This window comes from Triturus cristatus, chromosome 2_1, assembly GCF_964204655.1.
Source record: "Triturus cristatus chromosome 2_1, aTriCri1.1, whole genome shotgun sequence".
Classification (NCBI taxonomy): domain Eukaryota; kingdom Metazoa; phylum Chordata; class Amphibia; order Caudata; family Salamandridae; genus Triturus; species Triturus cristatus.
In genome coordinates, this window is record NC_140581.1 from 537,118,657 (window position 1) to 537,190,745 (window position 72,089).

Consider the following 72,089-nt stretch of genomic DNA (forward strand, 5'->3'; position numbering starts at 1 on the left):
TGCACATGCGCATTATTACTGGTTAACAGGGACAAAGTGCAGAGTTCTAAATCCAGCAAAGCAGATAGGGTGAAAGATCTGGAGGGGGGTAATAACATGAAAGACGGCAATTTCCTACAACCTGATTCCTTTGAATCTACATATGTTATGTCCAAATACCTGTTTATGCCCTTCCAGCCTGCAACTAGGTCTGCGTAGAACCTTAGTTCAGCTTACAGAATTGGAGAAATTTGGCTATTCCATGTTACTCTTGTAACGTGGATTTCCTGCCAAATTGTGTGGCTGAACTTTTTCTTGTCCACGCAATACCATGACAACAGGAACAATATGAGGTTTCAGGCGTGAGCCAGATTTTGCATCCCATAGTGTGATTTCTGTTGCTAAGGGGACTTCCTGCATGATTTTCTAATGTGGGCAGTTGGGAGCAGTTGGTGTCATAGGGTTGCTTCTTGAGCAGACTTTCTACTTGAGCAGCACCTAAATCAACTAAAATAGTTTTTCAAGTAGATATTCTAAATGAACAGATAGTTCAGATGGTTTTTTAGTGCACAACACATTTTGTTTATTCTAGTTAATGTATTTTAAAAGGAATGGTCACAGAGACTCCAACTTTCTTTTACTGTCCCTAAGGCCCTTCCCACTGCTTTGTCCATCCATGACCATGGGTCACTTTTTATTTGTAGTCAGATGGAAAAGATTACTATTTGTCTGCAATCCCTGCTGAATAAATCATTGAATTTCAATATTTGTTTGTGAGAAATCAAGTAAGGTAAAGACATTTGGATAAGTGTGTTGTTTGATGGAGCGTATGCACCAGTATTTTTCCCCCTTTTTCATTTTTTCATACATTGTTTAAGTTGATTGTGGGTGGCCTGGAGTTGCAGTAGGGGTCTATTTTGCATTCACTTTTTAAGGTTTTCCTAATTTTGCTCATTTTACTGTCTAGGGCCTAGTCTGCCCATGGGCCAGAGCCTGCCAACACTAGTCACTGGGTGTATTTTAAAAACGTTTTCTGTTCTATATGTTTTTATAACATCTACAGGTTTTTGTATGGTTTTGGATTAAATGCAAAATGTGGTCTTTTTTTCTATTCTATGTTTTTCTGCAAAATGTTAAAGTGTATTTGGTGGGGTAATTTAGAATATCTTAGAATAATTGTAATTGGAGAATTTTTTAATTTGACTTAATTTTCTTTTTTTGCCATTGCTTAGGGTGACCAGAATTTCAGAACAAATAACTAGGGGCCCAATTCACAGAACTAACTTAAGACAAAGTCCTAAACATACTACTTATGGTATTCACAGAATGCACTTACGACTGTCCTAAATTTACGTCGGCACTCGGGCCGGAATTTCTTCACACGGAGTATTAGCTCCGCACCCAGAGTGTAAGATCCAGACCTAGAGCGGAATTTTCACCACCGGGCTGGAATCTCCACTTACGGGCCGGAATACCCACAATCTGGTGTTAATTGACTATATCTGATGCATTGTGGGTATTCCGGCCTGGAAGCGGAGATTCCAGCCCGATGGTGGAAATTCCACTCCAGGTGTGGAGCTTGCACTCCGGGCGCGGAGCTTACTCTACGGGTGTGGAAATTCCGCCCTGAGGGCAGACGTAAACTTAGGACAGTCGTAAGTGCATTTTGTGAATACCATGAGTAGGAAGTTTAGGATTTTGTACTAAGTTGGTTCTGTGAATTGGGCCCTAGGATAGCTATTGACATAGAAAAAAGCCTAAATGTTGGCACTGGTATATATATCAAAACACACAAGATGATGGACAGAATGTTGCACATTGGCAAAACATTCACCCCCAGTCACAGATCTGGGTTTAATCCATCGTTATTTTGCTCACCACGCCACCCCAGTTCAGACATGGCCATATGCAAATCAGTCTTGACCCTGTGCCTCATGGGAACAGTCCAGCCCGAACTGCCAAGCCATGTCTTCACTGGACCGGAATCAAGCATCCTAGGACAGGTTTCGGGGTTTCACCCCTCTTCAGCCAGGATAGCTTGACTCCAGTGGTGTAGTGAGCACGGGACCCACGTCTGGGCATACCCTTCCCAGATAGGGCGAACAGCAAAACACACAAGATGATGGACAGAATGTTGCACATTGGCAAAACATTTAGCCCCAGTCACAGATCTGGGTTTAATCCATCGTTATTTTGCTCACCACGCCACCCCAGTTCAGACATGGCCATATGCAAATCAGTCTTGACCCTGTGCCTCATGGGAACAGTCCAGCCCGAACTGCCAAGCCATGTCTTCCCTGGACCAGAATCAAGCATCCTAGGACCGGTTTCGGGGTTTCAACCCTCTTCAGCCAGGATAGGTTGACTCCAGTGACGTAGTGAGCACGTGACCCACGTCTGGGCATACCCTTCCCAGATAGGGCGAACAACAAAACACACAAGATGATGGACAGAATGTTGCACATTGGCAAAACATTTACCCCCAGTCACCGATCTGGGTTTAATCCATCGTTATTTTGCTCACCACGCCACCCCAGTTCAGATATAGCCATATGCAAATCAGTCTTGACCCTATGCCTCATGGGAACAGTCCAGCCCGAACTGCCAAGGCATGTCTTCCCTGGACCAGAATCAAGCATCCTAGGACCGGCTTCGGGGTTTCACCCCTCTTCAGCCAGGATAGCTTGACTCCAGTGGTGTAGTGAGCACGGGACCCACGTCTGGGCATACTCTTCCCAGATAGGGCAAACAGCAAAACACACAAGATGAGGGACAGAATGTTGCACATTGGCAAAACATTTACCCCCACTCACAGATCTGGGTTTGATCCATCGTTATTTTGCTCACCACGCCACCCCAGTTCAGACATGGCCATATGCAAATCAGTCTTGACCCTGTGCCTCATGGGAACTGTCCAGCCTGAACTGCCAAGCTATGTCTTCCCTGGACCGGATCAAGCATCCTAGGACCGGATTCGGGGTTTCACCCCTCTTCAGCCAGGATAGCTTCACTCCAGTGGCGTAGTGAGCACGGGACCCACGTCTGGGCATACCATTCCCAGATAGGGCGAACAGCAAAACACACAAGATGATGGACGGAATGTTGCACATTGGCAAAACATTCACCCCCAGTCACAGATCTGGGTTTAATCCATCGTTATATTGCTCACCACGCCACCCCAGTTCAGACATGCCCATATGCAATCAGTCTTGACCCTGTGCCTCATGGGAACAGTCCAGTCCGAACTCCCAAGCCATGTCTTTCCTGGACCGGAATCAAGCATCCTAGGACCGGTTTCGGGGTTCCACCCCTCTTCAGCCAGGATAGCTTGACTCCAGTGGCGTAGTGAGCACGGGACGCATGTCTGGGCATACCCTTCCCAGATAGAGCGAACAGCAAAACACACAAGATGATGGACGGAATGTTGCACATTGGCAAAACATTCACCCCCAGTCACAGATCTGGGTTTAATCCATCGTTATTTTGCTCACCACGCCACCCCAGTTCAGACATGGCCATATGCAAATCAGTCTTGACCCTGTGCCTCATGGGAATAGTCCAGCCCGAACTGCCAAACCATGTCTTCCCTGGACCGGAATCAAGCATCCTAGGACCGGTTTCGGGGTTTCACCCCTCTTCAGCCAGGATAGCTTGACTCCAGTGGCGTAGTGAGCACGGGACCCACGTCTGGGCATACCCTTCCCAGATAGGGCGAATAGCAAAACACACAAGATGATGGACGGAATGTTGCACAGTGGCAAAACATTCACCCCCAGTCACAGATCTGGGATTAATCCATTGTCATTTTGCTCACCACGCCACCCCAGTTCAGACATGGCCATATGCAAATCAGTCTTGACCCTGTGCCTCATGGGAACAGTCCAGGCCGAACTGCCAAACTATGTCTTCCATGGACCGGAATCAAGCATCCTAGGACCGGTTTCGGGGTTTCACCCCTCTTAAGCCAGGATAGCTTGACTCCAGTGGCGTAGTGAGCACGGGACCCACGTCTGGGCATACCCTTCCCAGATAGGGCGATCAGCAAAACACACAAGATGATGGACGGAATGTTGCACATTGGCAAAACATTCACCCCCAGTCACAGATCTGGGTTTGATCCATCGTTATTTTGCTCACCACGCCACCCCAGTTCAGACATGGCCATATGCAAATCAGTCTTGACCCTGTGCCTCATGGGAACAGTCCAGCCTGAACTGCCAAGCTATGTCTTCCCTGGACCGGAATCAAGCATCCTAGGACCGGTTTCGGGGTTTCACCCCTCTTCAGCCAGGATAGCTTCACTCCAGTGGCGTAGTGAGCACGGGACCCACGTCTGGGCATACCATTCCCAGATAGGGCGAACAGCAAAACACACAAGATGATGGACGGAATGTTGCACATTGGCAAAACATTCACCCCCAGTCACAGATCTGGGTTTAATCCATCGTTATATTGCTCACCACGCCACCCCAGTTCAGACATGGCCATATGAAATCAGTCTTGACCCTGTGCCTCATGGGAACAGTCCAGTCCGAACTGCCAAGCCATGTCTTTCCTGGACCGGAATCAAGCATCCTAGGACCGGTTTCGGGGTTCCACCCCTCTTCAGCCAGGATAGCTTGACTCCAGTGGCGTAGTGAGCACGGGACGCACGTCTGGGCATACCCTTCCCAGATAGAGCGAACAGCAAAACACACAAGATGATGGACGGAATGTTGCACATTGGCAAAACATTCACCCCCAGTCACAGATCTGGGTTTAATCCATCGTTATTTTGCTCACCACGCCACCCCAGTTCAGACATGGCCATATGCAAATCAGTCTTGACCCTGTGCCTCATGGGAATAGTCCAGCCCGAACTGCCAAACCATGTCTTCCCTGGACCGGAATCAAGATTCCTAGGACCGGTTTCGGGGTTTCACCCCTCTTCAGCCAGGATAGCTTGACTCCAGTGGCGTAGTGAGCACGGGACCCACGTCTGGGCATACCCTTCCCAGATAGGGCAAATAGCAAAACACACAAGATGATGGACGGAATGTTGCACAGTGGCAAAACATTCACCCCCAGTCACAGATCTGGGTTTAATCCATCGTCATTTTGCTCACCACGCCACCTCAGTTCAGACATGGCCATATGCAAATCAGTCTTGACCCTGTGCCTCATGGGAACAGTCCAGGCCGAACTGCCAAACTATGTCTTCCATGGACCGGAATCAAGCATCCTAGGACCGGTTTCGGGGTTTCACCCCTCTTAAGCCAGGATAGCTTGACTCCAGTGGCGTAGTGAGCACGGGACCCACGTCTGGGCATACCCTTCCCAGATAGGGCGAACAGCAAAACACACAAGATGATGGACGGAATGTTGCACATTGGCAAAACATTCACCCCCAGTCACAGATGTGGGTTTAATCCATCGTTATTTTTCTCACCACGCCACCCCAGTTCAGACATGGCCATATGCAAATCAGTCTTGACCCTGTGCCTCATGGGAACAGTCCAGCCCGAACTGCCAAGCCATGTCTTCCCTGGACCGGAATCAAGCATCCTAGGACCGGTTTCGGGGTTTCACCCCTCTTCAGCCAGGATAGCTTGACTCCAGTGGCGTAGTGAGCACGGGACCCACGTCTGGGCATACCCTTCCCAGATAGGGCGAATAGCAAAACACACAAGATGATGGACGGAATGTTGCACAGTGGCAAAACATTCACCCCCAGTCACAGATCTAGGTTTAATCCATCATCATTTTGCTCACCACGCCACCCCAGTTCAGACATGGCCATATGCAAATCAGTCTTGACCCTGTGCCTCATGGGAACAGTCCAGCCCGAACTGCCAAGCCATGTCTTCCCTGGACCGGAATCAAGCATCCTAGGACTGGTTTCGGGGTTTCACCCCTCTTCAGCCAGGATAGCTTGACAGCAGTGGCGTAGTGAGCACGGGACCCACATCTGGGCATACCCTTCACAGATAGGGCGAACAGTAAAGCACACAAGATGATGGACGGAATGTTGCACATTGCCAAACATTCACCCCCAGTCACAGATCTGGGTTTAATCCATCATTATTTTGCTCACCACGCCACCCCTGTTCAAACATGGCCATATGCAAATCAGTCTTGACCCTGTGCCTCATGGGAACAGTCCAGGCCGAACTGCCAAGCCATGTCTTCCCTGGACCGGAATCAAGCATCCTAGGACCAGTTTCGGGGTTTCATCCTCTTCAGCCAGGATAGCTTGACTCCAGTGGCGTAGTGAGCACGGGACCCACGTCTGGGCATACACTTCCCAGATAGGTCGAACAGCAAAACACACAAGATGATGGACGGAATGTTGCACATTGGCAAAACATTCACCCCCAGTCACAGATGTAGGTTTAATCCATCGTTATTTTGGTCACCACGCCACCCCAGTTAAGACATGGCCATATGCAAATCAGTCTTGACCCTGTGCCTCATGGGAACAGTCCAGCCCGAACTGCCAAGCCATGTCTTCCCTGGACCAGAATCAAGCATCCTAGGACCGGTTTCGGGGTTTCACCCCTCTTCAGCCAGGATAGCTTGACTCCACTGGTGTAGTGAGCACGGGACCCACGTCTGGGCATACCCTTCCCAGATAGGGCGAATAGCAAAGCACACAAGATGATAGACGGAATGTTGCACAGTGGCAAAACATTCACCCCCAGTCACAGATCTGGGTTTAATCCATCGTCACTTTGCTCACCACGCCACCCCAGTTCAGACATGGCCATATGCAAATCAGTCTTGACCCTGTGCCTCATGGGAACAGTCCAGCCGGAACTGCCAAGCGATGTCTTCCCTGGACTGGAATCAAGCATCCTAGGACCGGTTTCGGGGTTTCACCCCTCTTCAGCCAGGATAGCTTGACTCCAGTGGTGTAGTGAGCACGGGACCCACGTCTGGGCATACCCTTCCCAGATAGGGCGAATAGCAAAACACACAAGATGATGGACGGAATGTCGCACAGTGGCAAAACATTCACCCCCAGTCACAGATCTGCGTTTTATCCATCATCATTTTCTCACCACGCCACCCCAGTTCAGACATGGCCATATGCAAATCAGTCTTGACCCTGTGCCTCATGGGAACAGTCCAGCCCGAACTGCCAAGCCATGTCTTCCCTGGACCGGAATCAAGCATCCTAGGACTGGTTTCGGGGTTTCACCCCTCTTCAGCCAGGATAGCTTGACAGCAGTGGCGTAGTGAGCACGGGACCCACATCTGGGCATACCCTTCACAGAATGGGCGAACAGTAAAGCACAAAAGATGATGGACGGAATGTTGCACATTGGCAAAACATTCACCCCCAGTCACAGATCTGGGTTTAATCCATCGTTATTTTGCTCACCACGCCACCCCTGTTCAAACATGGCCATATGCAAATCAGTCTTGACCCTGTGCCTCATGGGAACAGTCCAGGTCGAACTGCCAAGCCATGTCTTCCCTGGACCGGAATCAAGCATCCTAGGACCAGTTTCGGGGTTTCATCCTCTTCAGCCAGGATAGCTTGACTCCAGTGGCGTAGTGAGCACGGGACCCACGTCTGGGCATACACTTCCCAGATAGGTCGAACAGCAAAACACACAAGATGATGGACGGAATGTTGCACATTGGCAAAACATTCACCCCCAGTCACAGATGTAGGTTTAATCCATCGTTATTTTGGTCACCACGCCACCCCAGTTCAGACATGGCCATATGCAAATCAGTCTTGACCCTGTGCCTCATGGGAACAGTCCAGCCCGAACTGCCAAGCCATGTCTTCCCTGGACCAGAATCAAGCATCCTAGGACCGGTTTCGGGGTTTCACCCCTCTTCAGCCAGGATAGCTTGACTCCACTGGTGTAGTGAGCACGGGACCCACGTCTGGGCATACCCTTCCCAGATAGGGCGAATAGCAAAGCACACAAGATGATAGACGGAATGTTGCACAGTGGCAAAACATTCACCCCCAGTCACAGATCTGGGTTTAATCCATCGTCATTTTGCTCACCACGCCACCCCAGTTCAGACATGGCCATATGCAAATCAGTCTTGACCCTGTGCCTCATGGGAACAGTCCAGCCGGAACTGCCAAGCGATGTCTTCCCTGGACTGGAATCAAGCATCCTAGGACCGGTTTCGGGGTTTCACCCCTCTTCAGCCAGGATAGCTTGACTCCAGTGGTGTAGTGAGCACGGGACCCACGTCTGGGCATACCCTTCCCAGATAGGGCGAATAGCAAAACACACAAGATGATGGACGGAATGTCGCACAGTGGCAAAACATTCACCCCCAGTCACAGATCTTCGTTTTATCCATCATCATTTTCTCACCATGCCACCCCAGTTCAGACATGGCCATATGCAAATCAGTCTTGACCCTGTGCCTCATGGGCACAGTCCAGCCTGAACTGCCAAGCTATGTCTTCCCTGGACTGGAATCAAGCATCCAAGGACCGGTTTCGGGGTTTCACCCCTCTTCAGCCAGGATAGCTTCACTCCAGTGGCGTAGTGAGCACGGGACCCACGTCTGGGCATACCATTCCCAGATAGGGCGAACAGCAAAACACACAAGATGATGGACGGAATGTTGCACATTGGCAAAACATTCACCCCCAGTCACAGATCTGGGTTTAATCCATCGTTATTTTGCTCACCACGCCACCCCTGTTCAAACATGGCCATATGCAAATCAGTCTTGACCCTGTGCCTCATGGGAACAGTCCAGGCCGAACTGCCAAGCCATGTCTTCCCTGGACCGGAATCAAGCATCCTAGGACCAGTTTCGGGGTTTCATCCTCTTCAGCCAGGATAGCTTGACTCCAGTGGCGTAGTGAGCACGGGACCCACGTCTGGGCATACACTTCCCAGATAGGTCGAACAGCAAAACACACAAGATGATGGACGGAATGTTGCACATTGGCAAAACATTCACCCCCAGTCACAGATGTAGGTTTAATCCATCGTTATTTTGGTCACCACGCCACCCCAGTTCAGACATGGCCATATGCAAATCAGTCTTGACCCTGTGCCTCATGGGAACAGTCCAGCCCGAACTGCCAAGCCATGTCTTCCCTGGACCAGAATCAAGCATCCTAGGACCGGTTTCGGGGTTTCACCCCTCTTCAGCCAGGATAGCTTGACTCCACTGGTGTAGTGAGCACGGGACCCACGTCTGGGCATACCCTTCCCAGATAGGGCGAATAGCAAAGCACACAAGATGATAGACGGAATGTTGCACAGTGGCAAAACATTCACCCCCAGTCACAGATCTGGGTTTAATCCATCGTCACTTTGCTCACCACGCCACCCCAGTTCAGACATGGCCATATGCAAATCAGTCTTGACCCTGTGCCTCATGGGAACAGTCCAGCCGGAACTGCCAAGCGATGTCTTCCCTGGACTGGAATCAAGCATCCTAGGACCGGTTTTGGGGTTTCACCCCTCTTCAGCCAGGATAGCTTGACTCCAGTGGTGTAGTGAGCACGGGACCCACGTCTGGGCATACCCTTCCCAGATAGGGCGAATAGCAAAACACACAAGATGATGGACGGAATGTCGCACAGTGGCAAAACATTCACCCCCAGTCACAGATCTGCGTTTTATCCATCATCATTTTCTCACCACGCCACCCCAGTTCAGACATGGCCATATGCAAATCAGTCTTGACCCTGTGCCTCATGGGAACAGTCCAGCCCGAACTGCCAAACCATGTCTTCCCTGGACCGGAATCAAGCATCCTAGGACTGGTTTCGGGGTTTCACCCCTCTTCAGCCAGGATAGCTTGACAGCAGTGGCGTAGTGAGCACGGGACCCACATCTGGGCATACCCTTCACAGATAGGGCGAACAGTAAAGCACACAAGATGATGGACGGAATGTTGCACATTGGCAAAACATTCACCCCCAGTCACAGATCTGGGTTTAATCCATCGTTATTTTGCTCACCACGCCACCCCTGTTCAAACATGGCCATATGCAAATCAGTCTTGACCCTGTGCCTCATGGGAACAGTCCAGGCCGAACTGCCAAGCCATGTCTTCCCTGGACCGGAATCAAGCATCCTAGGACCAGTTTCGGGGTTTCATCCTCTTCAGCCAGGATAGCTTGACTCCAGTGGCGTAGTGAGCACGGGACCCACGTCTGGGCATACACTTCCCAGATAGGTCGAACAGCAAAACACACAAGATGATGGACGGAATGTTGCACATTGGCAAAACATTCACCCCCAGTCACAGATGTAGGTTTAATCCATCGTTATTTTGGTCACCACGCCACCCCAGTTCAGACATGGCCATATGCAAATCAGTCTTGACCCTGTGCCTCATGGGAACAGTCCAGCCCGAACTGCCAAGCCATGTCTTCCCTGGACCAGAATCAAGCATCCTAGGACCGGTTTCGGGGTTTCACCCCTCTTCAGCCAGGATAGCTTGACTCCACTGGTGTAGTGAGCACGGGACCCACGTCTGGGCATACACTTCCCAGATAGGGCGAATAGCAAAGCACACAAGATGATAGACGGAATGTTGCACAGTGGCAAAACATTCACCCCCAGTCACAGATCTGGATTTAATCCATCGTCATTTTGCTCACCACGCCACCCCAGTTCAGACATGGCCATATGCAAATCAGTCTTGACCCTGTGCCTCATGGGAACAGTCCAGCCGGAACTGCCAAGCGATGTCTTCCCTGGACTGGAATCAAGCATCCTAGGACCGGTTTCGGGGTTTCACCCCTCTTCAGCCAGGATAGCTTGACTCCAGTGGTGTAGTGAGCATGGGACCCACGTCTGGGCATACCCTTCCCAGACCGGGCGAATAGCAAAACACACAAGATGATGGACGGAATGTCGCACAGTGGCAAAACATTCACCCCCAGTCACAGATCTGCGTTTTATCCATCATCATTTTCTCACCATGCCACCCCAGTTCAGACATGGCCATATGCAAATCAGTCTTGACCCTGTGCCTCATGGGCACAGTCCAGCCTGAACTGCCAAGCTATGTCTTCCCTGGACTGGAATCAAGCATCCAAGGACCGGTTTCGGGGTTTCACCCCTCTTCAGCCAGGATAGCTTCACTCCAGTGGCGTAGTGAGCACGGGACCCACGTCTGGGCATACCATTCCCAGATAGGGCGAACAGCAAAACACACAAGATGATGGACGGAATGTTGCACATTGGCAAAACATTCACCCCAGTCACAGATCTGGGTTTAATCCATCGTTATATTGCTCACCACGCCACCCCAGTTCAGACATGGCCATATGAAATCAGTCTTGACCCTGTGCCTCATGGGAACAGTCCAGTCCGAACTGCCAAGCCATGTCTTTCCTGCACCGGAATCAAGCATCCTAGGACCGGTTTCGGGGTTCCACCCCTCTTCAGCCAGGATAGCTTGACTCCAGTGGCGTACTGAGCACGGGACGCACGTCTGGGCATACCCTTCCCAGATAGAGCGAACAGCAAAACACACAAGATGATGGACGGAATGTTGCACATTGGCAAAACATTCACCCCCAGTCACAGATCTGGGTTTAATCCATCGTTATTTTGCTCACCACGCCAGCCCAGTTCAGACATGGCCATATGCAAATCAGTCTTGACCCTGTGCCTCATGGGAATAGTCCAGCCCGAACTGCCAAACCATGTCTTCCCTGGACCGGAATCAAGATTCCTAGGACCGGTTTCGGGGTTTCACCCCTCTTCAGCCAGGATAGCTTGACTCCAGTGGCGTAGTGAGCATGGGACCCACGTCTGGGCATACCCTTCCCAGATAGGGCGATCAGCAAAACACACAATATGATGGACGGAATGTTGCACATTGGCAAAACATTCACCCCCAGTCACAGATCTGAGTTTAATCCATCATTATTTTGCTCACCACGCCACCCCAGTTCAGACATGGCCATATGCAAATCAGTCTTGACCCTGTGCCTCATGGGAACAGTCCAGCCCGAACTGCCAAGCCATGTCTTCCCTGGACCAGAATCAAGCATCCTAGGACCGGTTTCGGGGTTTCAACCCTCTTCAGCCAGGATAGGTTGACTCCAGTGACGTAGTGAGCACGTGACCCACGTCTGGGCATACCCTTCCCAGATAGGGCGAACAACAAAACACACAAGATGATGGACAGAATGTTGCACATTGGCAAAACATTTACCCCAAGTCACCGATCTGGGTTTATTCCATCGTTATTTTGCTCACCACGCCACCCCAGTTCAGATATAGCCATATGCAAATCAGTCTTGACCCTATGCCTCATGGGAACAGTCCAGCCCGAACTGCCAAGGCATGTCTTCCCTGGACCAGAATCAAGCATCCTAGGACCGGCTTCGGGGTTTCACCCCTCTTCAGCCAGGATAGCTTGACTCCAGTGGTGTAGTGAGCACGGGACCCACGTCTGGGCATACTCTTCCCAGATGGGGCAAACAGCAAAACACACAAGATGAGGGACAGAATGTTGCACATTGGCAAAACATTTACCCCCAGTCACAGATCTGGGTTTGATCCATCGTTATTTTGCTCACCACGCCACCCCAGTTCAGACATGGCCATATGCAAATCAGTCTTGACCCTGTGCCTCATGGGAACTGTCCAGCCTGAACTGCCAAGCTATGTCTTCCCTGGACCGGAATCAAGCATCCTAGGACCGGTTTCGGGGTTTCACCCCTCTTCAGCCAGGATAGCTTCACTCCAGTGGCGTAGTGAGCACGGGACCCACGTCTGGGCATACCATTCCCAGATAGGGCGAACAGCAAAACACACAAGATGATGGACGGAATGTTGCACATTGGCAAAACATTCACCCCCAGTCACAGATCTGGGTTTAATCCATCGTTATATTGCTCACCACGCCACCCCAGTTCAGACATGGCCATATGCAATCAGTCTTGACCCTGTGCCTCATGGGAACAGTCCAGTCCGAACTCCCAAGCCATGTCTTTCCTGGACCGGAATCAAGCATCCTAGGACCGGTTTCGGGGTTCCACCCCTCTTCAGCCAGGATAGCTTGACTCCAGTGGCGTAGTGAGCACGGGACGCACGTCTGGGCATACCCTTCCCAGATAGAGTGAACAGCAAAACACACAAGATGATGGACGGAATGTTGCACATTGGCAAAACATTCACCCCCAGTCACAGATCTGGGTTTAATCCATCGTTATTTTGCTCACCACGCCACCCCAGTTCAGACATGGCCATATGCAAATCAGTCTTGACCCTGTGCCTCATGGGAATAGTCCAGCCCGAACTGCCAAACCATGTCTTCCCTGGACCGGAATCAAGCATCCTAGGACCGGTTTCGGGGTTTCACCCCTCTTCAGCCAGGATAGCTTGACTCCAGTGGCGTAGTGAGCACGGGTCCCACGTCTGGGCATACCCTTCCCAGATAGGTCGAACAGCAAAACACACAAGATGATGGACGGAATGTTGCACATTGGCAAAACATTCACCCCCAGTCACAGATGTAGGTTTAATCCATCGGTATTTTGGTCACCACGCCACCCCAGTTCGACATGGCCATATGCAAATCAGTCTTGACCCTGTGCCTCATGGGAACAGTCCAGCCGGAACTGCCAAGCGATGTCTTCCCTGGACTGGAATCAAGCATCCTAGGACCGGTTTCGGGGTTTCACCCCTCTTCAGCCAGGATAGCTTGACTCCAGTGGTGTAGTGAGCACGGGACCCACGTCTGGGCATACCCTTCCCAGATAGGGCGAATAGCAAAACACACAAGATGATGGACGGAATGTCGCACAGTGGCAAAACATTCACCCCCAGTCACAGATCTGCGTTTTATCCATCATCATTTTCTCACCATGCCACCCCAGTTCAGACATGGCCATATGCAAATCAGTCTTGACCCTGTGCCTCATGGGCACAGTCCAGCCTGAACTGCCAAGCTATGTCTTCCCTGGACTGGAATCAAGCATCCTAGGACCGGTTTCGGGGTTTCACCCCTCTTCAGCCAGGATAGCTTCACTCCAGTGGCGTAGTGAGCACGGGACCCACGTCTGGGCATACCATTCCCAGATAGGGCGAACAGCAAAACACACAAGATGATGGACGGAATGTTGCACATTGGCAAAACATTCACCCCCAGTCACAGATCTGGGTTTAATCCATCGTTATATTGCTCACCACGCCACCCCAGTTCAGACATGGCCATATGAAATCAGTCTTGACCCTGTGCCTCATGGGAACAGTCCAGTCCGAACTGCCAAGCCATGTCTTTCCTGGACCGGAATCAAGCATCCTAGGACCGGTTTCGGGGTTCCACCCCTCTTCAGCCAGGATAGCTTGACTCCAGTGGCGTAGTGAGCACGGGACGCACGTCTGGGCATACCCTTCCCAGATAGAGCGAACAGCAAAACACACAAGATGATGGACGGAATGTTGCACATTGGCAAAACATTCACCCCCAGTCACAGATCTGGGTTTAATCCATCGTTATTTTGCTCACCACGCCAGCCCAGTTCAGACATGGCCATATGCAAATCAGTCTTGACCCTGTGCCTCATGGGAATAGTCCAGCCCGAACTGCCAAACCATGTCTTCCCTGGACCGGAATCAAGATTCCTAGGACCGGTTTCGGGGTTTCACCCCTCTTCAGCCAGGATAGCTTGACTCCAGTGGCGTAGTGAGCACGGGACCCACGTCTGGGCATACCCTTCCCAGATAGGGCGAAAAGAAAAACACACAAGATGATGGACGGAATGTTGCACAGTGGCAAAACATTCACCCCCAGTCACAGATCTGGGTTTAATCCATCGTCATTTTGCTCACCACGCCACCCCAGTTCAGACATGGCCATATGCAAATCAGTCTTGACCCTGTGCCTCATGGGAACAGTCCAGGCCGAACTGCCAAACTATGTCTTCCATGGACCGGAATCAAGCATCCTAGGACCGGTTTCGGGGTTTCACCCCTCTTAAGCCAGGATAGCTTGACTCCAGTGGCGTAGTGAGCACGGGACCCACGTCTGGGCATACCCTTCCCAGATAGGGCGATCAGCAAAACACACAAGATGATGGACGGAATGTTGCACATTGGCAAAACATTCACCCCCAGTCACAGATCTGAGTTTAATCCATCGTTATTTTGCTCACCACGCCACCCCAGTTCAGACATGGCCATATGCAAATCAGTCTTGACCCTGTGCCTCATGGGAACAGTCCAGCCCGAACTGCCAAGCCATGTCTTCCCTGGACCAGAATCAAGCATCCTAGGACCGGTTTCGGGGTTTCAACCCTCTTCAGCCAGGATAGGTTGACTCCAGTGACGTAGTGAGCACGTGACCCACGTCTGGGCATACCCTTCCCAGATAGGGCGAACAACAAAACACACAAGATGATGGACAGAATGTTGCACATTGGCAAAACATTTACCCCCAGTCACCGATCTGGGTTTAATCCATCGTTATTTTGCTCACCACGCCACCCCAGTTCAGATATAGCCATATGCAAATCAGTCTTGACCCTATGCCTCATGGGAACAGTCCAGCCCGAACTGCCAAGGCATGTCTTCCCTGGACCAGAATCAAGCATCCTAGGACCGGCTTCGGGGTTTCACCCCTCTTCAGCCAGGATAGCTTGACTCCAGTGGTGTAGTGAGCACGGGACCCACGTCTGGGCATACTCTTCCCAGATAGGGCAAACAGCAAAACACACAAGATGAGGGACAGAATGTTGCACATTGGCAAAACATTTACCCCCAGTCACAGATCTGGGTTTGATCCATCGTTATTTTGCTCACCACGCCACCCCAGTTCAGACATGGCCATATGCAAATCAGTCTTGACCCTGTGACTCATGGGAACTGTCCAGCCTGAACTGCCAAGCTATGTCTTCCCTGGACCGGAATCAAGCATCCTAGGACCGGTTTCGGGGTTTCACCCCTCTTCAGCCAGGATAGCTTCACTCCAGTGGCGTAGTGAGCACGGGACCCACGTCTGGGCATACCCTTCCCAGATAGAGCGAACAGCAAAACACACAAGATGATGGACGGAATGTTGCACATTGGCAAAACATTAACCCCCAGTCACAGATCTGGGTTTAATCCATCGTTATTTTGCTCACCACGCCACCCCAGTTCAGACATGGCCATATGCAAATCAGTCTTGACCCTGTGCCTCATGGGAATAGTCCAGCCCGAACTGCCAAACCATGTCTTCCCTGGACCGGAATCAAGCATCCTAGGACCGGTTTCGGGGTTTCACCCCTCTTCAGCCAGGATAGCTTGACTCCAGTGGCGTAGTGAGCACGGGACCCACGTCTGGGCATACCCTTCCCAGATAGGGCGAATAGGAAAACACACAAGATGATGGACGGAATGTTGCACAGTGGCAAAACATTCACCCCCAGTCACAGATCTGGGTTTAATCCATTGTCATTTTGCTCACCACGCCACCCCAGTTCAGACATGGCCATATGCAAATCAGTCTTGACCCTGTGCCTCATGGGAACAGTCCAGGCCGAACTGCCAAACTATGTCTTCCATGGACCGGAATCAAGCATCCTAGGACCGGTTTCGGGGTTTCACCCCTCTTAAGCCAGGATAGCTTGACTCCAGTGGCGTAGTGAGCACGGGACCCACGTCTGGGCATTCCCTTCCCAGATAGGGCGATCAGCAAAACACACAAGATGATGGACGGAATGTTGCACATTGGCAAAACATTCACCCCCAGTCACAGATCTGGGTTTGATCCATCGTTATTTTGCTCACCACGCCACCCCAGTTCAGACATGGCCATATGCAAATCAGTCTTGACCCTGTGCCTCATGGGAACAGTCCAGCCTGAACTGCCAAGCTATGTCTTCCCTGGACCGGAATCAAGCATCCTAGGACCGGTTTCGGGGTTTCACCCCTCTTCAGCCAGGATAGTTTCACTCCAGTGGCGTAGTGAGCACGGGACCCACGTCTGGGCATACCATTCCCAGATAGGGCGAACAGCAAAACACACAAGATGATGGACGGAATGTTGCACATTGGCAAAACATTCACCCCCAGTCACAGATCTGGGTTTAATCCATCGTTATATTGCTCACCACGCCACCCCAGTTCAGACATGGCCATATGAAATCAGTCTTGACCCTGTGCCTCATGGGAACAGTCCAGTCCGAACTGCCAAGCCATGTCTTTCCTGGACCGGAATCAAGCATCCTTGGACCGGTTTCGGGGTTCCACCCCTCTTCAGCCAGGATAGCTTGACTCCAGTGGCGTAGTGAGCACGGGACGCACGTCTGGGCATACCCTTCCCAGATAGAGCGAACAGCAAAACACACAAGATGATGGACGGAATGTTGCACATTGGCAAAACATTCACCCCCAGTCACAGATGTGGGTTTAATCCATCGTTATTTTGCTCACCACGCCACCCCAGTTCAGACATGGCCATATGCAAATCAGTCTTGACCCTGTGCCTCATGGGAATAGTCCAGCCCGAACTGCCAAACCATGTCTTCCCTGGACCGGAATCGAGATTCCTAGGACCGGTTTCGGGGTTTCACCCCTCTTCAGCCAGGATAGCTTGACTCCAGTGGCGTAGTGAGCACGGGACCCACGTCTGGGCATACCCTTCCCAGATAGGGCGAATAGCAAAACACAAAAGATGATGGACGGAATGTTGCACAGTGGCAAAACATTCACCCCCAGTCACAGATCTGGGTTTAATCCATCGTCATTTTGCTCACCACGCCACCTCAGTTCAGACATGGCCATATGCAAATCAGTCTTGACCCTGTGCCTTATGGGAACAGTCCAGGCCGAACTGCCAAACTATGTCTTCCATGGACTGGAATCAAGCATCCTAGGACCGGTTTCGGGGTTTCACCCCTCTTAAGCCAGGATAGCTTGACTCCAGTGGCGTAGTGAGCACGGGACCCACGTCTGGGCATACCCTTCCCAGATAGGGCGAACAGGAAAACACACAAGATGATGGACGGAATGTTGCACATTGGCAAATCATTCACCCCGAGTCACAGATGTGGGTTTAATCCATCGTTATTTTGCTCACCACGCCACCCCAGTTCAGACATGGCCATATGCAAATCAGTCTTGACCCTGTGCCTCATGGGAACAGTCCAGCCCGAACTGCCAAGCCATGTCTTCCCTGGACCGGAATCAAGCATCCTAGGACCGGTTTCGGGGTTGTACCCCTCTTCAGCCAGGATAGCTTGACTCCAGTGGCGTAGTGAGCACAGGACCCACGTCTGGGCATACCCTTGCCAGATAGGGCGAATAGCAAAACACACAAGATGATGGACGGAATGTTGCACAGTGGCAAAACATTCACCCCCAGTCACAGATCTGGGTTTGATCCATCGTTATTTTGCTCACCACGCCACCCCAGTTCAGAAATGGCCATATGCAAATCAGTCTTGACCCTGTGCCTCATGGGAACAGTCCAGCCTGAACTGCCAAGCTATGTCTTCCCTGGACCGGAATCAAGCATCCTAGGACCGGTTTCGGGGTTTCACCCCTCTTCAGCCAGGATAGTTTCACTCCAGTGGCGTAGTGAGCACGGGACCCACGTCTGGGCATACCATTCCCAGATAGGGCGAACAGCAAAACACACAAGATGATGGACGGAATGTTGCACATTGGCAAAACATTCACCCCCAGTCACAGATCTGGGTTTAATCCATCGTTATATTGCTCACCACGCCACCCCAGTTCAGACATGGCCATATGAAATCAGTCTTGACCCTGTGCCTCATGGGAACAGTCCAGTCCGAACTGCCAAGCCATGTCTTTCCTGGACCGGAATCAAGCATCCTAGGACCGGTTTCGGGGTTCCACCCCTCTTCAGCCAGGATAGCTTGACTCCAGTGGCGTAGTGAGCACGGGACGCACGTCTGGGCATACCCTTCCCAGATAGAGCGAACAGCAAAACACACAAGATGATGGACGGAATGTTGCACATTGGCAAAACATTCACCCCCAGTCACAGATCTGGGTTTAATCCATCGTTATTTTGCTCACCACGCCACCCCAGTTCAGACATGGCCATATGCAAATCAGTCTTGACCCTGTGCCTCATGGGAATAGTCCAGCCCGAACTGCCAAACCATGTCTTCCCTGGACCGGAATCAAGATTCCTAGGACCGGTTTCGGGGTTTCACCCCTCTTCAGCCAGGATAGCTTGACTCCAGTGGCGTAGTGAGCACGGGACCCACGTCTGGGCATACCCTTCCCAGATAGGGCGAATAGCAAAACACACAAGATGATGGACGGAATGTTGCACAGTGGCAAAACATTCACCCCCAGTCACAGATCTGGGTTTAATCCATCGTCATTTTGCTCACCACGCCACCTCAGTTCAGACATGGCCATATGCAAATCAGTCTTGACCCTGTGCCTCATGGGAACAGTCCAGGCCGAACTGCCAAACTATGTCTTCCATGGACCGGAATCAAGCATCCTAGGACCGGTTTCGGGGTTTCACCCCTCTTAAGCCAGGATAGCTTGACTCCAGTGGCGTAGTGAGCACGGGACCCACGTCTGGGCATACCCTTCCCAGATAGGGCGAACAGCAAAACACACAAGATGATGGACGGAATGTTGCACATTGGCAAAACATTCACCCCCAGTCACAGATCTGGGTTTAATCCATCGTTATTTTGCTCACCACGCCACCCCAGTTCAGACATGGCCATATGCAAATCAGTCTTGACCCTGTGCCTCATGGGAACAGTCCAGCCCGAACTGCCAAGCCATGTCTTCCCTGGACCGGAATCAAGCATCCTAGGACCGGTTTCGGGGTTTCACCCCTCTTCAGCCAGGATAGCTTGACTCCAGTGGCGTAGTGAGCACGGGACCCACGTCTGGGCATACCCTTCCCAGATAGGGCGAATAGCAAAACACACAAGATGATGGACGGAATGTTGCACAGTGGCAAAACATTCACCCCCAGTCACAGATCTGGGTTTAATCCATCGTCATTTTGCTCACCACGCCACCCCAGTTCAGACATGGCCATATGCAAATCAGTCTTGACCCTGTGCCTCATGGGAACAGTCCAGCCCGAACTGCCAAGCCATGTCTTCCCTGGACCAGAATCAAGCATCCTAGGACCGGTTTCGGGGTTTCACCCCTCTTCAGCCAGGATAGCTTGACTCCACTGGTGTAGTGAGCACGGGACCCACGTCTGGGCATACCCTTCCCAGATAGGGCGAATAGCAAAGCACACAAGATGATAGACGGAATGTTGCACAGTGGCAAAATATTCACCCCCAGTCACAGATCTGGGTTTAATCCATCGTCATTTTGCTCACCACGCCACCTCAGTTCAGACATGGCCATATGCAAATCAGTCTTGACCCTGTGCCTTATGGGAACAGTCCAGGCCGAACTGCCAAACTATGTCTTCCATGGACTGGAATCAAGCATCCTAGGACCGGTTTCGGGGTTTCACCCCTCTTAAGCCAGGATAGCTTGACTCCAGTGGCGTAGTGAGCACGGGACCCACGTCTGGGCATACCCTTCCCAGATAGGGCGAACAGCAAAACACACAAGATGATGGACGGAATGTTGCACATTGGCAAATCATTCACCCCGAGTCACAGATGTGGGTTTAATCCATCGTTATTTTGCTCACCACGCCACCCCAGTTCAGACATGGCCATATGCAAATCAGTCTTGACCCTGTGCCTCATGGGAACAGTCCAGCCCGAACTGCCAAGCCATGTCTTCCCTGGACCGGAATCAAGCATCCTAGGACCGGTTTCGGGGTTGTACCCCTCTTCAGCCAGGATAGCTTGACTCCAGTGGCGTAGTGAGCACAGGACCCACGTCTGGGCATACCCTTGCCAGATAGGGCGAATAGCAAAACACACAAGATGATGGACGGAATGTTGCACAGTGGCAAAACATTCACCCCCAGTCACAGATCTGGGTTTGATCCATCGTTATTTTGCTCACCACGCCACCCCAGTTCAGAAATGGCCATATGCAAATCAGTCTTGACCCTGTGCCTCATGGGAACAGTCCAGCCTGAACTGCCAAGCTATGTCTTCCCTGGACCGGAATCAAGCATCCTAGGACCGGTTTCGGGGTTTCACCCCTCTTCAGCCAGGATAGTTTCACTCCAGTGGCGTAGTGAGCACGGGACCCACGTCTGGGCATACCATTCCCAGATAGGGCGAACAGCAAAACACACAAGATGATGGACGGAATGTTGCACATTGGCAAAACATTCACCCCCAGTCACAGATCTGGGTTTAATCCATCGTTATATTGCTCACCACGCCACCCCAGTTCAGACATGGCCATATGAAATCAGTCTTGACCCTGTGCCTCATGGGAACAGTCCAGTCCGAACTGCCAAGCCATGTCTTTCCTGGACCGGAATCAAGCATCCTAGGACCGGTTTCGGGGTTCCACCCCTCTTCAGCCAGGATAGCTTGACTCCAGTGGCGTAGTGAGCACGGGACGCACGTCTGGGCATACCCTTCCCAGATAGAGCGAACAGCAAAACACACAAGATGATGGACGGAATGTTGCACATTGGCAAAACATTCACCCCCAGTCACAGATCTGGGTTTAATCCATCGTTATTTTGCTCACCACGCCACCCCAGTTCAGACATGGCCATATGCAAATCAGTCTTGACCCTGTGCCTCATGGGAATAGTCCAGCCCGAACTGCCAAACCATGTCTTCCCTGGACCGGAATCAAGATTCCTAGGACCGGTTTCGGGGTTTCACCCCTCTTCAGCCAGGATAGCTTGACTCCAGTGGCGTAGTGAGCACGGGACCCACGTCTGGGCATACCCTTCCCAGATAGGGCGAATAGCAAAACACACAAGATGATGGACGGAATGTTGCACAGTGGCAAAACATTCACCCCCAGTCACAGATCTGGGTTTAATCCATCGTCATTTTGCTCACCACGCCACCTCAGTTCAGACATGGCCATATGCAAATCAGTCTTGACCCTGTGCCTCATGGGAACAGTCCAGGCCGAACTGCCAAACTATGTCTTCCATGGACCGGAATCAAGCATCCTAGGACCGGTTTCGGGGTTTCACCCCTCTTAAGCCAGGATAGCTTGACTCCAGTGGCGTAGTGAGCACGGGACCCACGTCTGGGCATACCCTTCCCAGATAGGGCGAACAGCAAAACACACAAGATGATGGACGGAATGTTGCACATTGGCAAAACATTCACCCCCAGTCACAGATCTGGGTTTAATCCATCGTTATTTTGCTCACCACGCCACCCCAGTTCAGACATGGCCATATGCAAATCAGTCTTGACCCTGTGCCTCATGGGAACAGTCCAGCCCGAACTGCCAAGCCATGTCTTCCCTGGACCGGAATCAAGCATCCTAGGACCGGTTTCGGGGTTTCACCCCTCTTCAGCCAGGATAGCTTGACTCCAGTGGCGTAGTGAGCACGGGACCCACGTCTGGGCATACCCTTCCCAGATAGGGCGAATAGCAAAACACACAAGATGATGGACGGAATGTTGCACAGTGGCAAAACATTCACCCCCAGTCACAGATCTGGGTTTAATCCATCGTCATTTTGCTCACCACGCCACCCCAGTTCAGACATGGCCATATGCAAATCAGTCTTGACCCTGTGCCTCATGGGAACAGTCCAGCCCGAACTGCCAAGCCATGTCTTCCCTGGACCAGAATCAAGCATCCTAGGACCGGTTTCGGGGTTTCACCCCTCTTCAGCCAGGATAGCTTGACTCCACTGGTGTAGTGAGCACGGGACCCACGTCTGGGCATACCCTTCCCAGATAGGGCGAATAGCAAAGCACACAAGATGATAGACGGAATGTTGCACAGTGGCAAAATATTCACCCCCAGTCACAGATCTGGGTTTAATCCATCGTCATTTTGCTCACCACGCCACCCCAGTTCAGACATGGCCATATGCAAATCAGTCTTGACCCTGTGCCTCATGGGAACAGTCCAGCCGGAACTGCCAAGCGATGTCTTCCCTGGACTGGAATCAAGCATCCTAGGACCGGTTTCGGGGTTTCACCCCTCTTCAGCCAGGATAGCTTGACTCCAGTGGTGTAGTGAGCACGGGACCCACGTCTGGGCATACCCTTCCCAGATAGGGCGAATAGCAAAACACACAAGATGATGGACGGAATGTCGCACAGTGGCAAAACATTCACCCCCAGTCACAGATCTGCGTTTTATCCATCATCATTTTCTCACCATGCCACCCCAGTTCAGACATGGCCATATGCAAATCAGTCTTGACCCTGTGCCTCATGGGCACAGTCCAGCCTGAACTGTCAAGCTATGTCTTCCCTGGACTGGAATCAAGCATCCTAGGACCGGTTTCGGGGTTTCACCCCTCTTCAGCCAGGATAGCTTCACTCCAGTGGCGTAGTGAGCACGGGACTCACGTCTGGGCATACCATTCCCAGATAGGGCGAACAGCAAAACACACAAGATGATGGACGGAATGTTGCACATTGGCAAAACATTCACCCCCAGTCACAGATCTGGGTTTAATCCATCGTTATTTTGCTCACCACGCCAGCCCAGTTCAGACATGGCCATATGCAAATCAGTCATGACCCTGTGCCTCATGGGAATAGTCCAGCCCGAACTGCCAAACCATGTCTTCCCTGGACCGGAATCAAGATTCCTAGGACCGGTTTCGGGGTTTCACCCCTCTTCAGCCAGGATAGCTTGCCTCCAGTGGCGTAGTGAGCACGGGACCCACGTCTGGGCATACCCTTCCCAGATAGGGCGAATAGCAAAACACACAAGATGATGGACGGAATGTTGCACAGTGGCAAAACATTCACCCCCAGTCACAGATCTGGGTTTAATCCATCGTCTTTTTGCTCACCACGCCACCCCAGTTCAGACATGGCCATATGCAAATCAGTCTTGATCCTGTGCCTCATAGGAACAGTCCAGCCCGAACTGCCAAGCCATGTCATCCCTGGACCGGAATCAATCATCCTAGGACCGGTTTCGGGGTTTCACCCCTCCTCAGCCAGGATAGCTTGACTCCAGTGGCGTAGTGAGCACGGGACCCACGTCTGGGCATACCCTTCTCAGATAGGGCACACAGCAAAACACACAAGATGATGGACGGAATGTTGCACATTGGCAAAACATTCACCCTCAGTCACAGATCTGGGTTTAATCCATCGTTATTTTGCTCACCACGCCACCCCAGTTCAGACATGGCCATATGCAAATCAGTCTTGACCCTGTGCCTCATGGGAACAGTCCAGCTCGAACTGCCAAACCATGTCTTCCATGGACCGGAATCAAGCATCCTAGGACCGGTTTCGTGGTTTCACCCCTCTTCAGCCAGGATAGCCTGACTCCAGTGGCGTAGTGAGCACGGGACCCACGTCTGGGCATACCCTTCCCAGATAGGGTGAACAGCAAAACACACAAGATGATGGACGGAATGTTGCACATTGGCAAAACATTCACCCCCAGTCACAGATGTAGGTTTAATCCATCGTTATTTTGGTCACCACGCCACCCCAGTTCAGACATGGCCATATGCAAATCAGTCTTGACCCTGTGCCTCATGGGAACAGTCCAGCCCGAACTGCCAAGGCATGTCTTCCCTGGACCAGAATCAAGCATCCTAGGACCGGCTTCGGGGTTTCACCCCTCTTCAGCCAGGATAGCTTGACTCCAGTGGTGTAGTGAGCACGGGACCCACGTCTGGGCATACTCTTCCCAGATAGGGCAAACAGCAAAACACACAAGATGAGGGACAGAATGTTGCACATTGGCAAAACATTTACCCCCAGTCACAGATCTGGGTTTGATCCATCGTTATTTTGCTCACCACGCCACCCCAGTTCAGACATGGCCATATGCAAATCAGTCTTGACCCTGTGCCTCATGGGAATAGTCCAGCCCGAACTGCCAAACCATGTCTTCCCTGGACCGGAATCAAGATTCCTAGGACCGGTTTCGGGGTTTCACCCCTCTTCAGCCAGGATAGCTTGACTCCAGTGGCGTAGTGAGCACGGGACGCACGTCTGGGCATACCCTTCCCAGATAGAGCGAACAGCAAAACACACAAGATGATGGACGGAATGTTGCACATTGGCAAAACATTCACCCCTAGTCACAGATCTGGGTTTAATCCATCGTTATTTTGCTCACCACGCCACCCCAGTTCAGACATGGCCATATGCAAATCAGTCTTGACCCTGTGCCTCATGGGAATAGTCCAGCCCGAACTGCCAAACCATGTCTTCCCTGGACCGGAATCAAGCATCCTAGGACCGGTTTCGGGGTTTCACCCCTCTTCAGCCAGGATAGCTTGACTCCAGTGGCGTAGTGAGCACGGGACCCACGTCTGGGCATACCCTTCCCAGATAGGGCGAATAGCAAAACACACAAGATGATGGACGGAATGTTGCACAGTGGCAAAACATTCACCCCCAGTCACAGATCTGGGTTTAATCCATTGTCATTTTGCTCACCACGCCACCCCAGTTCAGACATGGCCATATGCAAATCAGTCTTGACCCTGTGCCTCATGGGAACAGTCCAGGCCGAACTGCCAAACTATGTCTTCCATGGACCGGAATCAAGCATCCTAGGACCGGTTTCGGGGTTTCACCCCTCTTAAGCCAGGATAGCTTGACTCCAGTGGCGTAGTGAGCACGGGACCCACGTCTGGGCATACCCTTCCCAGATAGGGCGATCAGCAAAACACACAAGATGATGGACGGAATGTTGCACATTGGCAAAACATTCACCCCCAGTCACAGATCTGGGTTTGATCCATCGTTATTTTGCTCACCACGCCACCCCAGTTCAGACATGGCCATATGCAAATCAGTCTTGACCCTGTGCCTCATGGGAACAGTCCAGCCTGAACTGCCAAGCTATGTCTTCCCTGGACCGGAATCAAGCATCCTAGGACCGGTTTCGGGGTTTCACCCCTCTTCAGCCAGGATAGCTTCACTCCAGTGGCGTAGTGAGCACGGGACCCACGTCTGGGCATACCATTCCCAGATAGGGCGAACAGCAAAACACACAAGATGATGGACGGAATGTTGCACATTGGCAAAACATTCACCCCCAGTCACAGATCTGGGTTTAATCCATCGTTATATTGCTCACCACGCCACCCCAGTTCAGACATGGCCATATGAAATCAGTCTTGACCCTGTGCCTCATGGGAACAGTCCAGTCCGAACTGCCAAGCCATGTCTTTCCTGGACCGGAATCAAGCATCCTAGGACCGGTTTCGGGGTTCCACCCCTCTTCAGCCAGGATACCTTGACTCCAGTGGCGTAGTGAGCACGGGACGCACGTCTGGGCATACCCTTCCCAGATAGAGCGAACAGCAAAACACACAAGATGATGGACGGAATGTTGCACATTGGCAAAACATTCACCCCCAGTCACAGATCTGGGTTTAATCCATCGTTATATTGCTCACCACGCCACCCCAGTTCAGACATGGCCATATGCAATCAGTCTTGACCCTGTGCCTCATGGGAACAGTCCAGTCCGAACTCCCAAGCCATGTCTTTCCTGGACCGGAATCAAGCATCCTAGGACCGGTTTCGGGGTTCCACCCCTCTTCAGCCAGGATAGCTTGACTCCAGTGGCGTAGTGAGCACGGGACGCACGTCTGGGCATACCCTTCCCAGATAGAGCGAACAGCAAAACACACAAGATGATGGACGGAATGTTGCACATTGGCAAAACATTCACCCCCAGTCACAGATCTGGGTTTAATCCATCGTTATTTTGCTCACCACGCCACCCCAGTTCAGACATGGCCATATGCAAATCAGTCTTGACCCTGTGCCTCATGGGAATAGTCCAGCCCGAACTGCCAAACCATGTCTTCCCTGGACCGGAATCAAGCATCCTAGGACCGGTTTCGGGGTTTCACCCCTCTTCAGCCAGGATAGCTTGACTCCAGTGGCGTAGTGAGCACGGGACCCACGTCTGGGCATACCCATCCCAGATAGGGCGAATAGCAAAACACACAAGATGATGGACGGAATGTTGCACAGTGGCAAAACATTCACCCCCAGTCACAGATCTGGGTTTAATCCATTGTCATTTTGCTCACCACGCCACCCCAGTTCAGACATGGCCATATGCAAATCAGTCTTGACCCTGTGCCTCATGGGAACAGTCCAGGCCGAACTGCCAAACTATGTCTTCCATGGACCGGAATCAAGCATCCTAGGACCGGTTTCGGGGTTTCACCCCTCTTAAGCCAGGATAGCTTGACTCCAGTGGCGTAGTGAGCACGGGACCCACGTCTGGGCATACCCTTCCCAGATAGGGCGATCAGCAAAACACACAAGATGATGGACGGAATGTTGCACATTGGCAAAACATTCACCCCCAGTCACAGATCTGGGTTTGATCCATCGTTATTTTGCTCACCACGCCACCCCAGTTCAGACATGGCCATATGCAAATCAGTCTTGACCCTGTGCCTCATGGGAACAGTCCAGCCTGAACTGCCAAGCTATGTCTTCCCTGGACCGGAATCAAGCATCCTAGGACCGGTTTCGGGGTTTCACCCCTCTTAAGCCAGGATAGCTTGACTCCAGTGGCGTAGTGAGCACGGGACGCACGTCTGGGCATACCCTTCCCAGATAGAGCGAACAGCAAAACACACAAGATGATGGACGGAATGTTGCACATTGGGAAAACATTCACCCCCAGTCACAGATCTGGGTTTAATCCATCGTTATTTTGCTCACCACGCCACCCCAGTTCAGACATGGCCATATGCAAATCAGTCTTGACCCTGTGCCTCATGGGAATAGTCCAGCCCGAACTGCCAAACCATGTCTTCCCTGGACCGGAATCAAGATTCCTAGGACCGGTTTCGGGGTTTCACCCCTCTTCAGCCAGGATAGCTTGACTCCAGTGGCGTAGTGAGCACGGGACCCACGTCTGGGCATACCCTTCCCAGATAGGGCGAATAGCAAAACACAAAAGATGATGGACGGAATGTTGCACAGTGGCAAAACATTCACCCGCAGTCACAGATCTGGGTTTAATCCATCGTCATTTTGCTCACCACGCCACCTCAGTTCAGACATGGCCATATGCAAATCAGTCTTGACCCTGTGCCTTATGGGAACAGTCCAGGCCGAACTGCCAAACTATGTCTTCCATGGACTGGAATCAAGCATCCTAGGACCGGTTTCGGGGTTTCACCCCTCTTAAGCCAGGATAGCTTGACTCCAGTGGCGTAGTGAGCACGGGACCCACGTCTGGGCATACCCTTCCCAGATAGGGCGAACAGCAAAACACACAAGATGATGGACGGAATGTTGCACATTGGCAAATCATTCACCCCGAGTCACAGATGTGGGTTTAATCCATCGTTATTTTGCTCACCACGCCACCCCAGTTCAGACATGGCCATATGCAAATCAGTCTTGACCCTGTGCCTCATGGGAACAGTCCAGCCCGAACTGCCAAGCCATGTCTTCCCTGGACCGGAATCAAGCATCCTAGGACCGGTTTCGGGGTTGTACCCCTCTTCAGCCAGGATAGCTTGACTCCAGTGGCGTAGTGAGCACAGGACCCACGTCTGGGCATACCCTTGCCGGATAGGGCGAATAGCAAAACACACAAGATGATGGACGGAATGTTGCACAGTGGCAAAACATTCACCCCCAGTCACAGATCTGGGTTTAATCCATCGTTATTTTGCTCACCACGCCACCCCAGTTCAGAAATGGCCATATGCAAATCAGTCTTGACCCTGTGCCTCATGGGAACAGTCCAGCCTGAACTGCCAAGCTATGTCTTCCCTGGACCGGAATCAAGCATCCTAGGACCGGTTTCGGGGTTTCACCCCTCTTCAGCCAGGATAGTTTCACTCCAGTGGCGTAGTGAGCACGGGACCCACGTCTGGGCATACCATTCCCAGATAGGGCGAACAGCAAAACACACAAGATGATGGACGGAATGTTGCACATTGGCAAAACATTCACCCCCAGTCACAGATCTGGGTTTAATCCATCGTTATATTGCTCACCACGCCACCCCAGTTCAGACATGGCCATATGAAATCAGTCTTGACCCTGTGCCTCATGGGAACAGTCCAGTCCGAACTGCCAAGCCATGTCTTTCCTGGACCGGAATCAAGCATCCTAGGACCGGTTTCGGGGTTCCACCCCTCTTCAGCCAGGATAGCTTGACTCCAGTGGCGTAGTGAGCACGGGACGCACGTCTGGGCATACCCTTCCCAGATAGAGCGAACAGCAAAACACACAAGATGATGGACGGAATGTTGCACATTGGCAAAACATTCACCCCCAGTCACAGATCTGGGTTTAATCCATCGTTATTTTGCTCACCACGCCACCCCAGTTCAGACATGGCCATATGCAAATCAGTCTTGACCCTGTGCCTCATGGGAATAGTCCAGCCCGAACTGCCAAACCATGTCTTCCCTGGACCGGAATCAAGATTCCTAGGACCGGTTTCGGGGTTTCACCCCTCTTCAGCCAGGATAGCTTGACTCCAGTGGCGTAGTGAGCACGGGACCCACGTCTGGGCATACCCTTCCCAGATAGGGCGAATAGCAAAACACACAAGATGATGGACGGAATGTTGCACAGTGGCAAAACATTCACCCCCAGTCACAGATCTGGGTTTAATCCATCGTCATTTTGCTCACCACGCCACCTCAGTTCAGACATGGCCATATGCAAATCAGTCTTGACCCTGTGCCTCATGGGAACAGTCCAGGCCGAACTGCCAAACTATGTCTTCCATGGACCGGAATCAAGCATCCTAGGACCGGTTTCGGGGTTTCACCCCTCTTAAGCCAGGATAGCTTGACTCCAGTGGCGTAGTGAGCACGGGACCCACGTCTGGGCATACCCTTCCCAGATAGGGCGAACAGCAAAACACACAAGATGATGGACGGAATGTTGCACATTGGCAAAACATTCACCCCCAGTCACAGATCTGGGTTTAATCCATCGTTATTTTGCTCACCACGCCACCCCAGTTCAGACATGGCCATATGCAAATCAGTCTTGACCCTGTGCCTCATGGGAACAGTCCAGCCCGAACTGCCAAGCCATGTCTTCCCTGGACCGGAATCAAGCATCCTAGGACCGGTTTCGGGGTTTCACCCCTCTTCAGCCAGGATAGCTTGACTCCAGTGGCGTAGTGAGCACGGGACCCACGTCTGGGCATACCCTTCCCAGATAGGGCGAATAGCAAAACACACAAGATGATGGACGGAATGTTGCACAGTGGCAAAACATTCACCCCCAGTCACAGATCTGGGTTTAATCCATCGTCATTTTGCTCACCACGCCACCCCAGTTCAGACATGGCCATATGCAAATCAGTCTTGACCCTGTGCCTCATGGGAACAGTCCAGCCCGAACTGCCAAGCCATGTCTTCCCTGGACCAGAATCAAGCATCCTAGGACCGGTTTCGGGGTTTCACCCCTCTTCAGCCAGGATAGCTTGACTCCACTGGTGTAGTGAGCACGGGACCCACGTCTGGGCATACCCTTCCCAGATAGGGCGAATAGCAAAGCACACAAGATGATAGACGGAATGTTGCACAGTGGCAAAATATTCACCCCCAGTCACAGATCTGGGTTTAATCCATCGTCATTTTGCTCACCACGCCACCCCAGTTCAGACATGGCCATATGCAAATCAGTCTTGACCCTGTGCCTCATGGGAACAGTCCAGCCGGAACTGCCAAGCGATGTCTTCCCTGGACTGGAATCAAGCATCCTAGGACCGGTTTCGGGGTTTCACCCCTCTTCAGCCAGGATAGCTTGACTCCAGTGGTGTAGTGAGCACGGGACCCACGTCTGGGCATACCCTTCCCAGATAGGGCGAATAGCAAAACACACAAGATGATGGACGGAATGTCGCACAGTGGCAAAACATTCACCCCCAGTCACAGATCTGCGTTTTATCCATCATCATTTTCTCACCATGCCACCCCAGTTCAGACATGGCCATATGCAAATCAGTCTTGACCCTGTGCCTCATGGGCACAGTCCAGCCTGAACTGTCAAGCTATGTCTTCCCTGGACTGGAATCAAGCATCCTAGGACCGGTTTCGGGGTTTCACCCCTCTTCAGCCAGGATAGCTTCACTCCAGTGGCGTAGTGAGCACGGGACTCACGTCTGGGCATACCATTCCCAGATAGGGCGAACAGCAAAACACACAAGATGATGGACGGAATGTTGCACATTGGCAAAACATTCACCCCCAGGCACAGATCTGGGTTTAATCCATCGTTATTTTGCTCACCACGCCAGCCCAGTTCAGACATGGCCATATGCAAATCAGTCATGACCCTGTGCCTCATGGGAATAGTCCAGCCCGAACTGCCAAACCATGTCTTCCCTGGACCGGAATCAAGATTCCTAGGACCGGTTTCGGGGTTTCACCCCTCTTCAGCCAGGATAGCTTGCCTCCAGTGGCGTAGTGAGCACGGGACCCACGTCTGGGCATACCCTTCCCAGATAGGGCGAATAGCAAAACACACAAGATGATGGACGGAATGTTGCACAGTGGCAAAACATTCACCCCCAGTCACAGATCTGGGTTTAATCCATCGTCTTTTTGCTCACCACGCCACCCCAGTTCAGACATGGCCATATGCAAATCAGTCTTGATCCTGTGCCTCATAGGAACAGTCCAGCCCGAACTGCCAAGCCATGTCATCCCTGGACCGGAATCAATCATCCTAGGACCGGTTTCGGGGTTTCACCCCTCCTCAGCCAGGATAGCTTGACTCCAGTGGCGTAGTGAGCACGGGACCCACGTCTGGGCATACCCTTCTCAGATAGGGCACACAGCAAAACACACAAGATGATGGACGGAATGTTGCACATTGGCAAAACATTCACCCTCAGTCACAGATCTGGGTTTAATCCATCGTTATTTTGCTCACCACGCCACCCCAGTTCAGACATGGCCATATGCAAATCAGTCTTGACCCTGTGCCTCATGGGAACAGTCCAGCTCGAACTGCCAAACCATGTCTTCCATGGACCGGAATCAAGCATCCTAGGACCGGTTTCGGGGTTTCACCCCTCTTCAGCCAGGATAGCCTGACTCCAGTGGCGTAGTGAGCACGGGACCCACGTCTGGGCATACCCTTCCCAGATAGGGTGAACAGCAAAACACACAAGATGATGGACGGAATGTTGCACATTGGCAAAACATTCACCCCCAGTCACAGATGTAGGTTTAATCCATCGTTATTTTGGTCACCACGCCACCCCAGTTCAGACATGGCCATATGCAAATCAGTCTTGACCCTGTGCCTCATGGGAACAGTCCAGCCCGAACTGCCAAGGCATGTCTTCCCTGGACCAGAATCAAGCATCCTAGGACCGGCTTCGGGGTTTCACCCCTCTTCAGCCAGGATAGCTTGACTCCAGTGGTGTAGTGAGCACGGGACCCACGTCTGGGCATACTCTTCCCAGATAGGGCAAACAGCAAAACACACAAGATGAGGGACAGAATGTTGCACATTGGCAAAACATTTACCCCCAGTCACAGATCTGGGTTTGATCCATCGTTATTTTGCTCACCACGCCACCCCAGTTCAGACATGGCCATATGCAAATCAGTCTTGACCCTGTGCCTCATGGGAATAGTCCAGCCCGAACTGCCAAACCATGTCTTCCCTGGACCGGAATCAAGATTCCTAGGACCGGTTTCGGGGTTTCACCCCTCTTCAGCCAGGATAGCTTGACTCCAGTGGCGTAGTGAGCACGGGACGCACGTCTGGGCATACCCTTCCCAGATAGAGCGAACAGCAAAACACACAAGATGATGGACGGAATGTTGCACATTGGCAAAACATTCACCCCCAGTCACAGATCTGGGTTTAATCCATCGTTATTTTGCTCACCACGCCACCCCAGTTCAGACATGGCCATATGCAAATCAGTCTTGACCCTGTGCCTCATGGGAATAGTCCAGCCCGAACTGCCAAACCATGTCTTCCCTGGACCGGAATCAAGCATCCTAGGACCGGTTTCGGGGTTTCACCCCTCTTCAGCCAGGATAGCTTGACTCCAGTGGCGTAGTGAGCACGGGACCCACGTCTGGGCATACCCTTCCCAGATAGGGCGAATAGCAAAACACACAAGATGATGGACGGAATGTTGCACAGTGGCAAAACATTCACCCCCAGTCACAGATCTGGGTTTAATCCATTGTCATTTTGCTCACCACGCCACCCCAGTTCAGACATGGCCATATGCAAATCAGTCTTGACCCTGTGCCTCATGGGAACAGTCCAGGCCGAACTGCCAAACTATGTCTTCCATGGACCGGAATCAAGCATCCTAGGACCGGTTTCGGGGTTTCACCCCTCTTAAGCCAGGATAGCTTGACTCCAGTGGCGTAGTGAGCACGGGACCCACGTCTGGGCATACCCTTCCCAGATAGGGCGATCAGCAAAACACACAAGATGATGGACGGAATGTTGCACATTGGCAAAACATTCACCCCCAGTCACAGATCTGGGTTTGATCCATCGTTATTTTGCTCACCACGCCACCCCAGATCAGACATGGCCATATGCAAATCAGTCTTGACCCTGTGCCTCATGGGAACAGTCCAGCCTGAACTGCCAAGCTATGTCTTCCCTGGACCGGAATCAAGCATCCTAGGACCGGTTTCGGGGTTTCACCCCTCTTCAGCCAGGATAGCTTCACTCCAGTGGCGTAGTGAGCACGGGACCCACGTCTGGGCATACCATTCCCAGATAGGGCGAACAGCAAAACACACAAGATGATGGACGGAATGTTGCACATTGGCAAAACATTCACCCCCAGTCACAGATCTGGGTTTAATCCATCGTTATATTGCTCACCACGCCACCCCAGTTCAGACATGGCCATATGAAATCAGTCTTGACCCTGTGCCTCATGGGAACAGTCCAGTCCGAACTGCCAAGCCATGTCTTTCCTGGACCGGAATCAAGCATCCTAGGACCGGTTTCGGGGTTCCACCCCTCTTCAGCCAGGATACCTTGACTCCAGTGGCGTAGTGAGCACGGGACGCACGTCTGGGCATACCCTTCCCAGATAGAGCGAACAGCAAAACACACAAGATGATGGACGGAATGTTGCACATTGGCAAAACATTCACCCCCAGTCACAGATCTGGGTTTAATCCATCGTTATATTGCTCACCACGCCACCCCAGTTCAGACATGGCCATATGCAATCAGTCTTGACCCTGTGCCTCATGGGAACAGTCCAGTCCGAACTCCCAAGCCATGTCTTTCCTGGACCGGAATCAAGCATCCTAGGACCGGTTTCGGGGTTCCACCCCTCTTCAGCCAGGATAGCTTGACTCCAGTGGCGTAGTGAGCACGGGACGCACGTCTGGGCATACCCTTCCCAGATAGAGCGAACAGCAAAACACACAAGATGATGGACGGAATGTTGCACATTGGCAAAACATTCACCCCCAGTCACAGATCTGGGTTTAATCCATCGTTATTTTGCTCACCACGCCACCCCAGTTCAGACATGGCCATATGCAAATCAGTCTTGACCCTGTGCCTCATGGGAATAGTCCAGCCCGAACTGCCAAACCATGTCTTCCCTGGACCGGAATCAAGCATCCTAGGACCGGTTTCGGGGTTTCACCCCTCTTCAGCCAGGATAGCTTGACTCCAGTGGCGTAGTGAGCACGGGACCCACGTCTGGGCATACCCTTCCCAGATAGGGCGAATAGCAAAACACACAAGATGATGGACGGAATGTTGCACAGTGGCAAAACATTCACCCCCAGTCACAGATCTGGGTTTAATCCATTGTCATTTTGCTCACCACGCCACCCCAGTTCAGACATGGCCATATGCAAATCAGTCTTGACCCTGTGCCTCATGGGAACAGTCCAGGCCGAACTGCCAAACTCTGTCTTCCATGGACCGGAATCAAGCATCCTAGGACCGGTTTCGGGGTTTCACCCCTCTTAAGCCAGGATAGCTTGACTCCAGTGGCGTAGTGAGCACGGGACCCACGTCTGGGCATACCCTTCCCAGATAGGGCGATCAGCAAAACACACAAGATGATGGACGGAATGTTGCACATTGGCAAAACATTCACCCCCAGTCACAGATCTGGGTTTGATCCATCGTTATTTTGCTCACCACGCCACCCCAGTTCAGACATGGCCATATGCAAATCAGTCTTGACCCTGTGCCTCATGGGAACAGTCCAGCCTGAACTGCCAAGCTATGTCTTCCCTGGACCGGAATCAAGCATCCTAGGACCGGTTTCGGGGTTTCACCCCTCTTAAGCCAGGATAGCTTGACTCCAGTGGCGTAGTGAGCACGGGACGCACGTCTGGGCATACCCTTCCCAGATAGAGCGAACAGCAAAACACACAAGATGATGGACGGAATGTTGCACATTGGGAAAACATTCACCCCCAGTCACAGATCTGGGTTGAATCCATCGTTATTTTGCTCACCACGCCACCCCAGTTCAGACATGGCCATATGCAAATCAGTCTTGACCCTGTGCCTCATGGGAATAGTCCAGCCCGAACTGCCAAACCATGTCTTCCCTGGACCGGAATCAAGATTCCTAGGACCGGTTTCGGGGTTTTACCCCTCTTCAGCCAGGATAGCTTGACTCCAGTGGCGTAGTGAGCACGGGACCCACGTCTGGGCATACCCTTCCCAGATAGGGCGAATAGCAAAACACACAAGATGATGGACGGAATGTTGCACAGTGGCAAAACATTCACCCCCAGTCACAGATCTGGGTTTAATCCATCGTCATTTTGCTCACCACGCCACCTCAGTTCAGACATGGCCATATGCAAATCAGTCTTGACCCTGTGCCTCATGGGAACAGTCCAGGCCGAACTGCCAAACTATGTCTTCCATGGACCGGAATCAAGCATCCTAGGACCGGTTTCGGGGTTTCACCCCTCTTAAGCCAGGATAGCTTGACTCCAGTGGCGTAGTGAGCACGGGACCCACGTCTGGGCATACCCTTCCCAGATAGGGCGAACAGCAAAACACACAAGATGATGGACGGAATGTTGCACATTGGCAAAACATTCACCCCCAGTCACAGATGTGGGTTTAATCCATCGTTATTTTGCTCACCACGCCACCCCAGTTCAGACATGGCCATATGCAAATCAGTCTTGACCCTGTGCCTCATGGGAACAGTCCAGCCCGAACTGCCAAGCCATGTCTTCCCTGGACCGGAATCAAGCATCCTAGGACCGGTTTCGGGGTTTCACCCCTCTTCAGCCAGGATAGCTTGACTCCAGTGGCGTAGTGAGCACGGGACCCACGTCTGGGCATACCCTTCCCAGATAGGGCGAATAGCAAAACACACAAGATGATGGACGGAATGTTGCACAGTGGCAAAACATTCACCCCCAGTCACAGATCTGGGTTTAATCCATCGTTATTTTGCTCACCACGCCACCCCTGTTCAAACATGGCCATATGCAAATCAGTCTTGACCCTGTGCCTCATGGGAACAGTCCAGGCCGAACTGCCAAGCCATGTCTTCCCTGGACCGGAATCAAGCATTCTAGGACCAGTTTCGGGGTTTCATCCTCTTCAGCCAGGATAGCTTGACTCCAGTGGCGTAGTGAGCACGGGACCCACGTCTGGGCATACACTTCCCAGATAGGTCGAACAGCAAAACACACAAGATGATGGACGGAATGTTGCACATTGGCAAAACATTCACCCCCAGTCACAGATGTAGGTTTAATCCATCGTTATTTTGGTCACCACGCCACCCCAGTTCAGACATGGCCATATGCAAATCAGTCTTGACCCTGTGCCTCATGGGAACAGTCCAGCCCGAACTGCAAAGCCATGTCTTCCCTGGACCAGAATCAAGCATCCTAGGACCGGTTTCGGGGTTTCACCCCTCTTCAGCCAGGATAGCTTGACTCCACTGGTGTAGTGAGCACGGGACCCACATCTGGGCATACCCTTCCCAGATAGGGCGAATAGCAAAGCACACAAGATGATAGACGGAATGTTGCACAGTGGCAAAACATTCACCCCCAGTCACAGATCTGCGTTTTATCCATCATCATTTTCTCACCATGCCACCCCAGTTCAGACATGGCCATATGCAAATCAGTCTTGACCCTGTGCCTCATGGGCACAGTCCAGCCTGAACTGCCAAGCTATGTCTTCCCTGGACTGGAATCAAGCATCCTAGGACCGGTTTCGGGGTTTCACCCCTCTTCAGCCAGGATAGCTTCACTCCAGTGGCGTAGTGAGCACGGGACCCACGTCTGGGCATACCATTCCCAGATAGGGCGAACAGCAAAACACACAAGATGATGGACGGAATGTTGCACATTGGCAAAACATTCACCCCCAGTCACAGATCTGGGTTTAATCCATCGTTATATTGCTCACCACGCCACCCCAGTTCAGACATGGCCATATGAAATCAGTCTTGACCCTGTGCCTCATGGGAACAGTCCAGTCCGAACTGCCAAGCCATGTCTTTCCTGGACCGGAATCAAGCATCCTAGGACCGGTTTCGGGGTTCCACCCCTCTTCAGCCAGGATAGCTTGACTCCAGTGGCGTAGTGAGCACGGGACGCACGTCTGGGCATACCCTTCCCAGATAGAGCGAACAGCAAAACACACAAGATGATGGACGGAATGTTGCACATTGGCAAAACATTCACCCCCAGTCACAGATCTGGGTTTAATCCATTGTTATTTTGCTCACCACGCCAGCCCAGTTCAGACATGGCCATATGCAAATCAGTCTTGACCCTGTGCCTCATGGGAATAGTCCAGCCCGAACTGCCAAACCATGTCTTCCCTGGACCGGAATCAAGATTCCTAGGACCGGTTTCGGGGTTTCACCCCTCTTCAGCCAGGATAGCTTGACTCCAGTGGCGTAGTGAGCACGGGACCCACGTCTGGGCATACCCTTCCCAGATAGGGCGAATAGCAAAACACACAAGATGATGGACGGAATGTTGCACAGTGGCAAAACATTCACCCCCAGTCACAGATCTGGGTTTAATCCATCGTCATTTTGCTCACCACGCCACCCCAGTTCAGACATGGCCATATGCAAATCAGTCTTGACCCTGTGCCTCATGGGCACAGTCCAGCCTGAACTGTCAAGCTATGTCTTCCCTGGACTGGAATCAAGCATCCTAGGACCGGTTTCGGGGTTTCACCCCTCTTCAGCCAGGATAGCTTCACTCCAGTGGCGTAGTGAGCACGGGACTCACGTCTGGGCATACCATTCCCAGATAGGGCGAACAGCAAAACACACAAGATGATGGACGGAATGTTGCACATTGGCAAAACATTCACCCCCAGTCACAGATCTGGGTTTAATCCATCGTTATTTTGCTCACCACGCCAGCCCAGTTCAGACATGGCCATATGCAAATCAGTCATGACCCTGTGCCTCATGGGAATAGTCCAGCCCGAACTGCCAAACCATGTCTTCCCTGGACCGGAATCAAGATTCCTAGGACCGGTTTCGGGGTTTCACCCCTCTTCAGCCAGGATAGCTTGCCTCCAGTGGCGTAGTGAGCACGGGACCCACGTCTGGGCATACCCTTCCCAGATAGGGCGAATAGCAAAACACACAAGATGATGGACGGAATGTTGCACAGTGGCAAAACATTCACCCCCAGTCACAGATCTGGGTTTAATCCATCGTCTTTTTGCTCACCACGCCACCCCAGTTCAGACATGGCCATATGCAAATCAGTCTTGATCCTGTGCCTCATAGGAACAGTCCAGCCCGAACTGCCAAGCCATGTCATCCCTGGACCGGAATCAATCATCCTAGGACCGGTTTCGGGGTTTCACCCCTCCTCAGCCAGGATAGCTTGACTCCAGTGGCGTAGTGAGCACGGGACCCACGTCTGGGCATACCCTTCCCAGATAGGGCGATCAGCAAAACACACAAGATGATGGACGGAATGTTGCACATTGGCAAAACATTCACCCCCAGTCACAGATCTGAGTTTAATCCATCGTTATTTTGCTCACCACGCCACCCCAGTTCAGACATGGCCATATGCAAATCAGTCTTGACCCTGTGCCTCATGGGAACAGTCCAGCCCGAACTGCCAAGCCATGTCTTCCCTGGACCAGAATCAAGCATCCTAGGACCGGTTTCGGGGTTTCAACCCTCTTCAGCCAGGATAGGTTGACTCCAGTGACGTAGTGAGCACGTGACCCACGTCTGGGCATACCCTTCCCAGATAGGGCGAACAACAAAACACACAAGATGATGGACAGAATGTTGCACATTGGCAAAACATTTACCCCCAGTCACCGATCTGGGTTTAATCCATCGTTATTTTGCTCACCACGCCACCCCAGTTCAGATATAGCCATATGCAAATCAGTCTTGACCCTATGCCTCATGGGAACAGTCCAGCCCGAACTGCCAAGGCATGTCTTCCCTGGACCAGAATCAAGCATCCTAGGACCGGCTTCGGGGTTTCACCCCTCTTCAGCCAGGATAGCTTGACTCCAGTGGTGTAGTGAGCACGGGACCCACGTCTGGGCATACTCTTCCCAGATAGGGCAAACAGCAAAACACACAAGATGAGGGACAGAATGTTGCACATTGGCAAAACATTTACCCCCAGTCACAGATCTGGGTTTGATCCATCGTTATTTTGCTCACCACGCCACCCCAGTTCAGACATGGCCATATGCAAATCAGTCTTGACCCTGTGCCTCATGGGAACTGTCCAGCCTGAACTGCCAAGCTATGTCTTCCCTGGACCGGAATCAAGCATCCTAGGACCGGTTTCGGGGTTTCACCCCTCTTCAGCCAGGATAGCTTCACTCCAGTGGCGTAGTGAGCACGGGACCCACGTCTGGGCATACCATTCCCAGATAGGGCGAACAGCAAAACACACAAGATGATGGACGGAATGTTGCACATTGGCAAAACATTCACCCCCAGTCACAGGTCTGGGTTTAATCCATCGTTATTTTGCTCACCACGCCACCCCAGTTCAGACATGGCCATATGCAAATCAGTCTTGACCCTGTGCCTCATGGGAATAGTCCAGCCCGAACTGCCAAACCATGTCTTCCCTGGACCGGAATCAAGCATCCTAGGACCGGTTTCGGGGTTTCACCCCTCTTCAGCCAGGATAGCTTGACTCCAGTGGCGTAGTGAGCACGGGACCCACGTCTGGGCATACCCTTCCCAGATAGGGCGAATAGCAAAACACACAAGATGATGGACGGAATGTTGCACAGTGGCAAAACATTCACCCCCAGTCACAGATCTGGGTTTAATCCATTGTCATTTTGCTCACCACGCCACCCCAGTTCAGACATGGCCATATGCAAATCAGTCTTGACCCTGTGCCTCATGGGAACAGTCCAGGCCGAACTGCCAAACTATGTCTTCCATGGACCGGAATCAAGCATCCTAGGACCGGTTTCGGGGTTTCACCCCTCTTAAGCCAGGATAGCTTGACTCCAGTGGCGTAGTGAGCACGGGACCCACGTTTGGGCATACCCTTCCCAGATAGGGCGATCAGCAAAACACACAAGATGATGGACGGAATGTTGCACATTGGCAAAACATTCACCCCCAGTCACAGATCTGGGTTTGATCCATCGTTATTTTGCTCACCACGCCACCCCAGTTCAGACATGGCCATATGCAAATCAGTCTTGACCCTGTGCCTCATGGGAACAGTCCAGCCTGAACTGCCAAGCTATGTCTTCCCTGGACCGGAATCAAGCATCCTAGGACCGGTTTCGGGGTTTCACCCCTCTTCAGCCAGGATAGTTTCACTCCAGTGGCGTAGTGAGCACGGGACCCACGTCTGGGCATACCATTCCCAGATAGGGCGAACAGCAAAACACACAAGATGATGGACGGAATGTTGCACATTGGCAAAACATTCACCCCCAGTCACAGATCTGGGTTTAATCCATCGTTATATTGCTCACCACGCCACCCCAGTTCAGACATGGCCATATGAAATCAGTCTTGACCCTGTGCCTCATGGGAACAGTCCAGTCCGAACTGCCAAGCCATGTCTTTCCTGGACCGGAATCAAGCATCCTAGGACCGGTTTCGGGGTTCCACCCCTCTTCAGCCAGGATAGCTTGACTCCAGTGGCGTAGTGAGCACGGGACGCACGTCTGGGCATACCCTTCCCAGATAGAGCGAACAGCAAAACACACAAGATGATGGACGGAATGTTGCACATTGGCAAAACATTCACCCCCAGTCACAGATCTGGGTTTAATCCATCGTTATTTTGCTCACCACGCCACCCCAGTTCAGACATGGCCATATGCAAATCAGTCTTGACCCTGTGCCTCATGGGAATAGTCCAGCCCGAACTGCCAAACCATGTCTTCCCTGGACCGGAATCAAGATTCCTAGGACCGGTTTCGGGGTTTCACCCCTCTTCAGCCAGGATAGCTTGACTCCAGTGGCGTAGTGAGCACGGGACCCACGTCTGGGCATACCCTTCCCAGATAGGGCGAATAGCAAAACACACAAGATGATGGACGGAATGTTGCACAGTGGCAAAACATTCACCCCCAGTCACAGATCTGGGTTTAATCCATCGTCATTTTGCTCACCACGCCACCTCAGTTCAGACATGGCCATATGCAAATCAGTCTTGACCCTGTGCCTCATGGGAACAGTCCAGGCCGAACTGCCAAACTATGTCTTCCATGGACCGGAATCAAGCATCCTAGGACCGGTTTCGGGGTTTCACCCCTCTTAAGCCAGGATAGCTTGACTCCAGTGGCGTAGTGAGCACGGGACCCACGTCTGGGCATACCCTTCCCAGATAGGGCGAACAGCAAAACACACAAGATGATGGACGGAATGTTGCACATTGGCAAAACATTCACCCCCAGTCACAGATGTGGGTTTAATCCATCGTTATTTTGCTCACCACGCCACCCCAGTTCAGACATGGCCATATGCAAATCAGTCTTGACCCTGTGCCTCATGGGAACAGTCCAGCCCGAACTGCCAAGCCATATCTTCCCTGGACCGGAATCAAGCATCCTAGGACCGGTTTCGGGGTTTCACCCCTCTTCAGCCAGGATAGCTTGACTCCAGTGGCGTAGTGAGCACGGGACCCACGTCAGGGCATACCCTTCCCAGATAGGGCGAATAGCAAAACACACAAGATGATGGACGGAATGTTGCACAGTGGCAAAACATTCACCCCCAGTCACAGATCTGGGTTTAATCCATCGTCATTTTGCTCACCACGCCACCCCAGTTCAGACATGGCCATATGCAAATCAGTCTTGACCCTGTGCCTCATGGGAACAGTCCAGCCCGAACTGCCAAGCCATGTCTTCCCTGGACCGGAATCAAGCATCCTAGGACTGGTTTCGGGGTTTCACCCCTCTTCAGCCAGGATAGCTTGACTCCAGTGGCGTAGTGAGCACGGGACCCACATCTGGGCATACCCTTCACAGATAGGGCGAACAGTAAAGCACACAAGATGATGGACGGAATGTTGCACATTGGCAAAACATTCACCCCCAGTCACAGATCTGGGTTTAATCCATCGTTATTTTGCTCACCACGCCACCCCTGTTCAAACATGGCCATATGCAAATCAGTCTTGACCCTGTGCCTCATGGGAACAGGCCAGGCCGAACTTCCAAGCCATGTCTTCCCTGGACCGGAATCAAGCATCCTAGGACCAGTTTCGGGGTTTCATCCTCTTCAGCCAGGATAGCTTGACTCCAGTGGCGTAGTGAGCACGGGACCCACGTCTGGGCATACACTTCCCAGATAGGTCGAACAACAAAACGTCTGGGCATACACTTCCCAGATAGGTCGAACAACAAAACACACAAGATGATGGACGGAATGTTGCACATTGGCAAAACATTCACCCCCAGTCACAGATGTAGGTTTAATCCATCGTTATTTTGGTCACCACGCCACCCCAGTTCAGACATGGCCATATGCAAATCAGTCTTGACCCTGTGCCTCATGGGAACAGTCCAGCCCGAACTGCCAAGCCATGTCTTCCCTAGACCAGAATCAAGCATCCTAGGACCGGTTTCGGGGTTTCACCCCTCTTCAGCCAGGATAGCTTGACTCCACTGGTGTAGTGAGCACGGGACCCACGTCTGGGCATACCCTTCCCAGATAGGGCGAATAGCAAAGCACACAAGATGATAGACGGAATGTTGCACAGTGGCAAAACATTCACCCCCAGTCACAGATCTGGGTTTAATCCATCGTCATTTTGCTCACCACGCCACCCCAGTTCAGACATGGCCATATGCAAATCAGTCTTGACCCTGTGCCTCATGGGAACAGTCCAGCCGGAACTGCCAAGCGATGTCTTCCCTGGACTGGAATCAAGCATCCTAGGACCGGTTTCGGGGTTTCACCCTTCTTCAGCCAGGATAGCTTGACTCCAGTGGTGTAGTGAGCACGGGACCCACGTCTGGGCATACCCTTCCCAGATAGGGCGAATAGCAAAACACACAAGATGATGGACGGAATGTCGCACAGTGGCAAAACATTCACCCCCAGTCACAGATCTGCGTTTTATCCATCATCATTTTCTCACCATGCCACCCCAGTTCAGACCTGGCCATATGCAAATCAGTCTTGACCCTGTGCCTCATGGGCACAGTCCAGCCTGAACTGCCAAGCTATGTCTTCCCTGGACTGGAATCAAGCATCCTAGGACCGGTTTCGGGGTTTCACCCCTCTTCAGCCAGGATAGCTTCACTCCAGTGGCGTAGTGAGCACGGGACCCACGTCTGGGCATACCATTCCCAGATAGGGCGAACAGCAAAACACACAAGATGATGGACGGAATGTTGCACATTGGCAAAACATTCACCCCCAGTCACAGATCTGGGTTTAATCCATCGTTATATTGCTCATGCCGCCCTACAGCAGCATGGTCGTACCCATAGGGCGTACCATCGAGTGACCCCTGAGATGCTGGCTCAGGCGGCCCTGGATCACCCCTGCCCTCTCTCTGGTGACCTGTCGAAGGATCTGGAGTCCTTACAGGCATGGCTTTCTGACAGGCTTAACGATTTGGCCCCGGAACTGGCTCCTCGTCTTACTCCCAAACGAGTCTCCACCCCTTGGTTTTCCGTAGCATTGTCGGCTAGGCGGCAGCAATGCAAGGTAGCTGAAAGGGCCTGGCGAGTAAAATATGACTCGGATGCCAAGATGTCTTATAAGAGCTTGGTTAAGGAGTACCATCGAGATATCCGCCTGAGCAAGAAAGCCTACCTGGCAGAGAGGATAGAGGCCGCCTCAAACTCCTGCAAGGAGATCTTTTCTATAGTTAAAGAATTTATTTCCCCACGGACTAACATCTCTGAAGAGAGACCCTCTGATTCTTGGGCCTCTGATCTCGCTAGTTTCTTTACTAGCAAGATCCAACTCATACAGGATTCTTTCCAATCAACTGTATCCGTGGAGCGAATTAATCCTGGGGCTATTCGATCGTCCTCTGCTTTGCCAGGTTTGACGCTGGACATATTTCCACCCTTATCTGCGCCCGCCTCTTTAGCATTTCTGGGCAACTTGAAATCGGGCTCGCCCTTGGACCCATGCCCCGCTAAGATTCTGGCAAAACTGGCCGAGGTGGTCAACCCATTGGCTAACCCGTTACTGAATCTCTCGCTGAGCCAGGGAGTGGTTCCGCAGGCTTGGAAGCATGCAATGGTCATCCCGCTGCTCAAAAAGCCTGGTCTTGATCCAAAGGCCCCAGTCAACTACCGGCCTATCTCCCTGCTGCCGGCTCTGACGAAAGTTGTTGAAAAGCACGTGCAGACGGTGCTGTCCAACTTTCTAGAGTCGAATGAGATTCTGCATGCCACTCAGTCGGGTTTTCGTCCAAATCTTAGTACGGAGACTGCGCTCCTCGAGGTCCCAGAAACCATTAAAGGGGTTCTGGACACTGGGGGCAAAGTCATGCTGGTGATGCTGGATCTGTCGGCGGCTTTTGACACCGTCCCCCATGATGGTCTTCTCCTAAGACTCTATGAGATTGGACTGCGGGGGACGGTGCTCAGTTGGTTTTCCTCCTTCCTAACAGGCCGCCGGCAAACGGTCTGGGCCTCGCCCGATTCCGCCGAGATGCCGCCTCTGGGAGTCGGGGTCCCTCAGGGCTCTATTTTGAGCCCGACCCTTTTTAATATCTTCATGACCCCTCTGGCGGCGTTGGCGGAGTCGTTTGGGGCCCGGATCGTATCCTATGCAGACGACACCCAGCTCCTCTTCTCGTGTAAGAGAGGAGGAGACTTTGATGGGAAGAGTATCCGGGATTGCCTTGGGGCTGTGTTTCAATGGTTCCAGCTGAACAGCCTCAAGTGCAATTCCGATAAGTCCGAGGTACTTTTCTTTGGGTGCGACACGGAGCCAGACTGGCAGGCTTGGTGGCCTGCCAATATCTTCCCCCCTACATGCTCATCCCAATTGGCTAAGAACTTGGGGGTTAAGATGGACAATGGGTTGACTATGAAGTCTCAGATCTTGGGGGTGTCGGGCTTTTGCTTCGGCCTCCTGAGGATGTTACGGAGGTTTCTTCCCCTTTTATCGGAAGAGCACAGGAGGCTGACTGTGCAGGCACTGATAGGTTCCAGGTTAGATTATTCCAACGTTCTGTACCTGGGCCTGCCAGACTACCTGCTACAGCGGCTTCAAGTTGTGCAGAATGCTGCGGCGAGAGCGATTTTTGGCCTGAACAGACGTGTCAGTGCTGCGGGCCTGCTCCAGACCCTGCACTGGCTTCCAATCCGCAAGCGGATTGCCTTTAAGGCTCTGACCCTGACTTTTAAGGCTCTACATGCGATGGGAGCTAAGTATCTCCAAAAGAGAATTGCCTTCTATCGACCGGCGCGTTCTCTGAGATCAGAACGTCTGTTTTTGGCTTCCGTCCCGCGAGTATTGAGAGCGCGCCTGGGAGGTCGTTCCTTTGGCCTACTGGCGCCACAGTTGTGGAACTCTTTGCCTCTCAAACTGCGGGGAGCTACTAGCTTACTTGCTTTTAGAAAGGATCTTAAATCCTGGCTGTTTATTCAGTAGGGCCTGCATTGATGGTTGCTTCTCTTTTTGATTGTGTTACTCTTTTCTTTTACTATGCTGTGTTTGCATTTTTTAGTTTACGGTAAATAAAAGCGCCGGGACACTCTTTTTGAGTAGCCGTGCGCTCTATAAATACCATTTTAACATAACATAACATAACCCCAGTTCAGACATGGCCATATGAAATCAGTCTTGACCCTGTGCCTCATGGGAACAGTCCAGTCCGAACTGCCAAGCCATGTCTTTCCTGGACCGGAATCAAGCATCCTAGGACTGGTTTCGGGGTTCCACCCCTCTTCAGCCAGGATAGCTTGACTCCAGTGGCGTAGTGAGCACGGGACGCACGTCTGGGCATACCCTTCCCAGATAGAGCGAACAGCAAAACACACAAGATGATGGACGGAATGTTGCACATTGGCAAAACATTCACCCCCAGTCACAGATCTGGGTTTAATCCATCGTTATTTTGCTCACCACGCCAGCCCAGTTCAGACATGGCCATATGCAAATCAGTCTTGACCCTGTGCCTCATGGGAATAGTCCAGCCCGAACTGCCAAACCATGTCTTCCCTGGACCGGAATCAAGATTCCTAGGACCGGTTTCGGGGTTTCACCCCTCTTCAGCCAGGATAGCTTGACTCCAGTGGCGTAGTGAGCACGGGACCCACGTCTGGGCATACCCTTCCCAGATAGGGCGAATAGCAAAACACACAAGATGATGGACGGAATGTTGCACAGTGGCAAAACATTCACCCCCAGTCACAGATCTGGGTTTAATCCATCGTCATTTTGCTCACCACGCCACCCCAGTTCAGACATGGCCATATGCAAATCAGTCTTGACCCTGTGCCTCATGGGAACAGTCCAGGCCGAACTGCCAAACTATGTCTTCCATGGACCGGAATCAAGCATCCTAGGACTGGTTTCGGGGTTTCACCCCTCTTAAGCCAGGATAGCTTGACTCCAGTGGTGTAGTGAGCACGGGACCCACGTCTGGGCATACCCTTCCCAGATAGGGCGATCAGCAAAACACACAAGATGATGGACGGAATGTTGCACATTGGCAAAACATTCACCCCCAGTCACAGATCTGAGTTTAATCCATTGTTATTTTGCTCACCACGCCACCCCAGTTTAGACATGGCCATATGCAAATCAGTCTTGACCCTGTGCCTCATGGGAACAGTCCAGGCCGAACTGCCAAACTATGTCATCCATGGACCGGAATCAAGCATCCTAGGACCGGTTTCGGGGTTTCACCCCTCTTAAGCCAGGATAGCTTGACTCCAGTGGCGTAGTGAGCACGGGACCCACGTCTGGGCATACCCTTCCCAGATAGGGCGAACAGCAAAACACACAAGATGATGGACGGAATGTTGCACATTGGCAAAACATTCACCCCCAGTCACAGATGTGGGTTTAATCCATCGTTATTTTGCTCACCACGCCACCCCAGTTCAGACATGGCCATATGCAAATCAGTCTTGACCCTGTGCCTCATGGGAACAGTCCAGCCCGAACTGCCAAGCCATGTCTTCACTGGACCGGAATCAAGCATCCTAGGACCGGTTTCGGGGTTTCACCCCTCTTCAGCCAGGATAGCTTGACTCCAGTGGCGTAGTGAGCACGGGACCCACGTCTGGGCATACCCTTCCCAGATAGGGCAAATAGCAAAACACACAAGATGATGGACGGAATGTTGCACAGTGGCAAAACATTCACCCCCAGTCACAGATCTGGGTTTAATCCATCGTCATTTTGCTAACCACGCCACCTCAGTTCAGACATGGCCATATGCAAATCAGTCTTGACCCTGTGCCTCATGGGAACAGTCCAGCCCGAACTGCCAAGCCATGTCTTCCCTGGACCGGAATCAAGCATCCTAGGACTGGTTTCGGGGTTTCACCCCTCTTCAGCCAGGATAGCTTGACTCCAGTGGCGTAGTGAGCACGGGACCCACATCTGGGCATACCCTTCACAGATAGGGCGAACAGTAAAGCACACAAGATGATGGATGGAATGTTGCACATTGGCAAAACATTCACCCCCAGTCACAGATCTGGGTTTAATCCATCGTTATTTTGCTCACCACGCCACCCCTGTTCAAACATGGCCATATGCAAATCAGTCTTGACCCTGTGCCTCATGGGAACAGTCCAGGCCGGACTGCCAAGCCATGTCTTCCCTGGACCGGAATCAAGCATCCTAGGACCAGTTTCGGGGTTTCATCCTCTTCAGCCAGGATAGCTTGACTCCAGTGGCGTAGTGAGCACGGGACCCACGTCTGGGCATAAACTTCCCAGATAGGGCGAACAGCAAAACACACAAGATGATGGACGGAATGTTGCACATTGGCAAAACATTCACCCCCAGTCACAGATGTAGGTTTAATCCATCGTTATTTTGGTCACCACGCCACCCCAGTTCAGACATGGCCATATGCAAATCAGTCTTGACCCTGTGCCTCATGGGAACAGTCCAGCCCGAACTGCCAAGCCATGTCTTCCCTGGACCGGAATCAAGCATCCTAGGACCGGTTTCGGGGTTTCACCCCTCTTCAGCCAGGATAGCTTGACTCCACTGGTGTAGTGAGCACGGGACCCACGTCTGGGCATACCCTTCCCAGATAGGGCGAATAGCAAAACACACAAGATGATGGACGGAATGTCGCACAGTGGCAAAACATTCACCCCCAGTAACAGATCTGCGTTTTACCCATCGTCATTTTGCTCACCATGCCACCCCAGTTCAGACATGGCCATATGCAAATCAGTCTTGACCCTGTGCCTCATGGGCACAGTCCAGCCCGAACTGCCAAGCCATGTCTTCCCTGGACCGGAATCAAGCATCCTAGGACTGGTTTCGGGGTTTCACCCCTCTTCAGCCAGGATAGCTTGACTCCAGTGGCGTAGTGAGCACGGGACCCACATCTGGGCATACCCTTCCCAGATAGGGCGAACAGTAAAGCACACAAGATGATGGACGGAATGTTGCACATTGGCAAAACATTCACCCCCAGTCACAGATCTGGGTTTAATCCATCGTCTTTTTGCTCACCACGCCACCCCAGTTCAGACATGGCCATATGCAAATCAGTCTTGATCCTGTGCCTCATAGGAACAGTCCAGCCCGAACTGCCAAGCCATGTCATCCCTGGACCGGAATCAATCATCCTAGGACCGGTTTCGGGGTTTCACCCCTCCTCAGCCAGGATAGCTTGACTCCAGTGGCGTAGTGAGCACGGGACCCACGTCTGGGCATACCCTTCTCAGATAGGGCACACAGCAAAACACACAAGATGATGGACGGAATGTTGCACATTGGCAAAACATTCACCCTCAGTCACAGATCTGGGTTTAATCCATCGTTATTTTGCTCACCACGCCACCCCAGTTCAGACATGGCCATATGCAAATCAGTCTTGACCCTGTGCCTCATGGGAACAGTCCAGCTCGAACTGCCAAACCATGTCTTCCATGGACCGGAATCAAGCATCCTAGGACCGGTTTCGGGGTTTCACCCCTCTTCAGCCAGGATAGCTTGACTCCAGTGGCGTAGTGAGCACGGGACCCACGTCTGGGCATACCCTTCCCAGATAGGGTGAACAGCAAATCACACAAGATGATGGATGGAATGTTGCACATTCGCAAAACATTTACCCCCAGTCACAGATGTAGGTTTAATCCATCGTCATTTTGCTCACCACGCCACCCCAGTTCAGACATGGCCATATGCAAATCAGTCTTGACCCTGTGCCTCATGGGAACACTCCAGCCCGAACTGCCAAGCCATGTCTCCCCTGGACCGGAATCAAGCATCCTAGGACTGGTTTCGGGGTTTCACCCCTCTTCAGCCAGGATAGCTTGACTCCAGTGGCGTAGTGAGCATGGGACCCACGTCTGGGCATACCCTTCCCAGATAGGGCGAACAGCAAGACATACAAGATGATGGACGGAATGTTGCACATTGGCAAAACATTCACCTCCATTCACAGATCTGGGTTTAATCCATCGTCATTTTGCTCACCACGCCACCCCAGTTCAGACATGGCCATATGCAAATCAGTCTTGACCCTGTGCCTCATGGGGACACTCCAGCCCGAACTGCCAAGCCATGTCTCCCCTCGACCGGAATCAAGCATCCTAGGACCAGTTTCGGGGTTTCATCCTCTTCAGCCAGGATAGCTTGACTCCAGTGGCGTAGTGAGCACGGGACCCACGTCTGGGCATACACTTCCCAGATAGGGCGAACAGCAAAACACACAAGATGATGGACGGAATGTTGCACATTGGCAAAACATTCACCCCCAGTCACAGATGTAGGTTTAATCCATCGTTATTTTGGTCACCACGCCACCCCAGTTCAGACATGGCCATATGCAAATCAGTCTTGACCCTGTGCCTCATGGGAACAGTCCAGCCCGAACTGCCAAGCCATGTCTTCCCTGGACCGGAATCAAGCATCCTAGGACCGGTTTCGGGGTTTCACCCCTCTTCAGCCAGGATAGCTTGACTCCACTGGTGTAGTGAGCACGGGACCCACGTCTGGGCATACCCTTCCCAGATAGGGCGAATAGCAAAACACACAAGATGATGGACGGAATGTCGCACAGTGGCAAAACATTCACCCCCAGTCACAGATCTGCGTTTTATCCATCGTCATTTTGCTCACCATGCCACCCCAGTTCAGACATGGACATATGCAAATCAGTCTTGACCCTGTGCCTCATGGGCACAGTCCAGCCCGAACTGCCAAGCCATGTCTTCCCTGGACCGGAATCAAGCATCCTAGGACTGGTTTCGGGGTTTCACCCCTCTTCAGCCAGGATAGCTTGACTCCAGTGGCGTAGTGAGCACGGGACCCACATCTGGGCATACCCTTCCCAGATAGGGCGAACAGTAAAGCACACAAGATGATGGACGGAATGTTGCACATTGGCAAAACATTCACCCCCAGTCACAGATCTGGGTTTAATCCATCGTTTTTTTGCTCACCACGCCACCCCAGTTCAGACATGGCCATATGCAAATCAGTCTTGATCCTGTGCCTCATAGGAACAGTCCAGCCCGAACTGCCAAGCCATGTCATCCCTGGACCGGAATCAATCATCCTAGGACCGGTTTTGGGGTTTCACCCCTCCTCAGCCAGGATAGCTTGACTCCAGTGGCGTAGTGAGCACGGGACCCACGTCTGGGCATACCCTTCTCAGATAGGGCACACAGCAAAACACACAAGATGATGGACGGAATGTTGCACATTGGCAAAACATTCACCCTCAGTCACCGATCTGGGTTTAATCCATCGTTATTTTGCTCACCACGCCACCCCAGTTCAGACATGGCCATATGCAAATCAGTCTTGACCCTGTGCCTCATGGGAACAGTCCAGCTCGAACTGCCAAACCATGTCTTCCATGGACCAGAATCAAGCATCCTAGGACCGGTTTTGGGGTTTCACCCCTCTTCAGCCAGGATTGCTTGACTCCAGTGGCGTAGTGAGCACGGGACCCACGTCTGGGCATACCCTTCCCAGATAGGGTGAACAGCAAATCACACAAGATGATGGATGGAATGTTGCACATTGGCAAAACATTTACACCCAGTCACAGATGTAGGTTTAATCCATCGTTATTTTGCTCACCACGCCACCCCAGTTCAGACATGGCCATATGCAAATCAGTCTTGACACTTTGCCTCATGGGAACAGTCCAGCCCGAACTGCCAAGCCATGTCTTCCCTGGACCGGAATCAAGCATCCTAGGACCGGTTTCGGGGTTTTACCCCTCTTCAGCCAGGATAGCTTGACTCCAGTGGCGTAGTGAGCACAGGACCCACGTCTAGGCATACCCTTCCTAGATAGGGCAAATAGCAAAACACACAAGATGATGGACGGAATGTTTCACAGGGGCAAAACATTCACCCCCAGTCACAGATCTGGGTTTAATCCATCGTCATTTTGCTCACCACGCCACCCCAGTTCAGACATGGCCATATGCAAATCAGTCTTGACCCTGTGCCTCATGGGAACACTCCAGCCCGAACTGCCAAGCCATGTCTCCCCTGGACCGGAATCAAGCATCCTAGGACTGGTTTCGGGGTTTCACCCCTCTTCAGCCAGGATAGCTTGACTCCAGTGGCGTAGTGAGCATGGGACCCACGTCTAGGCATACCCTTCCCAGATAGGGCGAACAGCAAGACATACAAGATGATGGACAGAATGTTGCACATTGGCAAAACATTCACTTCCATTCACAGATCTGGGTTTAATCCATCGTTATTTTGCTCACCACGCCACCCCAGTTCAGGCATGGCCATATGCAAATCAGTCTTCACCCTGTGCCTCATGGGAACAGTCCAGCCCGAACTGCCAAGCCATGTCTTCCCTGGACCGGAATCAAGCATCCTAGGACTGGTTTCGGGGTTTCACCCCTCTTCAGCCAGGATGGCTTTACTCCAGTGGTGAGTGTTTGATTTGCTCAAGCGCTCTGTCCATTATCCCCTTTGGTATCGCTTTGTTCGCCCTAAGTTGGCAGGGTATGCCCAGACGTGGATCCCTTGCTCTCTTTGCCACTGTATTCAAGATAGCCTGGCTGATGAGGGTTATGAACCCGAAACCGGTCCCAGGATGCTTGTTTCCAGTCCAGGGAAGACATGGCTTGGCAGTTCGGGCTGGACTGTTCCCATGAGGCACAGGGTCAGACTGATTTTCATATGGCCATGTCTGAACTGGGGTGGTGGAGTGAGCTAAAGAATGATGATGGATTAAACCCAGATCAGTTGACTGGGGGTGAGTGTTTGATTTGCTAAAGCGCTCCGTCCATTATCCCCTTTGGTATCGCTTTGTTCGCCATAAGTTGGCAGGGTATGCCCAGACGTGGGTCCCTTGCTCACTTTGCTACTGGATTCAAGATAGCCTGGCTGGCGAGGGTTAATATGAACCCGAAACCGGTCCCAGGATGCTTGTTTCCGGTCCAGGGAAGACATGGCTTGGCAGTTTGGGCTGCACTGTTCCCATGAGGCACAGGGTCAGACTGATTTGCATATGGCCATGTCTGACCTAGGGTGGTGGAGTGAGCTAAAGAAGGATGATGGATTAAACCCAGATCAGTTGACTGGGGGTGAGTGTTTGATTTGCTCAAGCGCTCTGTCCATTATCCCCTTTGGTATCGCTTTGTTCGCCCTAAGTTGGCAGGGTATGCCTAGACGTGGGTCCCTTGCTCACTTTGCCACTGGATTCAAGATAGCCTGGCTGACGATGGTTATGAAGCCGAAACCGGTCCCAGAATGCTTGTTTCCGGTCCAGGGAAGACATGGCTTGGCAGTTCAGGCTGGACTGTTCCCATGAGGCACAGGGTCAGCCTGATTTTCATATGGCCATGTCTGAACTGGGGTGGTGGAGTGAGCTAAAGAATGATGATGGATTAAACCCAGATCAGTTGACTGAGGGTGAGTGTTTGATTTGCTCAAGCGCTCTGTCCATTATCCCCTTTGGTATCACTGGTATATATATGTCAAACCCCAGCATGGCCGATGGAGCCTTTAATGTTCATGTTATAAAAATGCATTAAAGGCTTCTTCAGCCAAACTGGTGTGTGTTGCATGAACAGCTTTGTGATTCTTGCCTCGGGTGATGAACTCTGAAGGGGTTAATTTCCCTCCTCACTAAATCCTACTGTGTTGCCTGAATGAGATGAGGAAGCACAGTAGGAGATTCTTTTAAACAAAGCTCTTATCCCTAATCTAAAGAGAGGGACAGTGAGAACATGAGCCGTTTATTTATATGAAAATTGTTGGGATACTGGGACAGCTCTTGAAAAACCGGGACTGTCTGGGCAAATCCAGGACATCTGATCACCCTAGCATTACTGAAATAATGGTAGTGTTTTCTTTTTTGCTCACCATGCTGCCTTTCTTTGCTGGCCAAGTGGGGAGAGGATGTAGCCTGATGGTTAGGGCGGAGGACTTCAAATCTGGGGAACCGGGTTCAAGTCTTGGACCACGAAGTTCAACATCCTGTGATTCTGGACAAATCACTTATTCTCCCCGTGCCTAACAAAAATGAATGTGTCCTCATGTAATGCAACTGGTGCTCATGTAAAGCGCTCTGATACCTGATTTCGGGTCAAGTTCGCGCTATATAAAACTTCGGGGGGAAAAAGTGCTTGTTTTTGTGTGGCCAGTGTGTGTGTGTTTGTGTATGGGTCTGCCATAGGCCTTCATTTGTCTTTGTTCTAGGCCTATATTTTTCTCCATTCCATGGTGCAGGGAAGCAATTTTGTGTAGCCAGTTTGCTCTTGCCAGTGGCCTTCATGTTCATGCCTAGTTTCTTGTTGCTGTGTTGTTCCCCATTTCTTGCTCTCCCCATTTCTGCTTCTGCTTCCTCACTCCTTTCCTGCCGCCCACTAACCCTGCCCACCACCATATAGTGCCCCTTCCACTTCAACGGACCTACTTAATGGGCCACTGGGTAACCCTATTGATCGGTTCTTCATGGCCCAGATCACCCCCTCTCTTTCAGACTACGGAGAAGCTGTGAGCCATCACTTCACCCTCCGCTGCTGGCTGCCTTCTCCTCCTTAATTTTGTGCTCTCTCCTCTGTCTTTTGGCTTCTTATTCCTCCTGTATTCATCTCCTCTTTTTCTTCTGTCTCAAATATCCTCTTTTTTCTCTTTGCCTATTTTGCCTATTTCACTAATATCCACTTAGTGTCTATATGCCTTGCACTTTCCCCAATGTCATGCTCTCCTGCATTTCTGTTGCTGCTTTCTGCCTCATGCCTTTCCTGCCTCCCACTAGCAACGACCACCATCCAGCACCCCTTCCACCTCCCAGGTCCTACTTAATGGGGGCTGCAGCATAGCCAGGCCACTGACAAGCCTGTCTGTGACCGTCTATGCCTGGACCACGCCCAGTGACAGGAACACTGGCCCCTTACCCCTCCACAACTGCACCGCTGCCAAACTCTGCTCTGTGGGTCTCGGCCATCATAGCAACCACAGCTACTGCGCTTCACCTACTACATCAACGCACCCACCAGCACGTCACCTACCATCAGACACACCAAACCTGCATCTCAGCAGCTTGCATGCATCCACATCCTCAACATACTCTTACTCTGCAAGCACACCACTGATGTGTGTGAGCGTATCACCACCCTCTGCCCAACCTTGTCCTCCTCACCAAGACCTCTTCCGCAATGATCTAAATTTCCACCGCAGTGACCTCAATGATTACAACACCGCCAACCTCCTAACAGCATGCACAACATTGGTCTCACACAACCCATCAATGACCCCACTCACACCCCAGGACATACGCTACACCCCATCTTCACCACCAGTAAATGAGTCAAGTACAGCCACGTCACCAAACTCACATGGACCAACCACTCCATCATCCATTTCAGCATCTCTATCACTAGTTCCTCAACCCTCATGCTACCCAACACCCCCACCAGATCTGGAACAAAGTATCAGAGACATAATGGACCAACAACCTCAACACTTCCAACGGGATGTAGCCGCAAACTTGAACCAGAATTTCAAGAACTTTAACACCTGGATAACCAACTGCACCAATGGCATCGCACCAGTCAAGACCAATGGGCAAAAATAATCTACCAAATAGGCCAGATGGTACACCGAAGAACTGAGAACATCAAAACATGCCTGTAAGCGTATGGAAAGAAGATGGTGTGCAAGCAAGAACACCACAGACAGGACCGCCATCACAACATCCCTCAACCCTTACCACTATCTGCTGAGGGGGAAGAAGAAATACCCTAACAATCCGCATCAATTCCAGCTCCAACCACAGAAAAGAGCTCTTTAACATTATCAGGGATTTATTCAATCCAGCAACCACAGAAAAGAGCATCTCCCGCTCATGCAGAACTATGCGGCAGTTTTGCTGACTTCTTCCATGATAAAATCACCACCATCTACAGAAACTTCAAACCTGAGCCCATGTCTACAGATTTCATTTCATCAAACCTCACTCCATCACCACAACCTGTACAGACCACCTAATGACCACATGGAACCAGCTCATCCCCAGGACACCACCGCCACCATGAACTCTGTTTACTTAGATGCTCCCCCTGACCATTACCCCACCACATCTTCAACCTCGGAAGCCACAGAATAAGCTGCATACTCTCCACCCTGTTCAACACCTCACCATCCACGGCCACCTTCCCCAAAGACTAGAAACACGCCAAGGTCAAACCACTACTCAAGAAGCCATCAGCCAACCCCAGGCAAGTCAAAATCTACCCCCTATCTACCTGCCACTCTTACCAGCCAATGACCTGGAGAAAGCCATCAAAAAGCAACTCACTTACTATCTGGGGCATGACCCCCTCCTTGACACCTCTAAGTCTGGATTCAGCAATAACCACAGCACCAAGACCGCTATGATTGCAGCTACAAATGACATCCAAACCCTCCTTGACTGGGGAGATATGGCAGCACTGATCCTCCTCGACCTCTCTGCGGCCTCCGACAACATATCACACCACACACCGATCACCAGTCTTCACCACATTAGAATCCAAGGAGAACCACTTAAATGGCTAGCCTCCTTTCTAACCGGAAGAGCACAGAAGATCCATCTGCCACCGTTCACCTCCAAACTCAAAGACATCATATGTGGTGTCCCCAGGGCTCATCCTTCAGTCCCACCCTCTTCAACATCTACATGATCTCCGGCCAACATCGTCAGATACCACAGACTGAACATCATATCATATGCAGACAACACCCAACTCATCCTCTCCCTCTCCAAAGACCCACACCAACACCAGAACCAACTTCCACAGTCAAGCATCACCAGACGGATAGAGGAAAACTGTCCGAAGTTCAACATGGACAAAAACATAAGTACTGATGTTAGTCAGTGACAGTACTCCCTGGAACAACTTCTGGTGGCCCTCTGCACTAGAACCATCTCACTCACCTACTGGACAGGCCAGTATCCTCAGCATCATCCTGGACAGCAAACTTACCATGAAGTCCCAGTTCAATGCTATCACCTTCACCTGCTTCCTCCCACTGTGCCAATTCAAGCTGATGATCCATGCTTACAAAGCACTTTACAACCAGGGACCCACCTACATCAACCACCGCATGAGCTTCTACCAACCTTACAAACAGCTAAGCTCTGTGTCCCGCTCCCTCGCCCACACCCCGCATCCACTGAAGCAGAAGCAGAGGTTGCTCTTTTTCCTACCTCACAGCAAAGACATGGAAACAACCTCCCACCACAGCTACAGACCTCTGCCTCTCTTCCGAAAGTCCGAATTGCACTAAAGACATGGCTGTTTGACTGGGCCTCCAGGCCATACCAGCGCCTGGATGCCATTCCGGTTGACTAGCCGAGCTACTGATATCCACTGATTAATTGATTGATTTATGTGACCATTGGCCATTTTGCGTAGCCACTGTGTTAAATCCTTTTCGTCCATTTTTCAAAGCCGTTTCTAGGGACATTGATGAAGAGGCCTATGCTGCACTTTGTTCATTTTTTCTTTTTCCCTGAAAGGAGCTTAATGAGCTTGAGGATGATTGCAGTACAGTGTTTTTAATGCATTTTTTCCAGTTACCCCTACGCTTGCTTGCCTCCCATAGGATTTCACATAGTCCCTAGGGAGACGCCAGCAATTATTTTTTCCAATGATTTGATTTTTTATTGCACCCACTGCCTGCCATATGTGTCTTATAGGCCATAGGTGCATATCCACAATATAAATATCTTAAAGAATGATTCCAGCACACCAACAATAATTGCTTTTAAGAATTATTAAATTTTCTCCTGCACCACCTGCCTGCCAATGGGGTCTCATAGGCCATAGATGCACACAAGTAATACATTTTTTAAGACTAGTTTCATTTTCCCCTGCACTGCCTGCCTAACATAGGTGTCATAAGCGCATACATCATAGACTTTAGAAGCACATAAAGTAAGCTTTTCTGTCTGTGTGCTATTGAAATATTATGTTCATTCAAGGTTTGGAATAAATATACACTATTGTTAATTATTTGTAATGGCCTCATTAAACTATATCGCCTGTAGATTTAAAATGCAAATATCATGTTTGACTGTTTTTTTCCTGTTTGTTTGCTTTTAGATGCACAAGAGATATCACACACAGTACAGCCAGACAGAAGGCCAGCAGAGACACCACCTGATTCCTCTATGGCTTCTGCTTGTGCTGAAAAGTGCCAACTTCAAGAAGTAAGAACTTGAAGATGGCCTTAAAAAAGGGTGCTCATGCAAAGGAAGTGACCAGTGAGGAGGAAAAGCAGAAGATTGTCACCAGTGGTGTGCCTCTCTTCACCTTTTCAGGAAAAAAGGGGCAACCTACTCTAAGCAGCAAAAGGCTGGGACCAGCACTCCTGCATTAATGGCACCACCACAACCTGAACCAAAGGCCATGTATTTCAATGATGTAGCCACTGAAGTCATGGTGACGAACAGTGAGTCTGAACTGGATTTGTCTCAGCTACAAAGTACCCTAGCATCACAGTAAAGTTCACAACAGGAGCCACAGCTAGCAACAGTTCTTCTTGTAATAGGAGCAGAAAAGGAGGATGAGCTTCATGCCGAGCAAGATATTGCTCTTTAATCATTGGCTTCATGATCTCCAGCAAGAAAAAACTGTGTACTCCATGATCTCCCACAAGCCCCACTTCTGATGATCTGGACATGGAATGTACCCCAGCCAAGTCCCATACCAACATGAGGTAAGGGGAAAGTAAGGTTCCTGAAAGCATTTGAATTGTGGAAAGTGTCAGTGATGATGAGCCAGTGATTGTCATTATGGAGGGCAGCTCAAAGGATGCTGAGATAACTCCTATTCAGCCTGCCCAGAGGGATGCGGTTCTATTTGTAAGACCCCCAATGAGACCTGCATCCGCCACTACCACAGTCGAAGAACGTCCTACAGAGAAGCAAACAGTGCAGCCCATACCTCCAGTTCTTTCGGCATTGGCATTTTAAAAAGGTTATCCTGCACAATTTGGGACTGTTCGAAATGGGATTTATGGTTGGCTAGGGCAGGCGCCTAAGCCAGGCAGAAACCACCAGTCTAGTTAGGGCGAGGAAGTTACACGCTGAAGATAACTCCTGCTAACCCCCTTGGTAGCTTGGCATGAGCAGTCAGGCTTATCCCAGCAGCAATGTGTAAGGCGTTTGCGCAACACACAACCAGAAGCGACACACTAGGCACACCACAAAAGTAACTCGACAGAAGGTTATATAAAAATAGCCTTTGTATTATCACAAACACATTAGAACCATAATCACAAATGTACACTGTGCCACCTGGCACTAGGCAATATTTTGCAGGGATTATATACATGACCGGGCCAATCGGGCCACAGTCAGAACCATCTGAAGAGCTTAGAGCCAAAAAATTGGTCTGTAAGCAATCTGAAAGTACATGGCGCTAAGATTATGGAGAAGTAGACAAGGAAAGATACAAAATGTGTATAGTCGGCTATAAACAATCACTCCTAAAGGCAAAAAATGAGTATTTTTTCAATGCAAATAGCCCTGGATACATTCCAATTCAAAAGAACATTTTAAAACTATAACAAGACTGTCAATCCCAAATACTCCTAAGAGAAAAGTTCATCCAGAATTCTGCAATAAAATTGCAGACTTTTTTAGACATAAAATAGAAATCATATTTTCGTCTCTTAACGATATGATCAATAAGGATCAGATCCTTATTGATCCCACCCTCTTCAACGTCTACATGAGCCCCCTCGCGGCCATCGTACGCAAACACCACCTCAGCATCATCTCCTACGCCGACGACACCCAGCTGATCCTCTCCCTGACCAACAACCCCGCCGCCGCCAGAGCCAACCTGCACGAAGGGATGAAAGAGGTAGCCGAGTGGATGACGACCAGCCGCCTGAAACTGAACTCGGACAAGACGGAGGTCCTCATCCTGGGCTCTTCACCCTCCGCCTGGGACGACTCCTGGTGGCCTCCCGCCCTGGGCACCGCGCCCAAACCGACAGACCATGCACGAAACCTGGGCTTCATCCTGGACTCCTCCCTCTCCATGACCAGGCAAGTCAACAGCGTCTCCTCGGCGTGCTTCAACATCCTACGCATGCTACGAAAGATCTTTTGGTGGATCCCCTCAGAGACCAGGAAGACCGTCACCCAGGCCCTCGTCACCAGCCGACTGGACTACGGCAACGCCCTCTACGCCGGGACCACCGCCAAGCTCCAGAAGAGACTCCAGCGGATCCAAAACGCCTCAGCCAGACTCATCCTCGACATCCCACGATCCAGCCACATCTCCGGTCATCTGAGAGACCTTCACTGGCTCCCCATCAACAAGAGAATCACCTTCCGCCTCCTCACCCACGCACACAAAGCCCTACACGACCAAGGCCCGAGCTACCTCAACAGCCGAGTCAACTTCTACGCTCCCAAACGCCACCTCCGATCAGCCAACCACGCCCTCGCCGCCGTCCCCCGCATCCGAAGAGCGACTACAGGAGGAAGGTCCTTCTCCTACCTGGCCGCCAAGACCTGGAACTCCCTCCCGTCCGACCTGCGCCTGACCCAAGACCACCTCTCCTTCAGGAAGAAGCTGAAGACCTGGCTGTTCGAGCAGTAGCGGCACCCCCCCTCCCCAGCGCCTTGAGACCCTACGGGTACGTAGCGCGCTTTATAAGTGTCACTGATTGATTGATTGATTGATCAGTTCTAATACAAAGAAAGTGGACGAAACTGGTCCCTTATTGCCACTTGACCACTTCTCATCTCTGGAGAGGTCAGATACTCTCAAAGTGCTGAATTCGATTAAATCAGGAGCCCCTAGTGACCCTTGCCCAGTATGGATTATTAAACAAATCCCCAAAGTAAGCGGAACAGCCTCACCCCTTTGCTCAATGCTGTTTTGTCATCCAGCACATTTCCCAAAATGTGGAAAAAAGCTTCTGTCCTTCCTTTACTGAAAAAACATACTCTGGACCCTAAAGATCCTAATAGTTATAGACCGATCTCCAAGCTTCGTTTTCCGGCCAAAATATTGGAAAAGGAAATGAACATCCAACTCAGTGCTTTTCTTTCTCTCAATAATTCCCTGGACCCATCACAATATGGGTTCAGAGCTTTGCATAGCTCTGAGCTGGCTCTGTTAAAATCTACGGAGGAAATTAGAGAGGCTGTGGATAGGGGCGGAAATGCTGTATCAATTCTAATGGACCTATCCGTGGCCTTTGACACGGTCCATCACAAGGTATTGATGAACCGACTGTCTGAAATTGGTGTAAAGGGCTCCGCTTGGAAATTGTTACAGTCTTTTCTGTCGGACAGGTCGCAAACTGTAGACCTAGATGGTAACACCTCGGAACCTTTCTCACTTTCTTGTGGGGTTCCACAGGGTTCAGCTCTCAGCCCTACCCTTTTTAACATTTACGTGGTGTCTCTGGCTGGAGTCATCAGGTCCTTTGGTTTTCAGCTCACCTCTTACGCTGACGACACACAAATTGTGTTGTCGCTGACAGAAGGAGCCGAAAAGGAGGCGGGGATCGCTTCCATGACTATATGAGCGCTATTTCGATCTGGATGTCCTCCAATTATTTAAAACTCAATTCCTCCAAGACCGAGGTCCTAAAATTTGGCAACAATCTTCCTGTGTGGACATCGGAATTGTGGCCGGTGGACTTGGGCTTATGTCCAGTACCGACAAGAAAAGTCAAAAATCTCGGAATTCTGGTGGATGACAAACTTACTATGTGGGACCAAGTAAGTATGGTGACCTCAGCTTGTTTATAGTTCTTAGAATAATCAGGAAAATTAAGTTCTTCCTTCCTGAGAGCAACCTTAAGACAGTGGTGACGGCACTTATAATGTTGCGTCTGGACTATTGTAATAGCTTATACCTTAATGTTAAAAAACAACATATGAACAGGTTGCAACTGGTCCAGAACGCGGCGGCTAGAATGCTGTCCGGTACGGTGAACAACCTTTACAATGAAACTATTACAACGCACTACACTTACAACAAAATTTTTACAACGCAACATCCACTACAACGCATTCCATTACATAGCATGACACTACAACGCATGTTTAAAAACTACCTTTACAACGCATTCCATTACATCGCATACTACCTTTACAACGCATACCATTACAACGCAATCCAACACTTACCCTACTGTTGCACCCCCTGGAGTTAGAATAGTAATTTTTACCCCTATACTATCCAATACTTACCTTAAATGCAATTTAATATTATGCGTTTTAATGGTATGCGTTGTAAAGGTAGTTTTTAAAAATGCGTTGTAGTGTCATGCTATGTAATGGAATGCGTTGTAGTGGATGTTGCGTTGTAAAAAATGCGTTGTAAGTGCATGCGTTGTAAAAGTGTGCGTTGTAACGACATACATCCGTCCGGAACACCTAAGTTTGTCTCTGTCAAGGGAGAACTCAAAAAATTGCACTGGCTCCCAGTAAAGCAAAGAACACACTTTAAGGCATTGTGTTTTGTCTTTAAAGCCGTTAATGAAATAGGACCTGGGTTTCTTAAACTTCAATGGTATGTTCCAGGTAGACTATTACGGTCAACTGGGGCCAAACAAGAAGTCGCCTCATTCAAAAAAACTAATTGGGGAGGTAGAAGTTTTATTCTCTGCGCTTCCAGAGCTTGGAACATACTCCCTTTTCAGCTTAGAAATGCCCCAGACCTCCTTTCCTTCCGTAGGGGCCTGAAAACATGGCTCTGTTCTCAGTAGTATTCCCTCAGCTTCTCCAGGTAACCAGTACTTAGCGCCAGGACACCCTAGGGTAACCGTGCGCTCTATTAGTATAAATAACATAACATAACTTAACAAGTAATGACACAACCAGTAGCTACTGGTGAAATAATAAACTCAGCATTATCACATTAGGCATAAAGACATTATGCAATCTCAAAAGGCCTAAACTCATTATGCATTACATTTGGCATAAAAACATTAGGCATAAACCCATTATGCAATAGCATTAGGCATCGCCTAATAACCAGCAGTGCACCCCAGTAACACTAGGAAGGTGCACACATCTTCTGGGGGCCTTACGCCAAGTGCGGGGTGGACTACTGCTTCACTTCTGCACTGGGACCAGTGCCCGTCATGCGCTGCCACGATTCAAGCCCACCTAAGGGGCTCAAGGGCACAGGAATGCGGGGTGGGCTCCCGCTTCATTTCTGGGCACCGAAAACGTGGGGTAGACTCCTGCTCCACATGTGTAGCACCCAAAATGCGGGGTGGGCTCACGGTTCACCACAATGCGGCGTAGGCTCCCGTTTCACCCCTGGAGTACAACCATGCGGGGTGGGCTCCCGCTATGTTCAGTGAAGCACAAAAAAGCGGGATAGGCTCCCACTTCACCCCTGGACCACGGGGGAATCCCCACTCCGGGATACCCATCAGGAAACTTCACAACCCAGCGCTGCAGGGCACCAGGTCTCTTCCTGTCCTGGAGCAACAATAAAAAGGTGCAGCTCTCACGAGGTGCTAGAATCAGAGTCCCAAAAAGGCAAAGCTGGGCCCAGGCAGGCCAGCTCACAGGGCCCTCCAACAGAGGAGAGTCTCTCGTGGCAGTTCCACCTAGGCCCCAGCAGGTCCAAGCAAGCACCCACCACAGCACACCTTACATGGGGTAACAGCCCCACTATATATACTTCATTTCCCTTTGTTCTGCCTGGCACAATGCTTGGATAACCAGTCCTACTGGTTCTGGGGGTACTAGAGCACTTTGTGTACAGTGCTTCTACTCCCCTTTGTCAGGTGGGGGCTCAGTCATCAGACACTCCACAGGGGGGTGGAGCCAGCATTCACCCAGGCAGGCACAGATCTATTCAGTGTCAGGGAACTACTCCTCCCACTACTCCAAATGCAGATCTCGTATTCAGCCTAGTGCTGACTCACCCTGCCTTCCCTGGAGCCACACACCTCACCAGCCCCTGTCACTCCAGAGCCAGACATGCAATACACATCAGGCAGGCAGAGACACATAGCACACAGAAATGCCAACTTCTAAAAGTGATACCAAAGGGGATGATGGACGGAGCGCTTGAGCAAATCAAACACTCACCCCAGTCGACTGATCTGGATTTAATCCATCATCATTCTTTAGCTCACTCCACCACCCCAGTTCAGACATGGCCATATTCAAATCAGTCTGACCCTGTGCCTCATGGGAACAGTCCAGCCCGAACTGCCGAGCCATGTCTTCCCTGGACTGGAAACAAGCATCCTGGGACCGGTTTCGGGTTCATAACCCTCACCAGCCAGGCTATCTTGAATCCAGTGGCAAAGTGAGCAAGGGACCCACAACTGGGCATACCTTGCCAACTTAGGGCGAACAAAGAGATACCAAAGGGTATGATGGATGGAGCGCTTGAGCAAATCAAATACTCACCCCAGTCAACTGATCTGTTCGCCCCAAGTTGGCAGGGTATGCCCAGACGCGGGTCCCTTGCTCACTTTGCCACTGGGTTCAAGATAGCCTGGCTGATGAGTGAACCCTCACTCCAACAGGTGCTGGCGTACCAGGTGCTGGAAAACAACATCTGAACATGTGCTCTCTGACAATCAGATTGAACAGCCCTTCAAATCTGTTTGCCATGCTACCCATCACCCAACCTTCCAGTGCATTACAAAACTCATCCACAAACTCCTCCCAAGACTGGTGAGACCGTTTCCTACTGCCCCTGAACCTCAACCTATACTCTTCAGATGTGACACTCTCTTCCTGGGAACTAGGTACCATGCTCGGGGATCTAGGAGTGGGACTTCGTACACTGGACTCACTTCTGCTGCCACCACTGAATCCCACCCTCACTGGTGAATCCAGACCAGTAAAACTACACTCTGGGGACATATCCTCAAGAGTTAGCTTTTCCCTCGTGAAGGCCCTCTCTGCCTCTGCCATCCTCTCCTGCGGTGAGACCCTCTCAGTCTCTAGCTTTTTTTCTTGAAGGACCAGCTTCTTGAGTCTCAACTCCTCTGCCAATAAGGCCTTTTTCTCTTCCATACTCAGCTGCTCTATCTCCTTGGCATGCTCTAACCTGAGCTTTTCCAAAGCCAGCTGGTGCTCCCTTTCTTCCCTCCTATCCACCCACTCCTTTGGGGACAGGGAAAGGGATGGGGCACTGCTCCCGGCACTGCCCCAGCAAAGGACTCCCTCTCTACACGGTCCTCACTTTCTACTGATGTCCCTGCCCATCATTTTCTTCCTCCCCTTCATACTCTTCAGGGCCTCTCTCAAAACCACCACTTAGGTATGCGGAGGGGTAGTCTGCAGGGTTCCCCAAGATCTCTAGGAACCCTCCCCTCCGGGCTGCTTCAAAGAGGAACAGTTTTCTGCAAAAGTTGCCTTCTATTGGTATCCCCTTTCTCTGCAGAAACTCTTTAACTCTTTCTCAGTGTACTCCAAAAGGTCATCCTCATTATAGATTAACCCCATTGTGGCAAGATACACAACCCACAGTGTAAAACAAGAGCCATAGGCGTAAACACAATTACAAAATGACAATTTGAGGAGAATAGAACATTTAGGAGAACAAATCACCAAACATTTGATTATCTAAAATGCAGAGTTTTGTAGTGCAATCATGCGTTACTGTGGTACTGCGCAAACGCAAATCCTATCCTCACTGCTGACAACCAATGTTAGAAATGGGATTTCTGGTTGGCTAGGGCAAGCGCATAAGCCAGGCAGAAACCACCACTCTAGTCAGGGCAAGGGACACGCTGAAGATAACCCCTGCTCACCTCCTTGGTAGCTTGGCACAAGCAGTCAGGCTTATCCCAGAGGCAATGTGTAAGGTGTTTGTGCAACACACACACAGCAGCGACACACTAGGCACACCACAAAAGAACCTACACACAAGGTTATATAAAAATGGCCTTTGTATTATCACAAACACATTCGAACCATAATCACAAATGTACACTGTGCCACCTGGCACTGGGCAATATTTCACAGGGGATTATATACATGACCGGGCCAATTGGGCCACGGTCAGAACAATCAGAAAGCACAAGTAATAACACAACCAGTAGGTACTGGTAAAATAATGAACTCAGCATTATCACATTAGGCATAAACACATTATTCAATAGCATTAGGCATAAACACATTATGCAATAGCATTAGGCATCACCTTATAACCAGCAGTGCACCCCAGTAACAATAGGGAGGTGCACAGATCATCTGGGGGCCTCACCCAACACCAGGCCACCAAAAGACCCCAGGCTAATTGGCCTTCTCTGGGGCCCAAATGCCCTCTGTCCCAAAAGTCAGGGCGCAATAATCACTGGACCTTCCACCAGGCCCTCCAGCTGCCAATGCAGCAGAGAAGATGTGCGCAATGCACAGGGGAAAGGGGGCCTCTCCCCCCTTCCTCATCATCACAACAGTCCCCCCTTGTTGCAGCTGCCTGCGCTCTCGCAGTACAGCTGATGTAAAATGAGCACTGGCACCACCGTGCCTCTCAAGCCCCACTATGGGACTCTGGGAACTATGTGCCCCCTTCACCGGTGCTCCTCCAGTGCCACGCTGAGGCACCAACAGTGCCCAAGTTCAGCCCCACTCACAGGGCTCTCTGGAGATACCTCTGGTCTCCTTGGGCAGGGGAAAGGCACCAACAATGTACCTCGGCAGGCCCCACTCACCGGGGTCTCCTTAGCTACTCTCGGCCTCCTCCGGTCTCTGCCTCAGGATGAAGGCACCGACAGTGTGCCTCTGTAGGCCCCCACTTATAGGGCTCTCCTTCTTCTGGCACTCACCAAGTTGGGGTAGGCTCCCGCCTGGATTTCCTCTTCTGGGCCTGACACACGGGGCTCCCACCGGTACACAGCGGCCGGCCTTCCTCCAGGCACGATCTGCCTGGCTTCCGGGTCGCGCTTCCTCACCTCTGGCCGTGCCCTCATCCAGGCTGTTTCCCTGACTGGCCACATGTCATTTGTGGTGCGGTGGCTCCTCTCTGCGACCCAGAAGTGTGAGGTGGGTTCCCCCTTCACTTCTGCAATGGGAACAGTGCCCGTCACGTGCTGCCACGACACAAGCCCACCTCAGGGGCTCAAGGGTACAGGAATGCAGGGAGGGCTCCTGCTTCGTCTCCGGGTGCAGAAAACGCAGGGTAGGCTCCCTCTCCACTTGTGTAGCACCCAAAATGCGGGATGGGCTCCCGCTTCACCACAATGCGTGTTTCACCTCTGGAGCACACCCTTGCAGGGTGGGCTCCCACTCTGTTCCCTGAAGCACAGAAATGCGGGGTAGGCTCCCGCTTCACCCCTGGACCACGGGGGAATTCCTACACTGGGATTCCCTTCAGGAAACTTTGCAGCCTAGCACTGCAGGGCACCAGCACTCTTCCTGTCCTGGAGCAACAAGAAAAAGGTGCAGCGCTCACAAGGTGCTAGAATCAGAGTCTCAAAAAAGGCAAACCTGGGCCCAGGCAGGCCAGTTCACAAGGCCCTCCAGCAGAGGGGCAGTCCCTTGTGACGGTTTCTCCTGGGGCCCAGAAAGTCCAAGCAAGCACCCACAACAGCACACCTTACATAGGGTCACAGCCCCAGTATATGTACTTCATTTCCCTTTGTTCTGCCCAGGCACAGGGCTTGGAGAACGACTCCCAACTGGTTCTGTGGGTACTGGAGCACTTTGTGTACAGTGCTTCTACTCCCCTTTGTCAGTCATCAGACACACCACAGGAAGGCAGAGCCAGCATTCACCCAGGCAGGCACTGACCTATTCAGGGTCAGGGGACTACTCCTCCCACTACTTCAAACGCAGATCTACTATTCAGCCTAGCACAGACTCACCATGCCCTCCCTGGAGCCACACACGTCACCAGCCCCTGTCACTCCCAAGCCAGACATACAATACACATCAGGCAGGCAGAGACACATAGCACACAGAAATGCCAACTTATAAAAGTGGCATTTCTAAAATAGTGATAATAAATCTGCGCACACCATTACACAGCATTTATTATTACTATTCCAAACATACCAAACATGTCCACGCTACTCCTCTCATATCATAAATTACCACTGAAACACTTATCAGAAAATCCCCAATGCATTCCTACAAGTGGGCAGCGTCACAGCAGTGAGAAACCAAAATGACTATTTCTCACTACCAGGACATGTCACACACTTACGGTACATGTCCTACTTTTTACCTTTAATGCACCCTGCCCGTAGGGCTAGCTAGGGCCTACCTTAGGGGTGACTGACATGCAGTAAAAGGGGGCTCACAGACCTGGCAACCACTTTGCGTGCCACGGCACAGCGGCAGTAAACTGTGTGCACAGGCCTTGCAATGGCAGGGGCCTGAGATAGGTTTGAAAGGTTACTTTGGTGGGTGGCTCAATAAGCGCTGCAAGACCACCAGTAGCATTTAATTTACTGGCCCGGGTATATTAGTTACCACTTTAATGGGGACTGATAGGTAAATTAGGTACGCCAAACAGGTGTAGACCAATCTTACCATGTTTACCACAGAGAGCACACACACTTTACACTGGACAGCAGTGCTAAAGTGTCCAGAGTCATAAACCACCAACAACAGGTCAGGAAAAAAGTTCAGGGAAGACCCTGCAAAAACAGCCAATTCCAACAGGGACATTTATGTGATTAGCAAGCAGGAGTATAACATTACAATATGTTCTGTTTGCCAAGTGAGCGTTTGTTGAGGTGAGTCAGGTTTACACTACAGTACTGGAGGCCAAATGTCCCATCTGAAAAAACACCACACAATCTGGTGGGAGGAGCGCCTTGAAAAGAGAGTTGCTGGTTGCGGTGATGAGAGAGGAGAAGCAGCTCAGTTCACTGTGATAGAAGAAGGTGGTCATGAGGAAGAAGAGAATGAAAGCATTAGACAAAACAGCCGTGCTGTAAGTGTAGCCCCTGTAGTGTTCCAGCATCTCCCACATCAGCATACTGATGGCACATGGCTCAAATACCGCTGCATAAAGTGAGTTACTGCCAGACACAAAGAGAGTCTACCACCTCCTGGTTTCTCTGGAAATTGCCTATGGCAGTGGCACCATCAAAGACAAAAATCCAAGCTACTCTTACAGGAATGTTAAGACAAGAGGGGTTTAACAAATGGAACCACTCAATGGCATGTTCGCATGATGGGAAGTTGGATAAAATGTTAGCTCTGGACCTCCTCCCTTTTTTTTGGTGAAAGGAGTTCAACATTTAGAATTTGTGCCTGCCACCTGTTCAAAATGGAAGAATACCAACGGGACCTATTGTTGCTCCAGCACTCAATCATGATGTGCTGCAATTGGTTTTCCAAGCTATGCAGCAGAGTGCTGTTCAGACTATCCACCTAAAGACAGGCATGTGGACCAGTTGTCAAGCAACTGATTATGTGTCTATCACTGTACACTGGATCTCCTCTGTGGGGGTATGGCAATAGCTATTTGCAAATCTCAGCACTGAAGAAAGTTTTAAGGGCAGTTGGTGACGTGCAACAATAGCATGGATAAATCACATACAGCTGTAAACATCTTAAAAGAGTTTAACACCAAGGTGTTTGAATGGTTTTGACCCAAAGGTCTCAGAATTAGGTTTGTTGCCACAGACAATGGCAGTAATATAGTCAAGGCCATGGGAGATGGTGAATATTTCAGCGTTCTGTGCTTGGTGCACAAACCTGATTATGCATGACTTTCTAAAAAAACAAAGCAGTCAGCAAAATACTGGCCACCTGCCAAAGAATCGTCGCACATTTTAGTCATTCTTTTACAGCCCAGAAGCAGTTTAGGATCATTCAGCGTGCTATGAGAGAACCAGTTAAAGTCCTCGTACAGGAGGTGGCAACACATTGATACTCGACCTACTGCATGCTGCAACGTCTGTTCGAGCAGCACAGACTGATCAACCGACTATGGCTTTCAAAGTGGAGGGGATGCAACTGGGAAAAGCATGACAATGGAGGTGGACAAATAGTTCCTGCCACACATGTTATTTCCTTTTAACACAGGAAATCATCAGGAAGGAGAACAGTATGGTGAGCCAAGCAATCTACTTGTTGCATCTGTTACAAGACCAGTGGAAAAAGGTGGCACAAATGTTCGCTGGTGTGAATGAAGAAGAATATGAATTGGTTCAGAGCTTAATCCTTGGCTTGGCCATTAATCCAAGGCTGGAAAAAGAGATCGTGTCCTCCAAAGAGCTCATATGTGTCACAATCCTTGATCCATGGTATACAAAAAATACTGTCCACTTTTATTCCTTTTTTATAAGGGATAGTTTCAATTTACAAGGTTTGGGATTTTGACCAAGTGAGAGAACTAGAAGAAAAAAGGCTAGGAGTTAAAAGCTCTGGCAGACGTTATGGTGTGCAGCCTTTAACCTCTAGAGAGGGCAGAGCTGTTGTCTCACAGCCAATAACATCACCACTATCAACATCAGCAACAGAAGAATCCAACCCAACCTCTGCAATTGCTTGGATTCAAGTGGCAGGGCTTAAGTCAAGTGAGGAAGGTCAGGCAACAGAGGTCGAGCAAGTGGCAGCACCAATGACCATTCAGAGGATGGTTCAAGGCTATCTGGATGACCCAAAACAGGTCTACCTGGATCAAAACCCATTGGTCTTTTGGTATGGGAATATATGACAATGACCAGAGCTCAGCAGGCCGGCAAAAAAGTACCTGGCTTGTCTGGTAGCCAGTGTGTTTTTAGTGTAGCTGCTGCTGTTATCATAGTCTCTCACTTCAAAACGTGAAGATATTGACCATGACTAAAAGGAACAAACACTTCATACCAAAATGCTGGCACTGTTCCTGAAACAGTACAGGAGGGGGATTAGGGCAACTAATCAGACACAAATGTGTTAGCTGATGAATTTCTGGACAAGCCCCCTACATTTTAGAACAAACTCTATTTCCCTAACTAAGTAGCCCGCAACAGAACTTGCATTACATTTGTAGTCAATCAATCAATCAATCAATCAAGAAAGCTTTATTTGAATGTTTGAGCAAAACAATCATAAAGCACAATAAAAAGAAAAAAAGTCTTTACACTTGTTCATTAAAAACATTTTGTTAGTAAAATAATATTAAACTTAAGGAGCTTTTGATAAGAATTAATCAAATATTGTACAGTTGTTTCCCATATAAGAGAGTTTTTTTCAAGAAAATAGTTACACTATAAATTCTGTACTCATTGTCAAGTAATTGCAAGGCCAATAGGGCAGGTCGGAATTGACGTAATCCAAACTGTTTAAATAGGTTTTAAAAATGTGGTCCGTAATACAGAATAATATTTACAGAAAAGAATAACATGAATCGTAGTCTGTAATGAAATGTTATCAGAAGGGCAAGGTGAAAGATTTTGAGACCAATCGTTCATTGTGGGAAATGTAACAAGGTGGTGAAAAGTTCCCATCCTAAAGCGGGTCAGCAAAAACCTTTCATAAGCACTTTGAACAATAATTAAATAAGGTTGAATATTAAAAGTACTGGTTATGCAAGAATCTCTGTGGTCATTCTGTCAGACTCTAACAGAACCAAACCCTCTTTTTTTAGTTCTTTCCTTGATATAGTGCAGAGGGTACTAGGATTAGTAAAAAATTCTGGGTGGCCGAGGTCGTTTAAAAAGTTAAAAACATATTTAAGCCATGGTATCCTCATTGCTCCCTTCAATTTCATAATGTCTGAGAGGAAGTCTCTATTCAGTTTGGCCTCATCTTTAAGCCACAATCTGTGCCACAAGAGCACGGGTTCAATCTTGATTAGGTCAGAAATAAATGACAGGCCTAATTCAGCATGACAAACAATTGTGGCACAGCTATTTGGTACAGATAAAATATATTTTAAAAACAAGTTTTTTATTCTTTGAATTGGTAAAGGGTCAGCAAATCACCAGACTCCACTCTCATAAATTGCCACTGAGACACATTTAGTCTTGTAGAGCTTTAAAAGTTCCACCAGTGGTCTTTTGCCCAGTTTTCTTGAGAAGGCAATTAGAGCAGAAGTGGTGCGTACAAGTGCCAATGTTTTAGCAGAGACTGCTTGTACCCATATATCATTAGAAG